This window comes from Thamnophis elegans, unplaced genomic scaffold (assembly GCF_009769535.1).
Source record: "Thamnophis elegans isolate rThaEle1 unplaced genomic scaffold, rThaEle1.pri scaffold_177_arrow_ctg1, whole genome shotgun sequence".
Lineage (NCBI taxonomy): Eukaryota > Metazoa > Chordata > Lepidosauria > Squamata > Colubridae > Thamnophis > Thamnophis elegans.
The window spans coordinates 1-59,231 of NW_022473647.1; the positions used below are offsets into that span (position 1 = coordinate 1).

The window sequence follows — 59,231 nt, forward strand, 5'->3', positions numbered from 1 at the left end:
CTGGTCCCCCAGCAAGTAGGGTCCCCGCAGCATTAAATAGAGATTTCAATGCCCATTTAAAAAAAAACCAGGCAGAATTTCAGTTGTACCAGCGTGGCTGAGATCTGGAGTTAATATTTCATTATCCAATTACGCAACACCATCAGTGAAAGAAGGGAGTGAGGTTTCCAAGGGGGAGGAGAAGGAAGAAGAGGGGGGAGGGGAAGGAGGAGACAGAGGAGGAGGAGGAGGAGGAGGAGAAGAAGAAGAAGAGGAGGAAGAGATTAAACCACCAATGTTGAGTGGATAAAACATGAGCAAGCAGCTTTTTGTATATGGAGATATGGTGATAGAGGAGAACAAGGAGAATAAAGAGGAAGTGGGGGGAGGAGAAGAAGAGGAGGAAGAAGGGAAAAGAAGAAGAGGAAGAGGAAGAGGAAGAGGAAGAGGAAGAAGAAGAAGAAGAAGAAGAAGAAGAAGAAGAAGAAGAAGAAGAAGAAGAAGAAGAAGAAGAAGAAGAAGAGATTAAACCACCAATGTTGAGTGGATAAAACATGAGCAAGCAGCTTTTTGTATATGGGGATATGGTGATAGAGGAGAACAAGGAGAATAAAGAGGAAGTGGGGGGAGGAGAAGAAGAGGAGGAAGAAGGGAAAAGAAGAAGAAGAAGAAGAAGAAGAAGAAGAAGAAGAAGAAGAAGAAGAAGAAGAAGAAGAAGAAGAGATTAAACCACCAATGTTGAGTGGATAAAACATGAGCAAGCAGCTTTTTGTATATGGAGATATGGTGATAGAGGAGAACAAGGAGAATAAAGAGGAAGTGGGGGGAGGAGAAGAAGAGGAGGAAGAAGGGAAAAGAAGAAGAAGAAGAAGAAGAAGAAGAAGAAGAAAAGAAGAAGAAGAAGAAGAAGAAGAAGAAGAAGAAGAAGAAGAAGAAGAAGAAGAAGAAGAAGAAGAGATTAAACCACCAATGTTGAGTGGATAAAACATGAGCAAGCAGCTTTTTGTATATGGAGATATGGTGATAGAGGAGAACAAGGAGAATAAAGAGGAAGTGGGGGGAGGAGAAGAAGAGGAGGAAGAAGGGAAAAGAAGAAGAAGAAAGAAGAAGAAGGAAGAAGAAGAGAAGAGAAAAGAGAAGAAGAAGAAGAAGAAGAAGAAGAAGAAGAAGAAGAAGAAGAAGAAGAAGAAGAAGAGATTAAACCACCAATGTTGAGTGGATAAAACATGAGCAAGCAGCTTTTTGTATATGGAGATATGGTGATAGAGGAGAACAAGGAGAAATAAAGAGGAAGTGGTGGGGAGGAGAAGAAGAGGAGGAAGAAGGGAAAAGAAGAAGAAGCAGAAGAAGAAAGAAGAAGAAGAAGAAGAAAAAGAAGAAAGAGAAGAAGAAGAATAAGAAGAAGAAGAAGAAGAAGAAGAAAGAAGAGATTAAACCACCAATGTTGAGTGGCTAAAACATGAGCAAGCAGCTTTTTGTATATGGAGATATGGTGATAGAGGAGAACAAGGAGAATAAAGAGGAAGTGGGGGGAGGAGAAGAAGAGGAGAATAAGGGAAAAGAAGAAGAAGAAGAAGAAAGAAGAAGAAGAAGAAGAAGAAAAGAAGAAGAAGAAGAAGAAGAAGAAGAAGAAGAAGAAGAAGAAGAAGAAGAAGAAGAAGAAGAAGAAGAAGAGATTAAAACCACCAATGTTGAGTGGATAAAACATGAGCAAGCAGCTTTTTGTTATATTGGAGATATGGTGATAGAGGAGAACAAGGAGAATAAAGAGGAAGTGGGGGGGAGGAGAAGAAGAGGAGGAAGAAGGGAAAAGAAGAAGAATGAAGAAGAAGAATAAGAAGAAAAGAAGAAGAAGAAAGAAGAGAAGAAGAAGAAGAAGAAGAAGAAGAAGAAGAAGAAGAGATTAACCACCAATGTTGAGTGGATAAAACATGAGCAAGCAGCTTTTTGTATATGGAGATATGGTGATAGAGGAGAACAAGGAGAATAAAGAGGAAGTGGGGGGAGGAGAAGAAGAGGAGGAAGAAGGGAAAAGAAGAAGAGGAAGAGGAAGAAGAAGAAGAAGAAGAAGAAGAAGAAGAAGAAGAAGAAGAAGAAGAAGAAGAGGAGGAGAAGAAGAAGAAGAAGAGGAGGAAGAGATTAAACCACCAATGTTGAGTGGATAAAACATGAGCAAGCAGCTTTTTGTATATGGAGATATGGTGATAGAGGAGAACAAGGAGAATAAAGAGGAAGTGGGGGGAGGAGAAGAAGAGGAGGAAGAAGGGAAAAGAAGAAGGATGGAGAAGGAGAAGAAGAAAGAAGAGAAGAGGAAAAAGGAAGAAAGAAAGAAAGAAAGAAAGAAAGAAAGAAAAACAATTGTTGACAATATTTGACAAGAACTGCTGTCTTCCAAACCACGATGCTCAGCACAAGACTCCGGGATATTCTCCCTTCCTCCCAATAAGCCACAAATATCTTTATTTTACATTTGTTTCCTTGCCAGGGTTAAAAAAAAAAATGCAACCGATTAGGAGCAGGTCCACCTTATTGGCTTTTTAAAAAGCACCTTCCAAATTTGCAAGCAGAATATCCGTCCTTCCTGCTGCTTCCTACCGTTGGCCTGGTGATGGTTTCTTTACACACACACACACACACACACACACACACAACCACCTTGCGGCAGATCTATTCAGTTGGGCAACAGGCCCTGTTGTGGTGCAACACGCAGAAGCCACATCTGCTGCTTTCTGAAGGGCTGGCAAAAGGCGAGGCAGGAAATGAATGTACGAGATTGATAAGGCCGGCTGCCTTTCCTGCTCCAAGGGAGGGAGGGACGGAGAGAGGGAGGGTGAGGAGCAGCCCATGGAGGAGAAAAGCTACGAAATTTGGCCGAAAGAGTGGAAGCCCTTGGAACGAAGCAGCCACAGGTTGTCCTGGGTTTACGGCTGCCACCGGGAGCGTCATTAAGCAAAGTGGTGGTGAAGGAAAAAAGGGTCTGATTTTAGTGACTTTTCGTTGCCAGGGCGGTCAAGGGAATCGAACGGCGGTCGCTAAACAAATCCTCTGGGAAGGTTGCTAATGGGGATCATCTCTCTCTCTCTTTCTCTCTCTCTCTCCCTCTTCCTCCCACTCTCTCACTGTCTCCCTCCTTCCCTCTCTCTCTCTCTCTCTCTCACTCACACACACACACACACACACACACAAGATGCTTCAACCATCCTAATTACACACTGGTTTCCAAGCACACAAACTTTGACTATAGGGATGCTGCAATATGTTGTAGGTGCGAGGACTGTTCATAGGTCAGGTTTTTTTTCAGTGTAACTTCCAACGGTTGACAGGGCAAACTGCTAGTATATAAATAGAGAGCCAAGCTCACTCCCTTCTAGCACTGATGATGTTGCCTAGCTGGGTCACGAAACGTCTGCAAGGAAACAACTAGAGAGCACCAAGGGCCTCACAGTCCTCATCTTCCTCTTCCTCCTCCTCCTCCCTTTCTCCTTCTAATAAACCCCCATCCCTTGTAGCACTGATGTTGTTCTCTAGTTGGGTCGTGAAACATTTGGAAAAAAACAACCAGAAAGCATCCAAGAGCAGATGCTCAGGAGCACCAAGGACCCCACACTCCTCCTCCTCCTCCTCCCTGCAAACCCCCCTCTCTTCTAGCACTGATGAAGTTCTCTAGTTGGGTCATGAAACATCTGCAAGAAAACAACCAAGCTCAGAAACCAATAGCAATAGCAATAGCAGTTAGACTTATATACCGCTTCATAGGGCTTTCAGCCCCCTCTAAGCGGTTTACAGAGTCAGCATATTGCCCCCAACAACAATCCGGGTCCTCATTTCACCCACCTCGGAAGGATGGAAGGCTGAGTCAACCTTGAGCCGGTGGGGTTAGAACCGCTGAACTGCAGATAACAGTCAGCTGAAGTGGCCTGCAGTACTGCACCCTAACCACTGCGCCACCAAAGACCCCACAGTCGGCGTCCTCCTCCTTTCCACAAATTCCCTTCTGGCACTGATGATGTCAACCAGTTGGATAATGAAACATCTGCCAGAAAATGACCAACCTCAGGGAACCCCGAGAACCACACAGATCAACAAAGATGCTTGTTTGCAACGCTAAAGTCCCCTTCAAAGAGAGAGAGGGGGGGGGAGGGAGAGAGATTATATGTTTTTATGTGAGAGGAGGGCAAATTAATTTATTGTGTTTCTGGATAGATAGATATTGATAATGATAGACAAATAGATAATACAGATGGATGGATGGATGGATGGATGGATGGATGGATGGATGGATGGATGGATGGATGGATGGATGGATGGATGGATAGATAGATAGATGATAGATAGATAGATAGATAGATAGACAGACAGACAGACAGACAGACAGACATACATACATACATACATATTCATACATAGATATACATACATAGATACATATATAGATACACACATAGTTCATTGATTTTTTTATATGTTTATATCTAAGAGGAAGACAAAATTTCTTGTCTTTCTGGATAGATAGATATTGATAATGATAGACAAATAGATGGATGGATGGATGGATGGATGGAGATATAGATACATAGATACATACATACATACATACATACATATTCATACATAGATATACATACAAAGATACATATATAGATATATAGATGGATGGATGGATGGATGGATGGATGGATGGATGGATGGATGGATGGATGGATGGATGGATGGATAGATAGAGATATACATACATACATACATACATACATACATACATACATATTCATACATAGATATATATACATAGATACATATATAGATACACACATAGTTCATTGATTTTTTTATATGTTTATATCTAAGAGGAAGACAAAATTTCTTGTCTTTCTGGATAGATAGATATTGATAATGATAGACAAATAGATGGATGGATGGATGGAGATATAGATACATAGATACATAGATACATAGATACATAGATACATACATACATACATACATACATATTCATACATAGATATACATACAAAGATACATATATAGATATATAGATGGATGGATGGATGGATGGATGAATGGATAGATAGAGATATACATACATACATACATACATACATATTCATACATAGATATACATACAAAGATACATATATAGATACACACATAGTTCATTGATTTTTTATATATGTTTATATCTAAGAGGAAGACAAATTAATTTCTTGTCTTTCTGGATAGATATTGATAATGATAGACAAATATATAATACAGATGGATGGTTGGATGGATGGATGGGTAGATAGAGAGAGAATTAGTGAAGAATGCAATCAGTCCCTGCCACCAGAAAATGCCAGGAAAACTGCCAACGTAGCAAGGAAATGGTGCAGCAAAACAATCTGTCTCGTGCCAATCTATTTTTTTTTAAACCCTCTTTTTGTTCTTCTGAGGATGTGGGGAGGTAGAGGTTGGGGAAAAAACAATCTCTTATAAACAAATCCCATGCCCGATTCTAATTCTAACTCGGCTCCCTGCCCTAACCGTTAGTTGCCATCTGCCTCATAAGGGACGGAAACCTAATTTATCCTCGCCCTGATTGAGTTAAGCTCTGTTAGGCCATCTCCTGCTCCTCCTGCTCCTCGCGCTGGTGATAAAAAGCAGGAGGCGGTGAGAGAGAGAGAGAGAGAGAGAGAGAGAGAGAGAGAGAGAGAGAGAGAGAGAGCATCCGCCGTTGTCATGGCGATGATGCCGACACCGTGGGTGCTCATGTCACCGTCAAGACAGAAGCCAGGGCCAACAACACGGTGCATAACTCAGATGGTTTCCTCCTTGCCCTTCTCCCCAAGCGAAGTCACAAATGCGTGCATAGTTTTGCGCAGGCCCCGATGTGCACCTGCATCACTTCTCCTGCGTGGGAGATGCATGGGCTGCCGATTTGCTCCTGGGTGCAATTCAAGGTGATGCTTGTCACCTTGAAAGCCCTCCGTGGCTTGGGTGATCTGAGGGATTGTCTCTTGCCGGTCATGTTCTGAGCGAGGCTTCCCGAGAGCCTGAAGCAAACTCCTGGTCCTGACAAAAAACCCTTTTATGAATTGGCTGTGAATTCTGCTCCTTCGCATCCAGCAAAGTCTTTCGTGGGAGGATTTACGGTCACAGAGCTTATCTGGCTTGGAGAGCTGCCAGGCTGATCTCTGCAGAACTTGGCAAGGAGCCTCGGAGAGTCACGAACCAATGAAGCGAACTAATTCTCTCCTGCAAACTCCACTCCCCTTTTGCTCCTTTTTTATTTCCTCTGGGAGGGGCCATTCATCGTCCACCTGTGGCCTTACTCCCAAGTTGACCCCTGTTCTTTAGCTGTTCCCTTCGTCTGGCAAATCTGCACATGCACACACTGGGAACAGGCTCCAGCTGTTCTTCTGCCTCACTGATCTCCGACTCTGAAGGCAGCTGATAACTGGCATACAACCCTGGCCCTCTCTCTGCCTCCGACACAGAGCCCTCATCAGAGCCTTCCCCAGACTCCAGGACTGGCCCATCTTCCTCCCCAACCTTCTCACTGTCCGGATCTGCTGCCAGCTCCACTGGCCGGCCACAACATGTCACATCTACCTGACCCACCAGAGCGGGGAGGCAGGGAATGCTGCGGGTCCCTTCCCTGAAGGAGATAAACCTGGCGAGACCCAGAAGAAGGGCCCTCTCCGTGGTAGCCCCCTCCCTCTGGAATATCATCCCCCCCCCTTCCCCGAGATTAGAATGGCCCCTACTCTGACACTCTTCCGGAAGGCACCGAAGATCTGGTTCAACACCCACTGAATGAATGTTTCACTTAGCAACATCCATTATGGGCTCCATTGTGGCCATACCTCGAGGACTCCCTGAATTAGATCTAGAGGAGAGAGGCATCTCCACTTAATGGAGGACCTCATTGGCCGATCTTAGGTCAGTTGTCCTCTCTTGGCCCAACCAACCTCGCCGCGATATCGCAGACGCCATGAGAATAACATTCTTGTTGCATTCAGAGAGGAAGCAGGGACATGAAGGAGACCCATAAATTAAAATATTATTCATCATTAGATGGCGACATCAAGTGTGCCTCTGTATTTGTGGCCTGGGTCACGGCTGATGGGAGGAGAAATTCACCTTCTCATTTCAGAGGAAAAAATATCCACCAAAGCCAAATCTTTATTCGCCAGCTTCATCTTCGTTTTCTTTTTAAGTTGCTAACCTCATGGTTTGTTTTGCTTTTAAATGAATTGCTTTGGCTGAAGGAATCCCATTCCATTAACTTTGGGGTGGGGGATGCGGTCGGAGGCTTGTAAATAGGGAGAGCAGGGCGTGGGGGTCACCAGGATATGATCTGATATGGAATAGATTTTATGAGTGGTTAGAGATAGGAGGTAGAAATTAGAGGAAGGAAGACTAGGAATGTATGTATTAAAAATAAAGATAGTTTACGACAGTGGTTGCTAACAGAGCCTCCCACCGCCACCACTACTGGTTCTGCCGATACGGCATCTAGTTTTGCTCGCCACGATGTGAAAAAGACGTGGAGATTCTGGAAAGAGTGCGGAGAAGAGCAACAAAGATGATTAGGGGACTGGAGGCTAAAACATACGAAGAACGGTTGCAGGAACTGGGTATGTCTAGTTTAATAGAAAGAAGGACGAGGGGAGACGTGATAGCAGTCTTCCAATCTCTCAGGGGTTGCCACAAATAGCAATAGCGTTTAAGACTTATATACCGCTTCATAGGGCTTTCAGCCCTCTCTAAGCGGTTTACAGAGTCAGCATATTGCCCCCAACAACAATCTGGGTCCTCATTTTACCCACCTCGGAAGGATGAGTCAACCCTGAGCCGGTGAGATTTGAACAGCCGAACTGCAGAACTGCAGTCAGCTGAAGTAGCCTGCAGTGCTGCATTTAACCACTGCACCACCTCGGCTCAAAGAAGAGGGAGTCTCCAAACTATTTTCCAAAGCAGCCGAAGGCAGGACAAGAAGCAATGGATGGAAACTAATCAAGGAGAGAAGCAACCTAGAACTAAGGAGAAATTTCCTGACGGTGAGAACAATGGAACAGCTTGCTTCCAGAAGTTGTGAATGCCCCAACACTGGGAGTCTTTAAGAAGATGTTGGATAACCATTTGTCTGAAGTGGTGTAGTGTTTCCTGCCTAAGCAGGGGGTTGGACTAGAAGACCTCCAAGGTCTCTTCCAACTTCTATTCCAGTGGTAGTCAACCTGGTCCCTACCGCCCATTAGTGGGCGTTCCAGCTTTCATGGTGGGCGGTAGGAGTTTGCTGTAACTCCTTGTAAGAGCCAAGGTGGCGCAGTGGTTAAATGCAGCACTGCAGGCTACTTCAACTGACTGCAGTTCAGTAGTTTGGCTGTTCAAATCCCACCAGGCTCAAGGTTGACTCAGCCTTCCATCCTTCCGAGGTGGGTAAAATGAGGGTCCGGATTGTTGTTGGGGGCGATATGCTGACTCTGTAAACCGCGTAGAGAGGGCTGAAAGCCCTATGAAGCGGTATATAAGTCTAACTATTGCTAACTATTGCTAACTCTGCTTTATAAATTTTATAAAGTGAAGTTGCTTCTCTACTTTAAAAATCACCATTACTGTGGAACCGGTGGGCGGTTAGAAAATTTTACTACTAACAGAGATACAAAAGTGGGCGGTAGGTATAAAAAGGTTGACTACCCCTGTTCTATTCCATTCCATTCCTTTCTCCTATTCTACTGTATTCTATTCTATTTTCTATTCTAATTCTATTCCCTTCCCTATTCTACTCTACTCTACTCACTATTCTATTCCCAATTCTCTTCTCTTCTGTATTGTGTTCCGTTCTGTTCTATCTGCAGGTGATTAAGCCAGCCCGATAACTCTTGGCAAAAAGAGACCAAAATTTTCTGCGTAGTAAAATGGCTTTTTAAAATATGGGGAAACATACGGTGGGCATGGCTGGATCTAGTTGGATGAGGGTCGGGCAGGATCAGGTGGTGGCTGGGGGGGGGGGCATCTGCCAAGGCAGGTTGCATCCCGCCACCCCTGGTGTGGTTTATCTGATGGATGCCACAATATACAACTCCAAATGTTTTGTTTCTGAGCCGCTGTGATCTGCGGCCGCTGTAGCATTTCCATTCTGGCAAGACAATTCTTTTGTCTTCTCAACAGCTTGTCAAGAGGTTGGCACACTTGCTGCCATGGATATATATATCCGCTTGGGTTCAAGCCTGCCCAGCTGTTTGATTTAGCTTTATTGCTCTTTGACAGCACAAACACACACACAGAGACAGAAAACAGACCTTGTTATTGTTATGTGGTGGTTTATTTCGTGTGGCTTCCTCCCACTGTCTCTTTCGTTTCCACCCACGGCTCGAAGTAAGAAGGGGTGTGTGTCTGGGATCACAACTGTGACTGTAAGCTGTTTGGGGTCTGTATATTTATTTTGTCATGTTTAAAGGTAAAGGTTCCCCTCGCATGTATGTGCTAGTCGTTCCCCACTCTAGGGGGCGGTGCTCATCTCCGTTTCAAAGCCGAAGAGCCAGCGCTGTCCGAAGACGTCTCCGTGGTCATGTGGCTGGCATGACTCAATGCCGAAGATGCACGGAACGCTGTTCCCTTCCTACCAAAGGTGGTCCCTATTTTTCTACTTGCATTTTTTATGAGCTTTCAAACTGCTCAAACTGCAGAAGCTGGGACAAGTCACGGGAGCTCACTCCGTTACGCGGTGCTAGGGATTCGAATCGTTGACCTTTCCGATTTATTTCAATGTGTGCCAATTAATGTACATTTAAAGTGACAATGAAGTTATTCTAAGTAAGTTGATCGATTTTGAGATGGGTGTCATAGAGCCATTTCTATAACAACAAAGCTATCTAATGGATAAAAACCCCAAATCCGGAAGTGGTTTCACTAATTTAAACTATTATGGAAACATTAAAAAAAAAAAAAGTTGAGATTTGATGTTAAGGCCTTATTCTGCTGCACCAAAGGGAGTTGGAAGTCAATACCTTTTCTTTCTATTCCCTTTTCTCTTCCCTTTTTCCTTCCCAATTTTTAGCAATAGCAGTAGACTTATATACCGCTTCATAGGCCTTTCAGGCCTCTCTAAGCGGTTTACAGAGAGTCAGCATATTGCCCCCAACAATCTGGGTCCTCATTTTACCCACCTCGGAAGGATGGAAGGCTGAGTCAACCCTGAGCCGGTGAGATTTGAACCGCTGACCTGCTGATCTAGCAGTAGCCTGCAGTGCTGCATTTAACCACTGCGCCACCTTGGCTCATAATTTTCCTTATCGTTTGCTTTAATGTTCTTTGTATGCTACCTTGTGGGTGGTTTCAGGACCTCAGACAGCTCCAAACATAAAAAGTGCTCTCTTGGGGTACAGGTAAGTCCTCGGCAGTTCATTTAGTGATGGTTCAAAGTTACAACGGCACCAAACAATGTGACACATGACAGTTTTTTTCATTGTTACAAACTTTTGCAACCTCCCCATGAGTTGCTGGAGAAGACTCCTGCATTGAGTCCCTTGGACTGCAAGGCCATCCAACCGGTCAGTCCTAGAGGAGATCAACCCTGGCTGCTCTTGAGAAGGCCAGATCCTGAAGAGGGAACTCAAAGACTTTGGCCACCTAATGAGAAGGAAGGACTCCATGGAGAAGAGCCTCATGCTGGGAACGATGGAGGGCAAAAGAAGGAGGACTGCAAGGCCATCCAACTGGTCAGTCCTAGAGGAGATCAACCCTGATCGCCTTTTAGAAGGCCAGATCCTGAAGAGGGAACTCAAAGGCTTTGGCCACCTAATGAGAAGAAGGACTCCCTGGAGAAGAGCCTCATGCTGGGAAGGATGGAGGGCAAAAGAAGAAGGGGACAGCAGAGGAGGTGGCTGGATGGAGTCACCGAAGCAGTGAGCAGAGCTTAACTCCAAAGGATGGTAGAGGACAGGAAGGCCTGGAGGAACGTTGTCCATGGGGTCGCAATGGGGTGGACATGACTTCACAAGCCATAGTTTTGTGTGCGTGTGTGTGTGTGAGGGACAGCACAATGACATGGACCAATCATGGTAGCGACAGATTTGTCCTTTGCTCCTGCATCCACCTGTCTACGTATTTCTCTCTCCGTCCATCTTCTTCTATTACATCTTTCTCTTTCATTCCATCCATCCTTCTCCCATCTCTCATTTCCATCTTCTTCTTCTTTTCACCTCTATCTCCATCTATCCAACCACCCATCATCTCTCTCATCTCTCTTCATCCATCCATTTTTGTTTTTTTTAAAATCTCTCATCTTTATGTCTAGAGAGATTCTTAAGTCATCGAGCTCACGGTTGTCTCCAAAGTGCTTTTTCCAAAGGAGGCAACTGGACTTCCTTGAGTTTTATTTATTTATTTGAAGATGTTTCGCTTCTCATCCAAGAAGCTTCTTTGGCTCTGGCTTGGATGGTGGGGAAACCAGCCATTCACCACCCAGCCAGAGCTGAAGAAGCTTCTTGGATGAGAAGCAAAACATCTTTAAAGGAAAAAAAACCTCAAGGAAGTCCAGTTGCCTCCTTAAAAAAGCACCTATGCCATCTTTATGTGTTGTGGCCCAGCAAGAGCCGTTGGAGCTGCCACCAGACTCCGACAGCGAAGGGCCCTATGAGTCGGCTCTGGAGGACCCTGGACAGGGTTCCAACTCCGAGCAGGACGCAGAGAGGCTGGTTGGCCATCAGGAGGCGCCTGAGCCTTGGAGCAATGGGGAGGAGACAAGGGAGTGTGATCCTGACGTCATGCATTGGAGCAGTGGGGAGGAGACAAGGGTGTTGGTCCTGGATGCCCGGCAACAGAGAGCTAATAGGTGTAAAGAACAGTTGCGCAGTTACAGGAGATAATTGCACTCAGCTGGTGGTAATTAGGCTCCTCTCAAGACTATAAAAGGAATGATTGTCCACACGCTCGTTGCAGGAGTCAACGTATTTACTAGAGCTGGAGAACTCTCGTGGCTAGCTTGGCAGGCTGGATTGCTGCCAAGGTTAGTCTATGCTGGATTGCTGCCAAGGCCTGGTCTGTGCTGGATTGCTGCCAAGGGCTAGTCTGTGTGTTAATAAATCCTTGAAGTATCTTTGTCTTGGTGTCCTTTGGTGTGTGAAGAGGGGGGGAGGGGTTCAGAACATTTATGTATTCATCTTTCTTTCGACATCCATCTACCTGTGTTTATCTTTCCTCTCTCTTATCTCCATCCATCAATCACATCTACAGGAAGTCCTGACCTTATGACATGTTAATTTTCTCCAAGGGTGACTTTTTCCACACGTGAGTTGTTATAAGATCAGTTGGGTCCAGGTGTCATTTAAAAAAAAAAAAGGAAATTACTTACCTTTGAAAAAGCTACTAAACCTCACTTTTAAGTTTTGTTTGGTCAATCAAATGTCAGCTCACCTCTTTGCTCTTTCTCATGTCATACCTCCTGAAGACTTTTCCCCTCCTCCTCAATGGTTTCCACCCAGAACATCACAGAATCTTAAAGTAAAGGTTCCCCTCGCATGTATGTGCTAGTTGTTCCCCACTCTAGGGGGCGGTGCTCATCTCCGTTTCAAAGCCGAAGAGCCAGCGCTGTCCGAAGACGTCTCCATGGTCATGTGGCCGGCATGACTCAACACCGAAGGCTCACCGAACGCTGTTCCCTTCCCACCAAAGGTGGTTCCTATTTTTCTACTTGCATTTTTTACCTGCTTTCGAACTGCTAGGTTGGCAGAAGCTGGGACAAGTCACGGGAGCTCACTCCGTTATGCTGCGCTAGGGATTCGAACCGCTGACCTTTCTGATTTATTTCAATGTATGCCAATTAATGTACATTTAAATTGACAATAAAGTTATTGTAAGTAAGTAGATCGATTTTGAGATGGGTGTCAGAGAGCCATTTCTGTAACAACAAAGCTATCTAATTGATAAAACCCCCAAATCCAGAAGTGGAGCTCCCTCCGTTACGCGGCGCTAGGGATTCGAACCGCCGAACTGCCGACCTTTTCTGATCGACAAGCTCAGCGTCTTAGCCACCGAGCCACCACGTCCCTCCAGAGAATCTGACTTTACAATAAAGCAAAATTCCTCTCGGATAGGTGTATTTAAAGCCAGGTGTGCAGATTTTGTTCTGTATTAATGCCCGCAACACCCAGACGAACAAAAACCCAGAAGATGCCTAACATCTAGTGGCCACAAAGTGAATTAACAGAATTTTCAATTCCGGGAAAGCTATGCCTATTTGCGATCCTTTCCCGAAATCGGAATTTCGGCCCCGTCGCGTTGCCTGGGAAATTCCTGGTGCACTTTTAAAGATCTCATTTCCACCCAACTCAACAGAAACAAAAGAAGCAATATATATACATACATACATACATACATACATATGTGTGTGTGTGTATTTTATTTGTGCTGATAAATAAATAAAGGGAAATAGATCTATACTAGTCTCCCTTTATTTATTTATCAGCACAAATAAAATAAACACAAATATAACAAAGGCAACAGTAAAAATATTGGGTTTCTGTCCAATGTTCCCTCTAATTTTTTTTCAGTGTGAGCGGAAAAGTATAGTGTTTGAGCGGCACATTTTCATGCCTGAGCACCTGAATTTTTTTCACAGATGTCACCTAAGACAACAACGAAATCAGTATTATTTGAAACTCAAAGTTATGTTTATTCAAGGTACCCGCTTAATTAAAAGTGTTTTATAATATCAGTATCACTTAACAACGGTCCTGCTTAGCAACCAAAATGTTGGCTCAGAAACTCTGGCATTGAAGCGTGCAAGTCTTAAAGCTGTCAAGTTACAAGACCCTCGCACCCCTAACCCTTTAGGAAAAAAACCCCAGGGGTCTTCAAACCTGACAGCTTTAAGACTTGTGGACTTCAACTCCCAGAATTCCTCCTCCAGTCATGTTGGCTCAGAAACTCTGGCATTGAAGCAAGTGTTAAAGCTGTCAAGTTACAAGATCCTTGCACCCCTAACCCTTTAGAAAAAAAACCTCAGGGATCTTCAAGCCTGACAGCTTTAAGACTTGTGGACTTCAACTCCCAGAATTCCTCCTCCAGTCATGTTGGCTCAGAAACTCTGGCACTGAAGCATGCAAGTCTTAAAGCTGTCAAGTTACAAGATCCACCAGGTTCGGGTCGTGAAGAAGAGAGAAAAGAGCGCTGTTCCCTTGTTGTCTTCCGGGGGCCCTGGAGTGAGGGAGGGAGGGAGGGAGGGAGGGAGGGAGAGAGGGCTCCTAGGGAGAAGTTGCCCACAACCTGACAACGGTAGTGCTCAAACGTCCTGGTTACCCCGGTTGTGTGAATGCAGCCACCGCGATGCCTTCCTCGCTAATTTTGCTTGCGAGGCTACTGATCGTTTCCATCTTCGCCCCATAGAGCTTTGGGGGAAGATCTGAAGGGGATCGCCGTGTGTTTGGGCAGCGACAGGCTCGGACCCCGCTCCCTTTCCACCAAGGGCCCCAGCAAGACTCACGAGGGACTCGCGCCCTTTTCCCCTCGTGCTTCTCACCCCCGCAGTCCCAAAGGACAAAGGACACGAAGGCGGTGCTCCTGGAGCAAAAGCAGCGCCGGGCAAAACGAGCATTTGCACCTGCAACGGATGGTACCTTCGCTCCGCCAATGATAGCGCCCAGTCTTCACCCTCGCCCCGCCCCTTCGACCCCTATCCCGCCCCCTCTGAGCTAAGCGGAAATTCTCCTCCAGCCCACAGATTGCGGTTTGTAAAACTGTAATAGGTTTTTTTCGCACGGTAATAAAAGGCGCAAGGAAGGGTGGAAACTGGGAAGCCGCAGCTGTTTGTTTATCTTCAGAGCTGGAGGCAGGGAGAAAGACCCAAACATGGACCCTGGCTATCTCTCCTCCCACCTCCCCGCCCCGCAAGAGAGACATCAGCGTCGCCCCGAGGAACAGGAGGGGTTGCGGGCCGGCACAAACTACCGTCAGTCGCTCCATGCTCTGCTCATCAAAACAAGTCTGGGGAGGTCCTTTGCGGGCGGCCAGTTCTAGCCGCCTGCAAAGGACTTCCCCACGTTTGCTTTGGTAAAAATCTCTGCGCGGGGATTTCTTGCGACGTGCGCGGCCGCGCAGGCGCGCACCTTAGAGGGAACAGTGTTTCTGTCGTGATGGACTCTTGTGACAAGCCGATTGACAGATGATGGAAGCAGTTAGCTTCCTCCCATAATTGGGGCTTACCAGGGGTTGTAAAAATCTAATATATATATATATATATATATATATATATATATATATATATATATATATATATATATATACTTAAAGTCACAACCCCTGGTATGCCCAAGTATTATGCTGATTTATTTATCAGCATAAATATAACAAATATATATATATATATATATATATATATATATATATATATATATACACATATATATATATATATATATATATATATATATATATATATATATATCCCACCCCTGAATCGAGATAATAGCAGAAGGAGCAAGGGGGGGGGAGTTTGTTTTTCCTTCTTTTCTCTACTCCCCCCCCCCACTGGTCTTTTCCCCCTGTAATTTCTTTCCAGCAAATGTTTCCATTTATTTTGGTTCCCAGAAGAGAAAGCCACAATAGTGGAAGACCTAGTGATAATTTAATCAAAAAGGAAGGAAAGGGGAAGACACCCCAAGATGGCTAACATTCTATGAAAAAAAAACCCAAACTTTCACACCCCCAAAAAAGGTTGTTTCCCCACCCACCCACCCCCCAAACATCGTTTTGCTTCTTGGCGCACGGAAACAAATCTCAAAAGGTTCAAAACAGAAACGAAAATTGGAAGAAGGCACATTACAGCTCGATAAAGAAAAGGCAGGGTTTTTTTTTCCTCCGATTTTGGTCACACTTTCATCCCAGTCCTGGCAGTTGCGAACAACAAGCTTTTGTCGTGTTTTTTTCCCCCCCCCCGTGACACGACAACTTTTGCACAAGCTGTTGGAAAGTGAGAAATGACACAACAGGTTAGGCCATGTAACACCTTCGAGAGGAGGAGGAGGAAAATCTGCAACCGAGGAGACAAATAATAATCATAATCATAATAATACAGGGACATGATTCCCTTTCAACCTTGAATCACAACTTAAAAGAACGACACGTGGGCCTTAACCGACATGCTACAAACGAGTCCTTTCTTCGAAGACACCGTTCAGAAGACACCCCAAAGTTCGGGCTTCATCCTTTTGACCCCCCCCTAAAGCTAACAGTGTGCAGTTGTGACGGAGGGGGAAAACACACGGCACGGCAATTTGCCAAAAGAGAGAGAGAGAGATGAACCTCCTGAGAAGGAAGCTGGAAGTAAGAGATTTTAAGGTCGACGTCCACAGGAACTCTGAAAAAAGGAGAAAAATAAATAAATAAGGGTTTGTCCAGCAGCAGAAAACAAACCCAGGATTGATCTACTGGAGTTTGAACAGCTTCTCACAAAGAGTTTTACGAAAGCTACAGACAGGGGAAAGAAGGGTTTGGAAGCGAGACGAGTAGCTTTATACAGCTCGGATCAAACTAACGTTAAGAAGGGACATACTTTCTGGTTAAGAGCTTAACACTTGGTTAAAAACAACACGCTAGCCGGGTTATGACAATCGTAGGAAGCCCAAGGGGGTGAGGGGCGTAACAAACCATGATGCTGGGAATAAGCACAGCCCATTTCTTTCACTCTTCAAGCAAGCCAATAAAGCAGGACAGATTTGTATGTCAAAGCTCAAGCTAAAGAACGGAGATCGGGGATCCCAGGAACAGGGCAGGGAAGAAATCTAGATTTTTTTTTTAAAAAAAATGGAAAAAGAGATCAAGGGAGACTCACACCCCAGCAATTCTGGAGTTCACACACAGATCCCAAATTTAAGGGATTGCCAATGTGTGCACCCTCAGATGTCCCAATTCGGGGAAAAGGGCGGCGTATAAATGTAATAAATCCAATCCAAATCCAATCTCATGCCCTCAAAACTCAAGATTTCTCCGCTGCCTGGTTTGGTTTGCTATCACATATGCAACCTATTGTGGTCTGCTGAGCCAGGATTCCTGGCTTCACACAGCTCCGAAAGACAGATAAAGCTTTCTCTTCCCTTCTCTCTCTCTCTCTCTCCTTGGCGAAACCTTGTCTTTACGGTGGGAGATGCTTGGGAAACAAAAGGCCACGTTGGAAGAGACAAATCCCACCAACCCCACAAATGAGGGACACATACCACAACCCCACAAATGAGAATCAGGAAGAGTTTTAATTACCAAAATGGTCTTTTTGGGGGGGGGGGGGCAGGGAGAAAGCAAAAAAGAACCAGAGAAAAGAAGCGTAGAGAATGGCTCACGAAAGGGGAGGAAAGATTCGGAGGGGGGGGAAACGCTTGACCTTTAGTAAAAGTAGTGTCTCAAAATTCTCCAGGCATGCCCCTCAAGCCATGCGCAGAAAAAGCCACTTGGATTTTCTTTTTTTTTGTAAAAAATAAAAATGTTATTATTTTCTCATCCAGGCAGAAGAAGAAGCAGCAGCTAAAGCATCTTGAGCTCATCCTTGCGGCTCTTCCTTCCCCTCGCCAATGGCCCAGGGTGAAGTTCGAAAAACTTACACGTTTCCTTTAGAAATAAAAAAAAAAAAAAACCCACGGTTATAAAATGAATCGGCTCGCCTATTTTCACTTGGCACAAGGAGGCATGCAAAGCTCAAAGGTGCTGAATTAAAGAGCAGGGGTGTTGGTTTCTTTCTTTCTTTTCGTTGGTTTGGCAACAACGGGGAAAAAAAATATAGAGGGGTTATTTTCCTGATGGCTGGCTAAGGAAAGAAAATAAACAACGAACAAAGCGGGTGGATTTCACCGAAGTGAAATCTAGGTGTGCGCTTCCGCCTGGGGTGGTATGGAACCGTCACTACAAGCTAGGATGGGGGTGTGTGTTTGTGTGTGTGTGTGTGTGTGTAGGTTTTGCTTTGAGGGGGGTCTGCCTTCCTTCGAGGATCTCACACACACACACGTGGCTCAGGCCGAAGTCCGTAGCAGCGTCGACAGGCGTCCCCCGGAAGCGCCCGGCCGACGTTCACAACTTGGGGGAGTTCGATTGACCAGTTCAATCAGTCCGAAGGATCATGGGGGGGTGCTCGCTGTCCTCGTCTAGGCGCAGGGCGTTGATGTCGTCCTCCAGGCAAACGCCACCGACGGCCCCAAGGTCTTCGTTGTAGACTGAAGGGAGACGACAAAGAAGACACCGTTTCAGAAGACAACAGGCGTCCACCTCTTGTTTGTTTGTTTGTTTATTATATTTATATGCCGCCCTTTTCCCCCGAAGGGGACTCAGGGCGGCTCACAACTCAAACCAGGGAAGGGGGATACAGACAAAAAATTAAAAACAAAGCATAAAAATGCACAATTTAAAACACACAACAGTCATACTGTTGTCCGCGGAGGTTCTCCGTTATCCGAAGGAGGCCCCGAAAAAGGGAGCCTTTCCCAAAAGTCAACTGGACGTTCTCGATTTTTTCTTTTCCCACTTGAAAATGTTTGGCTTCTCAACCAAGAAGCCTCTTTGCAACTGGGAGGAGAAGAACTGAAGTTTTGGGGATGAAGGAGAACCGGAGAAGCTTCTTAGATGACAAGGGGAACGTTTTCAAGGGGGGGGGGGGAGAAAGAAAAAAGAACGAGGGAGACCAGTTGCCTTTTGGAAGAGCGGTTTTGGGGATCCTCCTTGTTCCAACTCTACAAGGATTCCTGACCCAAGATCCCTTGAGCTCCTAGGCAAGCGTTCTGCAGACCCTCCTTCAATCCTTGTTGGAAGTCCTGCCCCCTCCTTGGCTGTGACTCTCTGGAGAAGGGCAGCAGATCAAGAGAGGACAAGAAGGGTCAACCCTGAGCCCCTTTTGGGGCTTCAGGATTGCCACACTGGAGTTGAGAGGTGGGGGGGGGGGAATAGAGATAGCTGGGATTTCGGAGCCAGTTCTGACCGAGGCTTCCCAAGAGCATGAAGCAAACTCCTGGTCCCGACAAAAACCTCTTTTTATTAATTTGCTGTGAATTCTGCTCATTCTCATCCAGCAAAGTCTTTCGAGGGAGGATTTACAGTCACAGACCTTCTCTGGTTTGGAGAGCTGCCAGGCCGAGATCTGCAAAACTTGGCAAGGAGTCTCGGAGAGTCACGAACAAAATAAGCAAATTAATTGTCTCCCGCAAACTCCACTCCCCTTTCGCTCCTCTTTTATCTCCTCTGGGAGGGGCCATTCACCATCCACCTGTGGCTTTACTCCCCAGTCGACCCCTGTTCTTTAGCTGCTCCCTTCGTCTGGCTACTCTGCGTATGCGCACACTGGGAACAGGCTCCAGCTGTTCCTCTGCCTCACTGATGTCTGACTCCGAAGGCAGCTGATAACTGTCAGACGGCCCTGGCCCTCTCTCTGCCTCCGACACAGAGCCCTCCTCAGAGCCTTCCCCAGACTCCAGGACTGGCCCAGGTTCCTCCCCAACCCTCCTCACTGTCTGAATCTGCTGCCAGCTTCACTCCACTCCACTCCACTCCAAATACTTTCTCCTGGGAACCAAGGACATTTCCACAGGTGGCCAGAGAGAGAGAGGGGGAGTGACGTTACCAGGCAACGGTATGACACCTTGATTGGATCACGCAACTTGATTTTTAGGGGGGAAACTTTACTTTTAATTAGGTGAAAACCGCAGGAAACCTCAAGAGTCGGTTTTCACCAGCCTGTGCCAATGTGATACATCCAATAAAACTGTTCTTTGAGGAATTGACCTGAGCTTTGTTTGCTAGGGGTGTATTACTCGTGGCACGCCAAAACCGCGGTAGACTACAGTGCGCCCGACGAAAGCGCGTATGTGACGTCATCAGCAGTGCGACAAATAAAATTAAAAATAAATTAAATTAAAATTAAAATAAAATTAAAGCAAGCCGATTCACATAAAGGTAAGGGTTAGGTTTAGGGTTAGGTTAAGGGTTAGCGTTAGGTTTAGCGTTAGGTTAAGGGTTAGGTTTAGGTTTAGGGTTAGGCTTAGGGTTAGGTTTAGGTTTAGGGGGGTTAGTGTTAGATTTCCGCATTAATTTTAAGTTTACCGCTCACAGCGTGCTGTTTTCGTCGCGCTGTGATGACGTCACGTACGCGCTTTCGTCGAGAGCCCTTTAGTCTACCGCGGTTTTGTGGTGGAACCGTATTACTTGCAATCCTGACAAGAAGCTCTTCCACCAGAGAGGAGAGAGGCCATCTCTTGAGTCACCAAACGATGACCATCAACCTAGAAACGGACAAGGGGTAGAAAGACGACCCACCAAGTCCGGTTGTTGATTGCGTTGCCAAGGCGATGCCATCAATGCTTCCCTGTTAGTGTTGACTGACAAGGGGACAACCCAATGAGCCAAGGGGGCCCATGAAGTCATATACCTCCCACAGACCCATTAGATCTCACAGGGTTGGCCTCCTCCGGGTTCCATCTACCAGCCAATGCCACCTGGCTACTACCCGGGGGAGGGCCTTCTCTGTGGCAGCTCCGGCCCTCTGGAACGAACTCCCCGCAGGGATTCGGACCCTCATCTCTCTCCAGGCCTTCCGAAAAGCCGTCAAAACCTGGCTTTGCCGGCAGGCCTGGGGTTGATTGAGATTGAGATGCTTTATTTGTATGCCGCCCTTTTCCCTGGGGGGACTCAGGACGGCTCACAACTCAAGGGGAGGGAGGACAAACGAGTCACAGACATAAAAACGATACATCATTAAAAACACAACAGTCATACAATTCGAGTGGGGTTGAAATCTTTAGCCCCAGGCCTGTTGGGACAGCCAGGACTTAAGGGCTACGCGGAAGGTCTGGAGGGTGGTGAGGGTACGAATCTCCACGGGGAGTTCGTTCCAGAGGGTCGGAGCAGCCACCGAGAAGGCTCTCCTCCGGGTAGTTGCCAGTCGACATTGGCCGGCTGATGGAATTCGGAGGAGGCCTAATCTATGGGATCGTATCGGCTTAGTGGAGGTAATTGGCAGTAGGCGGTCTCTCAAGTACCCAGGTCCAATACCATGCAGGGCTTTGTAGGTGACAAGTAGCACCTTGAAGCGCACTGATGAGTTCCCTCTCCTCTCGACTTGTGTGGTTGCGTGACTCTTGCTTATTTTAATTATCTGTAGTTTGTTCTATGTTTCTCCTTTTCCCCTTTTGAATTGTTCGCTGCCCTGAGTCCTTCCCGGAGAAGGGCGGCATACAAATAATAAAATTCAATTCAATTCAATTCAATATGGATGCCGTTCTCCCTGCAAACTTCTCGGTCAACAAGGGGAAGGTTCCTGGGAAGTCCTTACCGTGTCTCGTGGGCGAAGAAGGCATGTAAGCAGCGCCTCTGGTCACTGCGGCACTGTAGGTCTGTGCTACCAATGGTCTGTCGTGAGAGGCAGATTCTAGAATTTCATTGGCTGGCTCCATGCTGCCATCCAACCTGGGGAAAACAGACAAAGGATACCTCACCCGGAGTGCCCCAGTGGGCTCCGCAGCCACAGCCGGGCCTTTGGTAGGAAAACTTGGCGATCTTGGCAGGAAGCCAAGCTTTATGAGTCAAAAGGTGGCGCAGTGGTCAGAGCGCAGTACTGCAGGCTACTTCTGCTGACTGCCGGCTGCCTGTAATTTGGCAGTTTGAATCCCACCAGGCTCAAGGTTGACTCAGCCTTCCGTCCTTCCAAGGTGGGTAAAATGAAGACTCAGATTTTTGGGGACAAGAGGCTGACTTTGTAAACCGCTTAGAGAAGGCTGTAAAGCACTATGAAGTTGTATATAAGTCTAACTGCTAAGTGGGAAGGAAAGAAGGAAAGAAGGAAGGAAGGAAGGAAGGAAGGAAGGAAGGGCCATGGTGGCGCAGTGGTCAGAGCGCAGTACTGCAGGCTGCTTCTGCTGACTGCCGGCTGCCTGTAATTTGGCAGTTTGAGTCTCACCAGGCTCAAGGTTGACTCAGCCTTCCATCCTTCCGAGGTGGTAAAATGAGGATTGTTGGGGGCAAGAGGCTGACTCTGTAAACTGCTTAGAGAGGACTGTAAAAGCACTGTAAAGCGGTATATAAGTCCGCTATTGCTATCAGGTCCATAAGATTCCCCCAACTGTCTAGCTTTAATCATTTTTGGCATATCGGTGGTCCTCGACTTACGACCTGAACTAAGCCAAGAATTGCAAGCATTAAATTGTGTCGGTCATTAAAAGGTCATCATGTAACTGATCTGATTTTATGAGGCTTTCTCCCCGCCTCCCCAGCAGTTAAGTGAATGCCCCAGCTGCTAAGCAATCCACAATGGCCGTTTTTTGGTCGTAACTTGAGCACTACGAAGTTTTCATACATGACTGGATACTTCAGGAAAACATGCGCTCAAATCTTATTCTTCGCTATTGGCGAAGACCAATTCAACAGCTCTGTGTTAATGTGCTCCGTGCCCATATTATGGGTTTAGACAAGGTAAAGGTAAACATTCCCCTCCCACATATGTACTAGTCGTTCCTGACTCTAGGGGGCGGTGCTCATCTCCATTTCAATACCGAAGAGCCAGCGCTGTCCGAAGACGTCTCCATGGTCATGTGGCCGGCATGACTCAATGCCAACACTGTTCCCTTCCCACCAAAGGTGGTTCCTATTCTTCTACTTGCATTTTTTAACCTGCTTTCGAACTGCTTGGTTGGCAGAAGCTGGGAGAAGTCACGGGAGCTCACTCCATTACCCAGCACTAGGGATTCGAACTGCTGAACTGCCAAGCTTTCTGATCGACAAGTTCAGCATCTTAGCCACTGTGTCCCCTAATGGGTTTAGGACCAACCCTCAAAAGAAGAATGTGTGCAAAAGGGGGAAGAGATAGCGAGGGAGGGGACTCACTTGTGCTGTTTCATCAGTGTGCATTCACCCCCTTCCTGGGGGTCCAAATTGTACATGTAGAGATACCCATCGGCGGCTGCTACCAAGAGCCGGGGAATTTTCTGAATTCTAGAAGGAAACAAAGGATTCGTCAGCTGGCACTGATGACGTTACCTAGGCTGGTCATGAAACGCCTTGCAAGAAAACTACCCAAGATCAGGTCCCCACAATTCATCAGCTTTTAAGGAAAGGTCTGCCTATTCGCAAGTCTTGAAGCAGGGGGTGGTGGTGTTAGAAACATCCCTTCGCCCCAAATTGTTCGTTCCATCGGGTCAACTCTGCTACCTGCAATTGAAGGAAGTACAGGCGCGTCGTTCAGCGCAGCACCGAGCTCAATGCTGAATCGGAGTGATCCCTTTTAGAGGCACCCCGTACTTTTGCATCTGTGTGTGGAAGGGATTTGTGGGGCAGGTGGAAGAAGAGGAGGAGGAGGAACTGTGGGGTCCTTGGTGCTCTCTGAGCTTGCTTGTTTTCCTGAAGACATTTCCTGAACCAACTAGGTAACATCATCAGTGCTAGAAGGGAGTGGGTTTTGAGGCTTATGGAGAGGAAGAGGAGGGGTCTCAAGGCTGTAGGACTATTGACCAAGGCTGCCCAGTTGTAAACCAGGGATCCCCGAGGCGCTCCATCGGCCTCCATCGCTACTTAAGGAAGAGCTTTCGTGCCGTGCCGCTACTCACGTGGCCAAGGTGCAGATGTTTCTGTGCCCACAGAAGGGGAGCCGGACCGTGGCAAAGGCTCGGCCTTGGTTGAACATTTCGGTCACCTGGGCGGGCAGGTAGTTTGGGAACGTCCGAATGGTCTCCACAAAGTACCCCGTCCAGGTGGTGGGTTCCTCCTGAGGTCTGGGAGGGAGGAGGGGAGAGAGAGGGTCTTCAAAACCGTCCCCTTAAAAACGTGACTGTCCATCCAAGAAGTTGGGGATGGCTCTTTTTTTTCAAAGAAGATTTTTTTTTTTTAAGGTTCAAAAGTTTTATTTCTTTTAAATCAAACATTTCATCATTCCTCAATCAGTAAGACATCGGAGTACAATTTTTTGTGTGTCAAAATAGTTCTAGTTTACCACCAAATTCTTGTCTAGCCTAATATATACCCCTTCCTTCCCCCCCAACCCCCCTCTTCCTCCCCCCCCCCGACTTCCCAGAACCCGTACACGGTATGGATTTTTAACAAACACAGTCTAAAATCTATTGAGAGAAAAGAAATAAAGAAATTAATGACATTTCTACATTGACCTTAGCTTCTTCTTGCTGAATTAACTTTAAACAATTTTAATCATTTCTGATCTTAAGCATAGGCTAACTGGAGTAATCTTCCAAGATTTCTTTTTTTTTAAAGACAACAGGACGTAACTATCTTTTGTGTCGCTGCAGAAAACCACAATCTGATTCAAAAAACTGCAGGCAGAGGTATACGGGACACAACCTTCTATCCCAGGGGTTCTCAACCCTCCCAATGCCGCGACCCTTTAATACAGTTCCTCATGTTGTGGTGACCCCCAACCATAAAATCGGTGTCTCGGTTCCTAAGACCATCGAAAATATGTGTTTTCCCAAGAATGGACATTAAAAGTAACAAACTTAGCAGAGATGGCTAAAATATCAGCATATCTTAAGGACCACTCAGATGAGAAATATAAACTGGAGTGGAGAAGATGGATTGACTATACTCAAAATAAATACGGGACTAAGAAATTCCAGATAGCTTATGATTGAAAAGGCAAGGAATGATGTAATTTGTTTATAGTTGGCTTAACAAAAGAGGAGTTAAAGCACAAATGGAAGATGTAGCCAAGTTACTTTTAGTTTATTTTAGAATATGATTGTTAAAGATTTATACCCTGTATTTGCTCTGGGAAGTCAAGGGGGGGGGGGAGGTTGGGGGGGGGGGAGATGGGCTCGGGTGGGGGAGGGAGGTAAATATTTGTAAAACCTTTTTTAAATTTTTCAATAAAAAAAAAAGAAAATATGTGTTTTCCCAAGAATGGACATTAAAAGTAACAAACTTAGCAGAGATGGCTAAAATATCAGCATATCTTAAGGATCACTCAGATGAGAAATATAAACTGGAGTGGAGAAGATGGATTGATTATATTCAAAATAAATACGGGACTAAGAAATTCCAGATAGCTTATGATTGAAAAAGCAAGGAATGCTTTAATTTGTTTATAGTTGGCTTACCAAAAGAGGAGTTAAAGCACAAATGGAAGATGTAGCCAAGTTACTTTTAGTTTATTTTAGAATATGATTGTTAAAGATTTATACCCTGTATTTGCTCTGGGAAGTCAAGGGGGGGGGGAGGTTGGGGGGGGGGAGATGGGCTCGGGTGGGGGAGGGAGGTAAATATTTGTAAAACCTTTTTTAAATTTTTCAATAAAAAAAAAAGAAAATATGTGTTTTCCGATGGTCTTAGGCGACCCCTGTGAAAGGGTCCTTCGACCCGCAAAGGGATCCCGACCCACAGGTGGAGAACCGCTCCTCTATCCCCTCCCCAATTTTTCTTTCTGATGTCCCTTTCAGCCGCCCCGGGTTTGAGCCAATCCAGGGATTGCGCTGCCCTCCCCAAAACTTACTTCTCTTTCACAGTCTCCAGTTTGAAAATGTGCACTGTCTCTGTGTTACTGGAAGCCGACAGGAACATGCCATCCATGCTGAAGGCCAACGAAGAGATGCTGACGCACCTGGAGGGAGGAAGCGAAGAGATGGTGGGTCAACCATGGCGAAGAGGGAGGGAAGGAGGAAGAGAGGGAGGAGAGAATAGGAGGGGGAAAGAAGGAAGGGGAAAGGAAGAAGGAAGGAAGGGAGCGAATGGGGGAGGTGAAAGGAGGGAGGGAAGTGGAAAGGAAGGAAGGAAGGAGGGAGGAAAGGAAGGAGAAAAAAGGAGGGAGGTGAAAGGAAGGGGATAGTGATGGAAGGAAAGGGGAAGGAAGGAAGGAGAGAATAGGAGGGGGGGAAGGAGGGAGAGAAGGGAAGGAAGAAAAGGAGGGGGAGGTGAAAGGAAGGGGAGAGTGATGGAAGGAAGGAAGGGGAAAGGAAGAAGGAAGAGAAAGGAAGGAAGAGAAAGGAAGAAAGGGGAAAGGAAGGAAGGAGAATATAGGAGGTGGGGAGGTGAAAGGATCGAGGGAAGGGGAAAGGAAGAAGGAAGAATGGAGGAAGGGAAGGGAAGGAAGAAGAGAAAAGGAGGGGGAGGTGAAAGGAAGGGGAGAGCGATGGAAGGAAGGAAGGGGAAAGGAAGAAGGAAAGAAAGAAGAGAAAGGAAGGAAGAGAAAGGAAGGAAGGAGAGAATAGGAGGGAGGAGGGGCAAGGGAGAAGGAAGAACGGAAGGAGGGAAGGGAAGGAGGAAGAGAAAAGGAGAGGGAGGTGAAAGGAAGGGGAGAGTGATGGAAGGAACGAAGAGGAAAGGAAGAATGAAAGAAAGAAGAGAAAGGAAGGAAGAGAAAGGAAGGAAGGAGAGAATAGGAGGGAGGAGGGGCAAGGGAGAAGGAAGAATGGAGGGAGGGAAGGGACGGAGGAAGAGAAAAGGAGAGGGAGGTGAAAGGAAGGGGAGAGTGATGGAAGGAAGGGGAAAGGAAGAAGGAAGAGAAAGGAAGGAAGAGAAAGGAAGAAAGGGGAAAGGAAGGAAGGAGAATATAGGAGGTGGGGAGGTGAAAGGATGGAGGGAAGGGGGAAGGAAGAAGAAAGAACGGCGGGAGGGAGGGGAAGGAGGAAGAGAAAAGGAGGGGAGGTGAAAGGAAGGGGAGAGTGATGGAAGGAAGGAAGGGGAAAGGAAGAAGGAAAGAAAGAAGGAGAGAATAGGAGGGAGGAGGGGCAAGGGAGAAGGAAGGAAGAACGGAGGGAGGGAAGGGAAGGAGGAAGAGAAAAGGAGATGGAGGTGAAAGGAAGGGGAGAGTGATGGAAGGAAGGAAGGGGAAAGGAAGAAGGAAGAGAAAGAAAGGAAAAGGAAGGAAGGGGAGTATAGGAGGGGGGAGGTGAAAGGATGGAGGGAAGGAAGGGGAAAGGAAGGAAGAATAGGAGGGGGAGGGGAAAGGAGGAACCCCCCCAATCTTTCAATTGCCATCACCTCTTCATGCCCCGTCGGAATTCGAAGAGCTTCTGCCCCTCTGGAATGGAAAATACCCGGATCACCGTGCCCTGCAGGAGAAAAGGAGCCCACCTCTTGAAGCCATCTCCTCAACGGGACTTCCGGCTTTCTCTGCCCGCCTGGTCCCCTTCGAGAACTCCTCTGGATCCACCCAAGTTCCTCTCCCCCCTCGCCCGCCCTTTTGTTTTTTCCTTCCCAGGGAAAGGATTGGAAACGACGCACCTTCTCGGAGGCGGTGGCGAGCTTTGTACCACTTGCGTCGAAAGCCAGGGCAGCCAGCGGACTATCGTGAGCGGGGATCATGTTGGTAGCCCTCTGCGGGGAAGCCCGGGAACGGAACACAAGACCTTAGTGCAGAAGGGAGGCTCCTGCCCTCCCGCACCCCACAACCCCAAACCACCCCAACCGTCAGGAGTCCAGAGCCTGCAGGATCTTACCAGGTTGATGGTGTCAAAAACTTGGACTTCGCCAATGCTCGCGCTCCCCGGATAGGCGAGGTAACAGTTATCATTGTTTATGGAGAGGGAACACAATCCTGGAGGGGAAACAGGGATCGACACGATTGGGCACTTTCCTTTACAATACAATAGCAGAGTTGGAAGGGACCTTGGAGGTCTTCTAGTCCAACCCCCTGCCTTGGCAGGAAACCCTACACCACTTCAGACAAATGGCTAGCCAACATCTTCTTAAAGACTTCCAGTGTTGGGGCATTCGCAACTTCTGGAGGCAATTTCTGTTCCACTGATTAATTGTTCTAACTGTTAGGAACTTTCTCCTTAGTTCTAAGTTGCTTCTCTCCTTGATTAGTTTCCACCCATTGCTTCTTGTTCTGCCCTCAGGTGCTTTGGAGAATAGCTTGACTCCCTCTTCTTTGGGGTAGCCCCTGAGATATTGGAACACTTTCCCAAAACCGTCACGAAAGAATCAAGATTACTGTATTTTTCGGAGTATAAGATGCACTCCCCTCCCAAAAAAAATGGGTGATGTCTGTGCGTCTTATATAGTGAATGCTGTCGAAGCCCCACTCACCCGCCGGCCCCCACACTTCGGGCTCTGCCTCCCAACAATTTGCCTCCTGGCAGCAAAACAGCCTGTTTCAGTTTCAGCACAGCCTGATTTAGCACAAGCAGCTGATTGGCGACTGGATCAGCCTCCCGGAATACCGCCTATCAGCTGTTCCAGGCTGCGGGGATTCCCGCCGCCTGGAATGGACTGAAAATGGGACGCACAGAGGCCCAAAAGGTGGCACCTGGCGGCGGAGATAGATGGCAGCGGCTATGGGCAGCAATGGGCAGCGGTGATCCCCGCAGCCTGGAACAGCCTGATAAGGCGGTATTCTGGGAGGCAGATCCAACCGCCAATCAGCCGCTCGTGCTAAATCACGCTGTGATGAAGTTGACCAGGCTGTTTGCTGCGAGGAGGCAAATTGTTGGGGGGGCGGAGGAAGAATTTTTTCCCCTTGTGCTAATTAAGCAAGAGCGAGCTTGGGCGATGTCAAAACATCAGATGAGCTCAACTAACGTAGGACTTATCGAATCTGGAGGTGGGCGTCAAAAGAGGAATCAGTCTAGAATCTCTACGTAGCCACAAAAGACTAAGACTTCCTTGAATGCCATTAACCTTTACCTAGTTGGGTAGGGATTTCCCTGCATGGGAATCAGGAGAAGTTAATCGGTTTAATTGCAACTTCTTATGTGGTTCTGGTCTTTCGCGCCTGACACTAGATGAACAATAGCAATAGCAGTTAGACTTATATACCGCTTCATAGGGCTTTCAGCCCTCTCTAAGCGGTTTACAGAGTCAGCATATCGCCCCCACAGTCTGGGTCCTCATTTCACCCACCTCGGAAGGATGGAAGGCTGAGTCAACCTTGAGCCGGTGAGATTAGAACCACTGAACTGCAGATAACAGTCAGCTGAAGTGGCCTGCAGTACTGCACCCTAACCACTGTGCCACCTCGGCTCTTTTGGACGGAACCAGCTAAAAGGGGGAGCCGAAAGGTATCAGCGTCAGAGTAGGATCGAAGGAGAGTAAGGAGCATCTTTACCCGCAGGATTAGGAGGCGTCTCCCTGATGGTGTGCAGAACTTTCATATCCCGTATGTTATGTATGTACAGAGATTCTTCCAGGCAGACGATCAATCTCTGGGGGAGCGAAATAAAAGAAGAAGGAGAGAGAGAAGCAGATCGCAATAGCACTTAGACTTATAGAGGTAGTCCTCAAATTACGAATACGATTGAACCCAAGATTTATGTTGCTGGAATTTCCGCGCAATTCATGTTGGGGAACTCTGTTCTAAAACACTCTCTCAAACAATGGAATGTAGAACATGAAATAATTGGTTCACCGACAAATGCCCGCTCGACAAAAGCGCACCGACGAAACCGTGGTGAGAAAACCGCGAGGTCGAAATCGCGCCGAATGAGCGCAGAAGCGCGCCAACAACAGCGCGCCGACAAAAGCACGCCTTCAACAAAGAACTAATAACAACCTAATAACCCTAACCCTAAACCTAACCCTGAACCTAAGCCTAAACCTAAACCTTAACTTAAATCGTGCTTTTGTGGGCGCGATTTTGTCGGCGCGTTGTGGGTGCGTTTATGACGTCATGGTTTTTGTGCCGCTGTTTTGTCGGCGCGCTTTTGTCGTGCGCGCATTTGTCGGGTCACGAAATAATTGGGATGGAAGGGACCTTGGAGATCTTCTAGTCCAGCCCTCTGCTCAGGGAGCAGATTGTGCACCATTCCAAACAAAAGGAATGAGCTCTTTTTCAAAAACCTCCAGTTTAATGGAGTGTGCACAGCTTCATGAGCCAAGGGGTTCCACTGGTTAATTGTTCTTACTCCCAGTGCTTATAGAAAGGGCTCTGAGCAGGCTCAACCTTCTGAGCTCAATTGCAAAAGCCATCAGTTTCTTCCGTAATTTTAGGCGAGAGAAATTGGCGAAGTGAGTTTTTGTCCCAGTTTATGATTTCCCTTGCCACGGTTGTTAAACAAACCACGGCAGACGTTAAATTAAGTAACGTCGTTGTTCAGTGACTCTTGCTTCCCCCCACATGGACTTGGTTTTTGTCAGGAGGTCGGAAAAGGGGATCAGAAAGACGGCAATCGTCGTAAATGTGAAAACCAGTTGACAAGCATCCTAATGTAAATCACCTGACCACGGGGATGTTGCAACACTCCCAAGGGTGAAAAACCATCGTAAGTCGCTTTTTTCAGTGCTGTCGTAACTTTGAACGGGGATTAAATGAATTTAGGTAAGTCAAGGATTATCTGTATACTGCTTCCTAGAGTAATATTCAATCAATCAGAATAGAGCTTGGAAAGGATCTTGGAGGTCTTCTAGTCCAACCCCCTGCTCAACGTGAGTTAATTCAGAAGATAACATAAAGATGTACTATTATTGGATGGATTTAGGAGGACATAATGAATTGTTATAATCTAAATTAGTTAAACGATTATAATATCTCGTACAAAAATGAAGGAATAATAGTTATAGTCAAATAAAAGACTAATGATGATAATAATGTATACATATATATTAGATTGATAATATGAGAATTTATATAAATTTCAAGTGAATATGGAGTGGATGCACAAAAGGTTTTGTAACCAACCAACATGGTGGATGTAACTGGAAGATGTTTTTATGTTTTGTATGTATAAGTTTGTTTTTTTAAAATTAAACATTCTTTCAATAAAAACAAAACATGAGTTAATTCTACATTAACGGGACGTTTCAAGCCTGAAAAGTACAAATCTCTCTTTGTATTCTCTTTTCAGCAAATAGCAATAGCGGTTAGAACTTATACACCGCTTTACATCCCCTTCTAAGCAGTTTATGGAGCCAGCCTATTGGCCCCCAACAATCTGGGTCCTCATTTTACCCACCTCGGAAGGACGGAAGGCTGAGTCAACCTTGAGCCGGTCAGGATCAAACTCCTGGCAGTGGGCAGAGTCAGCCTGCAATACATTCTAACCACTGTGCCACCATAGGAAAGGAAGGAGGGAGGGAGGGAAGGAATTAGGAAAGAAGGGAAGGAGGAATTTAGAAGGGAGGGAGGAATTTGGAAGAGAGGAAGGAAAGGAAAGAGAAAAAGGAAGAGGAAAGGAAAGAGGAAAGAGGGAAGGGAAAGCTTATACAGGTAGTCCTTGAATTACAACAACGACTGAGCCCAACTGAGCCCAAATTTGATGTGGCTAAGTGAGAAATGTTTTAAGGATCGAACTGCTGGCAGTCAGCAGAGTTAGCTTGCAATACTGCATTTTCACTGCTGCGCCACCAGCAGAGCTCACCCCCACTCACCTGCCTGTTCAGCTTCACAGCCAGGATCGTGTTGGAGTAGCTGTAGTTGCAGATCTCCGTCCCTTTCTTGAAGTGGCAGACTTTCAGCTTGCGAGGTGCCCGGAGGCTAACGATGGCGACGAGGCTGCTGGAGAAGAGCCGTTCCACGATGCACACGTCTTCGGTGTCATCTGCGGGGCGAGGGTGGAAAGGGAACGGGGTGGCACGAAACAGAGACAGAACAACCAACTGGGTTAGCTGCTTTTTAAAAGTAATGGGAATAACTTTCAACTTCCTGCCGTCTTCCCCAATGACTTTCCTTGTAAGAAACTGACTGGGCGTGTTGGAAATTACAATCACGGGACTCCACCGGCACTGAAGCACTACAACTCGGCTAAATTTCTTTTTCTTTTTAAAAGGTTTTTTTTTTCCTCTTTCCTACAAACATATCGTTGTGTGAACAGTGTGGAAGCCGAGGGCAGCTTAACATCCAAGAAGTGTGCTGGAGCAGAGTTTAGAACTGGGTGAGAAGAATCTTTTTTAATTCAAAATGTAACCCCAAAAGGAATATTCAGGAGAGACTCATAATTACTTTTAAAGTGGCGACGACCGAGCTATTTTTGGAGTAAAATCTTAGAACTTTGAAACGGAAGGGGAAAAAAAGAACTAAAGGAAGAAAATTAAAAAAAAAACACTTGCTAAAATACAGATGATTGGATTTTTAAACTGGACAGGAGCTGCGTGTTGAAAAGGCATTTTTAAAATGCTGGAACTCTTTATATAAAAGCTAATACCACATTTAAATTGTGGAATAGCATAGTAAATTTGTATAAAGAAGAAAGCTGATTTGAAAGCTGATTTAAGAGTGCCGACTGTTGATAAAGGAAGGTACAACATACCTCCCAAATCCTGGAAAGATTTGGTGGTGGAAATTTAAGCGTGAGATTAAAAAAACTTAATTACTAAAAAAAAAAAAAAAAACTTGGCTAAATTTCTATCCCACAGTCATGGGTCCCGGATTAGGGATCCGTTCTCAGCCCATTTGAAGGTCGTTGATTCAAATCACTGTTTCCCACAATCCACAATGTTTCACCCAATTGAAAGTTAGAAACAGACACGAGAGTTTGAGCAGTACGCAGATGATTTAAGGGCAGAGTTACACGGATGTAAGAGATATACCGTTTCCAATTGAAACAGAACATGGAGGCATTAAATGACTGCCAGCGAGAGACCCCCCCTCTCTCTGTCTCTCTCTCCCCCCTTTTCTCTGTTTCTTTCTGTCTGTCTCTTTTTCTCTCTCTCTTTCTGTTTCTCTGTCTCTCTTTTTCTGTTTCTCTTTCTTCCTGTCTCTCTCTTTTTCTGTTTCTCTCTCTGTCTCTCTTTTTGTTTCTCTCTCTCCTTCTGTCTCTCTCTGTGTCTCTCTTTCTTTCTGTCTCTGTGTCTCTTTTTTCTGTTTCTCTCTTTCTGTCTCTCTCTTTTTTCTCTGTTTCTCTCTCTGTCTCTCTCTTTCTGTTTCTCTCTCTCTCTCTCTCTCTCTTGTGGATCAATAGGTTGCCATTTCCAAGCACAGCTGCCTATAAATAGCCTGCCATATTTCAGCGCGAAGCTGTTAAGTGGGTGAAGGCGAAAAGAACAAGAGGGGTAAAAGACCTCCACTTGCTGGAGCTTTGAGAGCTGTAAATAAAGAGCAAAGTAAAAATTGGTGCCGCTAAACACATTTCGGGCCCGCGAGTGAGTCTTCCTGGATAGCGCTATTAATATAAATCTTAACATATCAAATGGCATTGCGGCTGGTGTTGGCCAACTGGGAAATAGACCAGGAAGTTAATATCGTTAGAGCTTTTGATTCATGAGTTCTTCCGACCAAGAGACATCCTTCTGCTCTCGGAGATAGTCAGAGGAATCCAGGAAGTCCGAGATAAAGTGGGTGCTTCAGGTGAGTAAGTATGTGTAGGATCCAATCTGGGTTGGCTGCCGGGACGAGCGGTTTAGTCTTTCGAACTCATACTGGAGTCCATACCCTCAGGGAACTTCTCTCTAGCAGAGTGTGAGCTTTGGGCTATTCTATGTTTGGTATTGATATGGTGCCCATTGTGCAGGGGTCTCAAACTCAAGGCCCGGGAGCTGGATACTGCCACATACCTCCCAGCGGCCAGTAAGATCCCACAGATTGGGCCTCCTTCAGATGCCATCAGCCAGACAGTGTCGGCTGGCGGATCCCCGGAGGAGAGCCTTCTCTGTGGCTGCTCCGACCCTTTGGAATCAGCTACCCCCAGAGATCCAGACCCTACCCACTCTCATGGCCTTCAGGAAAGCTGTAAAAACCTGGCTCTTCCGGCAGGCCTGGGGCTGTTGACCTCATTGTTGAGGTCCAGCCCCGATTAGAATGAATGTATGTGGTGTTGTGATTTTAAACTTGCTTTTTTTTCTCTTTTTTTCTCTCTCTCTTTTTTGTAAGCCGCCCGGAGTCCTTCGGGATTGGGCGGCATATAAATTTTATAAATAAACAAACAAACAAACAAATAAATAATACGGCTCACGGGGTGCTTAGATCCGGCCCATGGGGCCGCCCTGGAAACAGCAAAGAACTTGCCCGCGGTGCCCCTGCCAGCAAAAATTGAGGCCCTCGCGAGCTCCTTTTGCACTGGCAGAGGGTTGCAGGAGGCCATCGTAGCCAAAAACAGAACTCGGGAGCCTGTTTTTGCTGGCAGAGCGCTTGGCCCACCACAGGCGCCCCCGACATGAGTGACGTCGAGGGGGCCCACCATGGCCCCCTGATGCCAAACACAGCCCTGATGCGGCACTCAATGAAATCAAATTTGACACCGCTGCTGCTGCGTGCGGCTTTTTAGCTGTTGATTGGAGCGTTGAAGGCTGGCTAGTTAAGTGGTTGGCTGCTGACATATATTCAAATTTTGCAGCTACTAAGAGTGTTGGAGGAGCAGGGACAAAAACAGCCGGGGAAGCACAAGCAAAGGACAGCCAACAACAGGTTGGGCTGTGGATGGCTAGCCAATTTAAGTGGTTGGCTGGTGTTTCCTTGTGCTGCCAAGCCCTCGCCTCCTAAGTATTTGATAAGCTGGTGGTAAATCAGCACTCCCATCGACTGACGAGGGGCCCGTTTCCCAGGCTTCAATCATTCCCTGGCTGTTTTTGTGCCAGCCCGTCCAACAATCTTAATAGCTGCAAAATTGAATGTTATGTCAACAGCCATTGACTTAACAGCCAGCCATCAACACGCCAATCAAACACTAAAAAGCCACACACAACAGGCACCCTAAAGTATTGCACACAGAATAGCACAATGCACACATTCTGGAGAGAGAGCGAGATTTCCTGAGGATGGGCTCCAGCACAATCCAAAAGACTAAACCCAGTGAGTGACCCAGATTGGATCCTGCAACATTATTATTCTGGGACACAGATTCGCCTTCGCTCATGAGTAGTACAGGAACTCAAGGCCTCGAAAAGCTGCTACGGTTTCACACAAGATTCCCTCATGTCGGAAATGGGAATGCCCCCATTATAAGAGGAAGCCCTTGTCTTGCAACCATGCATTTCAAAGTTACAGCAGCACTGGAAAAAGAGGCTTTCAACTAGGAACTGAAGTCCGTACATCCTCACAATCCTGCCTTGGTCTGAGGCTGTAATTTAGGAAAAGGGAGACCGAGATGGAGAAAAGAACACAACACACACACACACACACAAAAAACCACCACTTACTGCACTCGTAGATCTGCTCCAGTTTATCCACAGAAGAGAGAGAGAAGAATTTGTAGCCCAACACGCTTCCAACAGCCAAGGACCTGAAAAAATAAACGAGAGATCAAACAAGGATCCTGATTTTATGTGATCATGATGACCCAAGAACCCAGATTCATAGCAGCTCTTTGGAGTTCAAATGCCGGACACCTGTGAAATCTAATTATCAGCCTTATGTTTCTTGCATACACCACCAATATTGGCCACAGATCAATAAACTGAGCCTGTTGTAAGCAGGGACAACTCAAAACAGAACCATGGGACTTATGACTCGCTCCTTAGCGACCGTTTGAAGTTCTGACGGATCTACCTTGGAGCTACATTCAGTTTTGGTCACCACGATGTAGAAAAGATGCAGAGACTCTGGAAAGAGTGCAGAGAAGAGCAACAAAGAGGATTAGGGGACTTGAGGCTAAAACATATGAAGAACGGTTGCAGGAACTGGGTATGTCTAGTTTAATGAAAAGAAAGACCAGGGCTGGAATGATAGCAGTCTTCCACTATCTCAGGGCCTGCCCCAAAGAAGACGGCATCAAGCTATTCTCCAAAGCAGCTGAGGGCAGGACAAGAAGCAATGGATGGAAACTAATCAAGGAGAGAAACAACTTAGAACTATAGAGACATTTCCCGACAGTAAGAACAATTAATCAGTGGAATAACTTGCCTCCAGACGTTGTGAATGCTCCACCATTGGAAGTTTTTAAGATGTTGGATATCCATTTGTCTGAAGTGGTGTAGGGTTTCCTGCCTAAGCAGGGGGTTGGACTAGAAGACCTCCAAGGTCCCCTCCAACTCTGTAGTTCTGTTCTCTCCTCTCCTCTATTCTACTTATGACCTGGATTTGAAATTACGATGGTCAGTCACCCTTGGAGTCACGGGACCAAACTCCAGGACACAGGACATATTTATAGCCATTTACAGTGTCCTGTGGTCGCGAGACATGTTTTCCCGAAAACTAGGCCTTACTGGGTTTTTCGGCAAATTTGCAACCTTCATGTATAATCAGTTCACTTAATGACTGAGATTTACTTAATGGCCACTGCAAAAACAAGGTCAGGAAAATAGGACCATGAGCAACTCATTTTACGACGTCGCTGTTTCCAAGTGTGAAGAGCAGGCTCCATTATGGTTATAAGTCAAAGTCTCTAGCTATACTGCACTGTGTTGATCACGATGCAATTTATTTGCACCAAGTTCGATAATATTTTGTCTACAGTCCTGTCTCCAAGCCAAATCCTTCTGTTTGAGAAGGCCAGGAGAATATTCTCTCTCGGTTTATTGCTAAGGCTGGTGATATCCCCCGAGAGAGAAATAGCTATCGATTATAAAAACCCATTTGTATTTCAGCACGGGCACGAATCGCAGGACAATTCATTTTCTTTTCGCAAGTACAACTTGGGCAGAAAACGAAAAACGGTTCTCTACAACGCGCCCCGAAGGGAAAGCCAGTATTTCTTTAATCTAATGGTTTCGAGGTTATTTATAGAGTTGATAGCACCCATTATTTATAAGTCACTATCAATTTTAAGGGACTCTTAAAGCAAAGCAGAACTCACAGTGTGTTCTCGCTTGCTAATGATTTAGGGGTGTGGGGGGGGGGGAAGAAAGGAGTGGGGTGGAAAGACTCAGTTGATGGGAGAACAAAATGGATTAAAGATAATCCTGTCATCTGGCAATAAGGAATATTCAGCAGAATGGTATATTGTTTTATTTGCCCCTCCAAGAAGGGGAAAAAATGCAATTCAAACAGAAGCAAGGCTGCCTTTTGGGGTACATTGGAGGTCACGAAACATAGTCCAGAGTTTTAGTCGGAGTCTTATTATTATTTTTTAAATAAGACGATCAAACAGATCTCATAATATCAGCAGTTGGAAGAGTGAGTGGGAAATTAATCAACAGATGTTGCAACCAGCGTTTGGAGATGAACAGATTAACAGAGTTGGAAGGCACCTTGGAGGTCATCCAGTCCAACCCCCACCCCCCATCCCCATCCAAGCAGGAGACCCTACACCATTTCTGACAGATGGCAGCCCAATCTGTTACCATGAAATGCGATGCTGGCCATCAGCCTTCGCTGGCTTCAAACAAGGGTTGAGTGAATTGATCCCATGGTTATTAGCCTTGATGCTGATGGGTCTGTCTCTGAAGATCATCTACTGGTAGACTCACTGGTTTTGACAGAAGAGAATATCTGTCGCTCTGGGTTGAACTGGGGAGTCCTTAGTGCCCTCTGAGCTTGGAAGTTTTCTTGAGGATGTTTCACGGCCCAACTAGCTAATATCCTCCCTCCTTCCCCTTGCTGCTCTCTGAGCTTGAAGACGTTTCATAACCCAACTAGCTAATATCATTAATCATCCTTCCTTCCTCTTCCTCCTTCCTTCCTTCCTTCCTCTCTCTCTCCCTTTGCTGCTCTTTGAGCTTGCAGATGTTTCACAACGCATCTAGTTAATATCATTAATGATCCTTCCTTCCTTCCCTTCATCTTCCCCTTGCTGCTCTCTGAGCTTGCAGACATTTCATAACCCAATTAGCTAATATCATTAGTCTTCCTTCCTTCTTTTCCTTGTTTTATTTTCTCTTTTCCTTCCTTCCTTCCTTCCTTCCTACGCTCCCTCCCTCCCCTTGGAGCTCTCTGAGCTTGCAGAGGTTTCATAACCCTAGCTAATATTGTTTTCCTTCCTTCCTTCCTTCCTTCCTTCCTTCCTTCCTTCCTTCCTTCCTTCCCATCCTCCCTCCCGTTGGAACTCTCTGAGCTTGCAGAGGTTTCATAACCCTAGCTAATATTGTTTTTCTTCCTTCCTTCCTTCTTTCTTTCCTTCCTTCCCACCCTCCCTCCCCTTGGAGCTCTCTGAGCTTGATGGTTTTCTTGCAGACGTTTTTGTTACCCAACTAGGTAACACCATCAGAGCTAGAAGGACAGTGCTGATGTCCCTTTCCTCTTACGATAGGGTTCTTTTACAAGGAGTAGGAATTGTGCGGTTTGTGTCCATTTTCCTGACACACACCTCTTATTAGAAGTTGAGACATCCTGACTACCACACAGCCCATCCGCCTGGCCTGGACTCCATCCTCGAAAAAGGGCTCAGGGCCACCAAAGAAAATAAATAGGGGGCCATTCTCCCCCCCCCCCTGCTCCCCTTTGCTTCTATTGTGTATTCCTTCAATGAGAGACACCTACCCACACACAAAGTCACGTACAGGCCACACTCTCTGAAACGGCACCAGAGATCAATTAGCAATTGCTGGGAGAGATGAACATAAATAATTAAGCCTACGCTTGTCAGCAGGACAGAACATAATGTGGTTGTGAAATGCTGGCGTGGACCGTCCTTTCTGGTCAAGGGGCTCGCTCGCCCTACCAGGGTGGCCCCTTCTCTGTCCCTATTAAAAACCTTTGGCTGAAACGGCTCTCAAAGTTTTCCACACCGGCTCTGCGTGCCCTTTTTTTTTAAATGCCCAAAATACAGCTCTCAGAATAGAATAGAATGGAATAACAGAGTTGGAAGGGACCTTGGAGGTCTTCTAGTCCAACCCCCTGCCTAGGCAGGAAACCCTACACCACTTCAGACAAATGATTATCCAACATCTTCTTAAAGACTACCAGTGTTGGAGCATTCACAACTTCTGGAGGCAAGTTCTTCCACTGATTCACTGTTCTCACTGTCAGGAAATTTCTCCTTAGTTCTAAGTTGCTTCTCCCCTTGATTAGTTTCCACCCATTATAGCACATACAGGTTGTCCTTGACTTTCAACAGTTCACTTAGTGACGGTTCAAAGTTACAACTTTTCAAAGTGGAAAAAAAGTGACTTAGACCCTTCCAGCATCCTGATAAGTCATGTGATCAAAATTCAGAGGCTTGGCAACTGGCAGGTACTTACGCCGGTTGCAGTGTCCCGGGGTCACATGATCCTCTTTTGCGACCTTCTGACTGGCAAAGTCAACGGGAAAGCCACGTTCACTTAACAACCATGTCACTAACTCAACAAGTGCAGTGATTCTATTCTATTCTACTCTCTATATTTTCTATCCTATCTATTCTCTATTCTATTTACTCTACTCTACAGTCTATTCTATTTTCTATTCTATTCTATTTTCTATTCTACTCTACTCTATTATATTTTCTATCCTATCTATTCTCTATTCTATTTACTCTACTCTACATTCTATTCTATTCTATTTTCTATTCTACTCTCTATTATATTTTCTATCTATCTATTCTCTATTCTATTTACTCTACTATTCTATTCTATTTTCCATTCCATTCTATTCTATTCTCTATTCTATTTTCTATCCTATCTATTCTATTTACTCTACTATTCTATTTTCTATTCTATTCAATTTTCTATTCTATTCTCTATTCTATTTTCTATCCTATCTATTCTCTATTCTATTCTACTCTACTCTTTATTCTATTCTATTTTATTCCTTATTCTATTCTATTCTCTATTCCATTTGATTCTATTCAAAATCTATTAACTTTCTCCTCTTTGATACCTTAGCAATCTAACTCATGCTTCCCTTTCTTTGCAAGAATTAAGCCCACTTTGCATTCAAGAGACGTGGCCTCTGCAGCATTTCAGTTTTGTCTCCTCCTGCCAACTCACAAATGCACACATACACACATGGAAGAACCACCTTGAGGGCTAACAGAACAAGCCACACAAAAGGGGGAGGTGGGAAGAGCCGAAGGAGCTATGGGGTTTTCCTCCCAAGTGAACCCCACAGAAAACATCGAAGCTGGCTTTCCAACGCAGCCCTGGGGTGTTTAGAGTAAGCGCAGGAAAATGTGCTCACATTGAAGCAAAACAGACAGAAAGTTGAATTACTTTCTCAACATGTTGTGAGAGAATTGTGCGAAATCAGACTGTGTCAAGAGGGGTGGGGGGAATTGGCTCCCCTCCTCTTCCCCGCCGCTCCATTTCAATATTACTAACTTTGAGTTGTTGATTTTTTAATTATATTTGTTTTATAAGAGGAGGGACGCGGTGGCTCAGTGGCTAAGATGCTGAGCTTGTCAATCAGAAAGGTCGGCAGTTGGGCGTTTCGAATCCCTAGGGCCACGCAAGGGAGGGAGCTCCCGTTAACTTGTCCCAGCTTCCGGCAACCTAGCAGTTCGAAAGCATGCAAAAAATGCAAATAGAAAAAATAGGAACCTGTTGTAATATAGTTCCTTGTGCAGGTGTGTGTCCTCCATGGCCTAGTTCATACTAGGGCCTGCAGAGTCACGCTGAATCACACAGGAGAAAACAAACTCCTAAAAAGCCATAACATCCTGATAATGCATAACATAACATTCTGAGATGTGCCCTACCATTGACGTCCAGGATTTGACCATATATAGAAAGAACTTTCCTGAAGCAGTAGATTAGAAATTGTACTTTTACAGGCTGTTTTTAAGCACATGCTATTGCTCCTCCTGCCTTTGTCCTATCTCAATAAAAGGGTCTCTCAGACCCCCAATCGGGGTCGCTCCATCTCGAGAAAGTTCGTGTCCTGTCTTTTCTCCACATTGGCCTCATGGTCGACCCACGGGAACATCACATTTGGTAGCAGAGGATGGTTACGTCACAGGAACCACCTTTGATGGGAAGGGAACAGTGTTCCGTGCGCCTTCGGCATTGAGTCATGAGGGCCCCATGACCACGGAGATGTCTACGGACCTGAGCCAGTCTATTCTACATAACAAAGATATCCCCCCATCACCTCTAGGATTATGGGGTTAAGGCATGATGGTAGTAGCCCTTTGCCCATCTCACCACAGGGCACCTGGGAAGAAGCAAGGCTCAACCAAGCTTGGACTCAAAGCACAGCCTAGAGAGTTGCCCCTGCATGGCCCCATGGGAGTCTGACAACCAATCCGAATACAAGATCAAAGGCCAGAGAGGGCATAAAACCAGGGACTTTCAGCATCTCTGCCTCTTTTTTCTTCTTTCCCCAACATCTGGAAGCATGGGACACCCCCCCCCCTTCCTGTTCAGGAGCTCAAGCCGTGTGATCCCGTGTAAGAGCCGAGGTGGTGCAGTGGTTAAATGCAGCACTGCAGGCTACTTCAGCTGACTGCTATCTGCAGTTCGGCTGTTCAAATCTCACCGGCTCAGGGTTGACTCAGCCTTCCATCCTTCCGAGGTGGGTGAAATGAGGATCCGGATTGTTGTTGGGGGCGATATGCTGACTCCGTAAACCGCTTAGAGAGGGCTGAAAGCCCTATGAAGCGGTATATAAGCCTAACTGCTATTGCTATTGCTACTGATCCTGTCCACCATTAAACCAGCTTTCCAAACAGCCTCCATGTTTCCAGGGTCTTCCCCCCCACCCCCCGCAAACTTGGAGCTGAACCCAGAAGGACGCTTCTCCCAACAGAGGGGGAGGGGGCAACCCATGATCCTCTGGGCCATGGCGTTGACCCTCTGGAGCGCTGCCCTCTCTGCCTACTGTGCAATTGGCAAACCATCACACAGGGGCAGAGGCCTCCCAAGGAAAAAGGCTGGGCTGCCTTCCCCTTCCCAGGATGGCTCAATGGGGCTCCCCAGCCCAGGGCGAAGGGCGGGGCTAGATGGCCTCTGGGTGCCCCCTTCTTCACCCCCCCACCCTTTTCTGGGGGAGGTGGGGTGGAAATCCCAACGGGGGGCATGGCTTAGGGTAGTCTTTTCACTTCTCCCCACCCCAAGGCCCATAATCCACAACCAGCTGGGAGAGGGATGGAAGGATGGGAGTCAGGTGGGGGGGGAAAAGGGGGAATCCCTGGCCACGCCCCCTCCCCCTCCCCTCTTTCGAATCTTGGCTCCTCTCTCCCAGCCCCCCCTTTTGCCGCGGCGGCCACGCGCGTGCGCGCTCCCTCTGGCCACGCCCCCCTCCCCTTACGTGTTGTCCTGGTTGAAGTTGGCGAAGAGCAGTTGGCCGGGGCCGGCCTCGCCACTCTGGCTGGCTAAGTTCATGGCGGCCTCGTGGCTCGTCCTTCGCCGGGCGGGCGGGCGGGCGGGCGGGGGAGAGCGCAAGAAGGGCGGCGAGGCTCAGCCTCGGAGGCGCCCGGCCCGGCTCATCGTCTCCATCTCCGTCCGTCTCCTCATCTCCCTCATCAGCGGCGCCTTGTTTACGCTCGGGCTAGCGGCCGAGGCCCTTGGGCGCGTGCGCCATCCCGCCCCTCCTTTCCCGGCGGCCTCTTCGCCCTCGCGCAGGCGCGCTGGAGGAAGATGGGAGGACCGCGCGGGGGCGCCTGCGCAGTGGCTCTTGTATATGAGAGAGAGAGAGAGAGAGACGCCGAACTGGAAGGAGGGGGGGGGACTTTTGTGCGCGCAGGCGCAGTTCTCCTTTCTATCTTTTTGCAGATGGGAAAAGATACCAACAGGCGATAAAATGATCATTCGACCACGGATGCTTGTTAAGGAATGCTTAGTTTAAAAAATGGCTAAATGGTTTAAAAGCTTATAAAATAAAATATTAAAAAGGCAAAGATCTGATTTATTGGCTAGCTTAACGAAAACGAGTACAATGAAACGCCAGATCAAGCCAATGAATTAAGTGAACCATTAATATTTTGTGGCAAAGGGGGAAAAAAATACAGAAATGGGGAAAAAAGAGGTGCCAATCCAACCTGTATAATAATACTCATTTTACTCTTATTGCAATTTCATCGGAAGAAGCGGATTCGAAGAGGTTCATTTCACCCAATTGCAGTGGAACATTTTATTTTATGCGATAAAAGATGATGCTTCTTGCCTGCAAATTCCCCCCCCCCCTCCTTTCAGACAAAATCAAGAGTGTTAGGAAACCATGTTGTCCCCTAAGGCCATTTCTAAGCTCATTTTCTCATTAGTTTAGATTAGCCAAAGGGCCAGACCAGAGGCTGAGTGAGGGAGGCCTTCCTTTGGCTCCAATTAGTGCTGTCTCCCATTAGCTGATAAAGCCAGAGAGATTTGCTTACCCTGAGCCTCATCGGAGGGATGCCAAGATCAGTTTGCATGAAGGACAACAGATGGTGGTGGAAGAGAATGGAAATGAAACAGCCAGAAAATCGAATCAAGAGAGATTTGCTGTGTGTGTGTGTGTGTGTGTGTGTTTTGTATGCGTACAGAAACTCCAAGGGCTTATTAATTTCCAGTCTCCGGTTCTGCTTCGTCGGTCAGCTTGATTCCCTGGACGCAGAGAAAGACTTTGTAAAACTTCATTACCAAACACATTTTATCTGGATGGCATCCATTTTTGGTGCTGAAAAATCACCTGTATCCCACGGGCGGGCAGAAGGACCCATACCTAACATCTCAAGATTGTTAGTTGGAAAGGAAGAGGGGCAGTGTGGATGTTAAGTGGATGGATTATGTACCATTCAAGTCACCTTTGACTATATACCGCTTCATAGGGCTTTCAGCCCTCTCTAAGCGGTTTACAGAGTCAGCATATTGCCCCCAACAACAATCCGGGTCCTCATTTTACCCACCTCCGAAGGATGGAAGGCTGAGTCAACCCTGAGCCGGTGAGATTTGAACAGCCCAACTGCAGAACTGCAGTCAGCTGAAGTAGCCTGCAGTGCTGCATTTAACCACTGCGGCTCTTATCTTTTTGATCAGAAAGGTTTGCAGTTTGGTTGTTCGAATCCCTAGTACCGCGTAACGGAGGGAGCTCCCATAATTGTCAGCATATCGCCCCCACAGTCTGGGTCCTCATTTCACCCACCTCGGAAGGATGGAAGGCTGAGTCAACCTTGAGCCGGTGAGATTAGAACCGCTGAACTGCAGATAACAGTCAGCTGAAGTGGCCTGCAGTACTGCACCCTAACCATTGCGCCACCTCGGCTCTTTCTAAGCAGTTCGGAGAACCGGTTGTTGGGAGAAATCTTTTGTTTTTTCCCACTTTATAGGGCTAATCCTGTAAGGAAGGCAGGAAGGAAACATTCTGGTGTTGTTTCTAGCCTCATCTTTAATGCCCTGCTTACAGAAACTGCCTCTCCAGTTAACCGTTATTACCATTGTAACAACTAAGGCAAAGTGCCCATCGACCTGAGTGACATTGACTTGGCCACGCCCACATGACCCCCGAGCCCCGCCTACCCAGCTGGACATTAGGGCAGAGAACCGGTTGGTAAATTATTTGAATCCCACCACTGATCCCAGCCTTCTCCAGAGACCTGGGGCTTCACATAATGTATCCAAAGGACGATCATTTGAGCCTTTGCCACATGTATCTTGAGTGAGAATTTTGAATGCAGTTCTCTCGACTGTCCATGGTCATCTCGAGGACCTTCTCCAGCCCTGAAGGTCAAAGGCGCCAATGCTTCTCCTATCCTGCTTCTTCGAAGTCCATCTTTTGCTTCTCTCGACTATCACGGAGCCTTCCACAGCTTGCACAGTTCAGATCTTCGAAGCTATAGACCAGGGGTGTCAAACTCAAGACGTGTGGGCCGGATCCGTCCTCTGCGGGGCTTAGATCTGGCCCATGGAATAGCCCTGTAAACACAAAGGACCAGAGCACAGTGCCTCTGCCAGCGAAAATTGAGCTCGGGAGGACCGTGCATGGCCCCACCCAAGCTCCATTTTCGGCTGCAACAGCTTCCTGTTGCCCTCTGCCAGTGAAAATGGAGCTTGGGTGGGCCACACACGGACCTCCTGAGCTCAGTTTTCACTGGCAGAGGGCTCAGGCCACCACAGGTGCCCCTGACACGAGTGATGTTGAGCTGGCCATGCCCACCCTGGCTACGCCCAGCCAGACAGCCCAAAGTTAAACACAACCCTGCCCTCCGTGAAATCAAGTTTGTTACCACTGCAATAGACCCATCACAGCATTTGGATATCTTTCCTAAGGGCTTCATGGTGACTCTACCAATGAGTTGACCAACCTCAGATACGTTCCTACTTCAGAGCCAAGGTGGTATTCAGCAGGATCTGACCAGTTCTGGAGAACCGGTAGCGGAAATTTTGAGTAGTTCGGAGAACGGGTAAATACCACCCCGTCTATTCTCTGCCTCCGGAGCCCCAGCTGATCAGAAGGGAATGGAGATTTTGCAGCATCCTTCCCCTGGAGAAGGAAGGGAATGGAGATTTTGCAGCATCCTTCCCCTGGAGAAGGGAGGGAATGGAGATTTTGCAGTATCCTTCCCCTGGAGTGGAATGGGAATGGAGATTTTGCAGCATCCTTCCCCTGGAGAAGGGAGGGAATGGAGATTTTGCAGCATCCTTCCCCTGGAGAAGGGAGGGAATGGAGATTTTGCAGCATCCTTTCCCTGGAGAAGGGAGGGAATGGAGATTTTGCAGCATCCTTCCCCTGGAGAAGGGAGGGAATGGAGATTTTGCAGCATCCTTCCCCTGGAGTGGGATGGGAATGGAGATTTTGCAGCATCCTTCCCCTGGAGAAGGAAGGGAATGGAGATTTTACAGTATCCTTCCCCTGCCACGCTCACCAAGCCACGCCCACAGAACTGGTAGTAAAAAAAAAAATTGAATCCCACCACCTCCTCAGAGGTCCTTTGAGATGCACCTTACAAATTGCAGTTCGAGCAATGGGCGCCAGAGGGCAGAGGCAATAATCAAATAAAGTTGTGTAGAACTAGAGATGTGAAGTCCAGCAAGGGTTTTTGATAAGAGAAAGTCCTTCTCCAGCAGAGGAAAACAAACAGCATCCACCAACTGCTTCTTCACTCAGGTAGATGCAGCTGAACTTTTGAAACTTGCAACAGTTCAGGATCCAAAATCCTAGGTTGCATCATGGCTTGAAGCTGGAGGCCAGGTTTTGTCTTGGGGAAATTTTACATTTGCATCTCTTTAACTTAAACCTCATCATCCGTTTTGTCCTCACCGAGGCAGAGGAAAACTTTTAATAGTTTTCAAAAAGTTGTGTTCCCACCTAACGCTAAATTCGGTCCTTTAAACAACCGATGTCTGAATTTGCCAGGCCCTTTATTCTATAGCTTTACTACGTTTTTTTTAATGGTTGCCTTTTTGCCAGATGTTCACAGGATTGTGTCAAATGGTGGCGTTGCAGAAACATATGTGTGAAACACACTGTAAATCTCATCAATAAATAAATAAGGGAAGAAGAAAGGGAAGGAGAGGAGGAAGGAAGAAAGTAGAGAAGGGAGAGAGGGTGAAAAGAAAGAGGTAAGGAGAGGAGGGTGGAAAGGAGAGAAAGGGGAGCAGAGAGGGTAGGAAGGGGATGAGGAAGAGCAGGAGTAGGAGAAAGGTACAGGAAGAAGGAAGGGAAAGGAGAGGAGAAAGGAAGAAAGAAAAGAAGGGAGGGAGGGAGAAAAGAAAGGGAAAATAAGGTGGTGTTATAACAGGAAGGGATGGTAAACAAAGCAACCCAAACTGTATATTATAACCTATTAAATGAAATAATAAATGTATAAGAATGATACATGTTAAAACACTTGTAAACAAACGACATGCTGTATGTGATGATGGGGGGTTTTTTTGGTGTGTTTTTTTTTCTGTTTTTTTTTATTGTTGTGGGTATGTGTTGTCTATGTAACAAAAATAAAAAATATTAAAATAAATAAATAAATAGGAGAGCAGGTGGGTTCCAGCATTTTTTTTTTTTTTTACAGTTTATGGAGCTACACCAGGAATATAAGCTTCCGGGATTTTTACAACGTGCATTGCGTATTTCTTGAAGAATTTGGCTTTAACATTGTTCTCTCCACGGGAAGATTTCTTAAGAATACCGAAGAAACTTGGTTTGTGATTTTTGTTTCCCCCCCAAACAGCAATCAAACCCTGGTAATAAGGAACAACAAGGGTGTTAAGTTTTTCAACATTTGCAGTTCCAGGTGGTCGTAAAACCCCATCTGGCGTAATTTGTCTGCTTTTCCTAAGTTAATTGCAATTATTTTGTTCTCTGATCAAGATGGAGCTGTAAAAAAAATAACAGTAATAACCCTCGCAGGGAAAGATCCGCGTTCTCCAGCATTCTGCTGACGATCAATAGTTGATTCGTGGATTTTATTGTATATATATATGACTTCCCTTTGCCAGGTGATGTAGCATTAGAGCCGAGGTGGCGCAGTGGTTAAATGCAGCACTGCAGGCTACTTCAGGGGACTGCAGTTCTGCAGTTCGGCTGTTCAAATCTCACCGGCTCAGGGTTGACTCAGCCTTCCATCCTTCCGAGGTGGGTGAAATGAGGACCCGGATTGTTGTTGTGGGCGATATGCTGACTCTGTAAACCGCTTAGAGAGGGCTGAAAGCCTTATGAAGCGGTATATAAGTCGAACTGCTATTGCTATTGCTATTAGACTCGCTGAGATGGGTGGCTTATAAATTTAATAAGATAAATAGCTTTACTCCTTCATTGCACGTGGGTAATAATAACCCCTTGGTAGAAAGCTTGGTAGAAAGGGGCGCGGTGGCTCAGCGGCTAAGGTGCTGAGCTTTTTAGCAATAGCAGTTAGACTTATATACCGCTTCATAGGGCTTTCAGCCCTCTATAAGCGGTTTACAGAGTCAGCATATATCGCCCCCAACAACAATCCGGGTCCTCATTTTACCCACCTCGGAAGGATGGAAGGCTGAGTCAACCCTGAGCCGGTGAGATTTGAACAGCCGAACTGCAGAAGTGCAGTCAGCTGAAGTAGCCTTCAGTGCTGCATTTAACCACTGCGCCACCTCGGCTCTTATCTTTTTGATCAGAAAGGTTTGCAGTTTGGTTTTTCGAATCCCTAGCGCCACGTAACGGAGTGAGCTCCCATAATTGTCCCAGCTTCTGCCAACCTAGTTTATTGAATCTTGGGAGGCAAGATTATTTCTTCCCAAGGGGCAGCCAGGAGATTATGCTTGTCCCCCTGGAAATGACCTCTGACAACCCCCCACCACCACCATTCCCCCTGCTGCCATCTTTGCAAGTTCTGCCATCGTCCTACCGTCTGCTTCAGGAGATGCCGGTTGCCCCGGCAACCGTGTCCCGGTTTTAAAAATAGTAATGTGTTTTTCATTCAGCTCTTTCTCCTGCCCTTAAAGCCAAGGCTATTTATTCCAGGTCTTCCTTAACACCCCCCCCCCCATGGACCTGGTGCCCTTATCCAGAATGGAAGAGCTTTTGGTGTTCCCCAGGTTTTTTTTGCAAAATCTGTGGATATTTTCACCCAATTCACTGGCACTCGACTGGAGATTGTCTCCCAAAGCCAACTCTGATTTCTGAATACAAAACCTAAAGTTTCTCCTAAATTTTCTCACAAGGTTCTGCCCAACTTCTGCCTATCTCTATCTCTATCATATATATATGTATGTGTGTGTATGTATGCGCATGTATGTATGTATGTATATATGTATATATACACACACATACATATACATATATACATACATATACACACATACACACATATATACATACACACACTATATACTGTATGTATGTATGCATTTGTGTGTGTATATATATACACACATACATATTACATACATACATATATATATATATATATACACACACACACACACACACATACACACTATCATCTATCTATCTATCGTATCTGTATCTTCTATCTAATCTATCTACAATATCTATCTATCTATTCTATCTATCTCTATCTATCATGTATCTGTGTCTTCTATCTATGTAATCTATCTACAATATCTACTATCTATATCTATCTATCTATCTATCTCTATCATCGTGTGTGTCTTCTATCTCTAATCTATCTACAATATCTACTATTTATTTATTTATCAGCACAAATATAACAAATATCTACTATCTATCTATCTATCTATCTATCTATCTATCTATCTATCTATCTCTATCTATCTATCTATCTCTATCATGTATCTGTGTCTTCTATCTAATCTATCTACAATATCTACTATCTATCTATCTATCTATCTATCTATCTATCTATCTATCATCTATCTATCTATCTTATCTATCATCTATCTCTATCATCATGTATCTGTGTCTTCTATCTAATCTATCTACAATATCTACTATCTATCTATCTATCTATCTATCTATCTATCTATCTATCTATCTAATCTATCATCTATCTCTATCATCATGTATCTGTGTCTTCTATCTATCTACAATATCTACTTACTGTCTGTCTGTCTGTCTGTCTGTCTGTCTATCTATCTATCTATCTATCTATCTATCTATCTATCTATCTATCATCTATCATCTATCTATCTTCCTGCCTGCCTGCCTGCTTGCCTATCTGTCTATCTATTTATCTGTCTTTCTATCTGTATCTATTTATCTATCTAGGGAAGTGGTGGCTCAGTGGCTAAGACGCTGATATTGGGAAATATCACCCTGTACCATTGTTTTGCTAATAAAACAAGGTGGTTACGATAGCCCAAAGATATTCTCCGGCCATTTGAAACCCAAAGCCATTTGTTTTCATTTCTTCCCCCCACCCCACCACCACCTCCCTATAATCTTTGCAGAGAGAGGCTATGTAATCAGAGAACAAAATAAGATTGTCCCAAGCCAACCCTTGGTAAGATTTAAAGGCACGGCTCCTTCAGATAAACACAACTCTCTAATCCTACAATGTCATTTTTTCTTCAGCTGCCTGCAAAGGTTTCATGACCCAACAAGGAAACATGATGAGGATTGATGATATTATCTCATCGGATAATGAAACATATTGGAGCAAACAACCCAGACCAGGGAGTGATCCTGAGCTATAAATATTCTCTTCTATTGGAATGTCATTTCGTTGGATTCCCCCCCCCCCCCAAATTTGTACTCCCCACTCAATAATTTCCCATTCTCTCAAGCCATTACAAAGGGATTTCCAGTTCAATCTTTCTCTTTGAGTTCCAATTTTAAAAAAGGATGCTATAATGAATCCCATTAAACGGGCTTTGATAAGGAATTGTTCCCTTCCTTGTCGCTTGCGCTCAATCCCGAGTGGCTATTGATGCTCCCTCCCAAAGATGGTCCAGTTATTCCATCTCTCAGCCTGGGGGGGGTGAAATTATACGCCCCTCAGACAGGGTTCGCAAATTTGGGGGTCCTCCTGGATCCGCAGCTGACTCTAGAACATCATTTGTCGGCTGTGACCAGTGGGGGGCTTTGCCCAGATTCGCCTGGTGCACCAATTGCGACCCTACCTGGACCGGGAGGCCCTTCGGATGGTCACTCACGCCCTCGTCACCTCAAGACTGGACTACTGTAACACGCTCTACATGGGGCAGCCCTTGAAGAGCATTCGGAGACTTCAGCTTGTCCAGAACGCAGCCATGCGAGCGATTCTGGGTGCCACCTCGGTACACCCACGTTACACCTATCCTCCGCGAGCTGCACTGGCTGCCTATTGGTCTCCGGACACGCTTCAAGGTGCTAGTCGTTACTTTTAAAGCCCTACATGGTATTGGACCTGGGTACTTGAGAGACCGCCTGCTGCCAATTACCTCCACCAGACCGATTAGATCCCACAGACTAGGCCTCCTCCGAATTCCATCTGCCGGCCAATGTCGGCTGGCGACTCCTCGGGGGAGGGCCTTCTCTGTAGCTGCTCCGGCCCTCTGGAACAAGCTCCCCGTTGAGATCCGGACCCTTACTACCCTTCCGGCCTTCCGCAAAGCAACTAAGACCTGACTGTTCCGGCAGGCCTGGGGTTGTTGAATTATCCAGCCCCATCCTATGTTATGACTGTTGCTGAATTTTTAATTGTTGTTTATTTTATTTTAATTTTTTTTGTATCCCTTCCCCCTTTTTATTGTGAGCCGCCCTGAGTCTCTCAGGAATAGGGCGGCATACAAGCCCAATAAAATCCAAAAATCCAAAATTCCTCTTTTGAAGGAGTGAGTGAGTGAGAGTGAGGGAGGGAGGGAGGAAGGAAGGACAGAAGGAAAGGGAGGGAGGAATAAGAGAGAAAGAAAGGGAGGGAGGGAGGACAGAAGGATAGAGGGGAGAGAGGAATAAGAGAGAGGGGGGAGGGAGAGAGGGAGGGAGGAAAGTAGGTAGGTAGGTAGGTTAGTCAACACTGGAGCTTTTAAAGAAGACAACAGACAGTCATTTGTCGAAAATGGCCCAGGCTCTTCTGCTTGAGCAGGGGGCTGGACTGGAGGACCTTGAAGGTCCCTTCCAACACCGTTAATCAGAAGGGAGGGATGTGGAGGGGATGGAGGAAGGGAGGAAGAAAGGAAAGAAGATAGGGGGGAGGGAGGAGAGAGGAAGGTAGATGGGATGGAGGAAGGGAGGAAGAATGATATGGAGGGAGGGAGGAAGAAAAGGAGAAAGTGGATGGGATAGAAGGAGGAAGAAAAGGAGAAAAAGGGAGGGAAGGAAGGATAATTAAGCTCTCCATAACATCAACCCATCTGCTATATATGATAACTATGCGTTGCCTCTTCCTGACTTAGGAAAACATCCTCTGATCTCGCTTGCCAAGTGAACGCTGACCTGCTTTTGTTGAATGGATGGGAACAGTCGCTTGATTCCAATCCCCTCCCCCAAAGTCCCTCCAACCCTCCCCCTCCCCCACTCAGCTTTGAACCCATTTCCTTTGGCAACTTGAAAAGCCACCGCTGGAAGCCAAGCGAGGCCGCCAATAAGGGCCATCCACCCCCCTGGCACCCTCCCAGCCGCGAGAGAGGGGGGGGGAGGAGGCGTCTCGTTTTCCAAATATGGTACCGCCCAAAAGGGGTGGGTGGGTGTTGAATCTTCAGCAGCTGAGGACGGAACGCAGCCATGCCAACCCTCCTGACGTCCGGCGATCCGATTATCCCATCCTATGGATTTGAGAATCTGAGCCAGATGGACGCCTGAAAGAAAGAGGACAATCGTTGGTTCCCCTTTAATTATGACATTGATATTCCCGTCTGTCCACCCCATTGGCTGCAGGTGGAGAATTGGCAGACGGTCGGGTGGGGGACATGGCCCTCTGCCCTTCCCACTGCCTCACCCCCATTGGACCTGCGGAGCTCAACTTGGGTTTTACAAAACATTGTTCAAGTTTCAAGCCCCTCTGGAAAAGCTTGAAAAATGACCCTAAAACCTGGGTCGGCAACCTTAAATATTCAAAAGAGCCATTTGGGCCACAGGAAAGAAGACTCCAGGAGCCACAAAACCTGACTATTTCCTGAGTGGCCACAGAACTAGTATATGTAGTTGAATTAAACGTTCTGTTTTCTCCTGTAACTTTTCTTTTCTGGGATTTATCCATGATTGGCCTACGGGGGGGGGGGGGGGTGGTAGAACAGCTCAATAATGTGCGGGGGTCACACATTGGCAGTTGTGATGCATACTTTGAGCCACAGGGAGCCACAGCAGAGGGATGAAAGAGCCACATGCGGCTCCAGAGCCTTTAAGGCAACTTTTAAACACCTGTGGACTTCAACTCCCAGAATTCCCCAGCCAGCCGTGCGTGAGGTCCACGTGGAAGCCATTTGCAGCCTTCCTCAGGGGCTTCCCGAAAGCAAAGTCAATAGAGGAAGCTGGATTTGCTTAACCATTGTGTGATTTACTTAATGGCTGCCCTGATTCGCTTAACAACCATGGCTCAAAAGGTCATAACAAATGCGGCACGGGTCACTGAACCTGTGCTATTCTGTGACAGTTTCCCAGCCAGTCTAGCAATCCCTCAGTCCCTCCTCCACACAGCGGAAGGAAGGAAGGAAGGAAGGAAGGAAAAAAAGAGGGAGGGAGGAGGTTGGAAGGGACAACACAGGGGTGGTGGCCTCAAACTCTAGCACTGATGGTAGGAAGGAAAGAAGGAAGGGAGGGAGGGAAGGGAGGAAGAGGAAGAGACAACCAAGCTGATGGCCTCAAATTCCACGGCTGATGGCACCCAACCAAAAATAGCTTATAAGCCCCCCCCCAAAGACCCTGCAACCCCGCCCCCATGCTCTGCCCCATAGCACAGCCCCTCCAGGCTAACAATGTGGGTCAGACTGCCCTTCCCATTAAGAAGCCCACCCCTCAAAATATGGCACCACAAAACCCACTTCAGAGTTGCATTCCCAGAAAAGGAATCAAGTTCTCACAATCCAAAGAACGGAGGAAGCAAGTCATTTCCCCCTCCCTCCTTCCTTCCCCCCTCCCTCCCTCCCTCCCCCCACCCCCAAATCTCCCCTTTTATCTCCCCGCGTGGACTGAAATCTGCTATTTGATCCGCGGGCGCGAGCGAGCGATATTTATAGCGTTGGCTCGAGCTGGCTTACTCAACAGGCTTTCGGGCGAGACCTCCGACTTTAAGGGCTGGGGGATAATTTTTTTTGTTCTCTCCCTTCCCCTCCCCGCACATGCCCTCCCCCTCCCTACGACCCCCCCCCCATTGGTCTTCCTCTTCTCTCTCCTTTCCACCCAGCCCCCTCTTTAGCTATGGTGCCCCGCAAATCCTCCCCATCCAAACCCCGTCGCCCCTTCTTCCTCTTCCTCGCCTGCCTTGCTGCTCTCTTTTGCAGACCCTGCCTCTGACACGGCCCCCACCCCTGTCCCGTTTCCCCCTCCCCACCCAGCCGCTTCCCAGCCGCCTTTCCTCCTCCTCCTCCTCCTCTGTCCATGCAACAGGGTCTGGGGGTTGGTGGGTGTTTGTTTGTCCTCTTTAGCCCCCCACTCCTATTCCTTCTCTGGGGTGGGCAGGGGGGGAGAATGCCCCTCCCTGCCCACCGGGCCAATTAACACCCCTTCCCCTCCCTTCCCCCGGGCGTCTCTAATCCACCAAGTCCGTCCATTCATTCCGCGGCTGGGAGGCGGCGATGGGCGATGGGCGGCTTTAGGAGAGACCCCGCTGGCTGCGGAGAGGCACTTTCCTTCCGGATGCCGGGGGTCTCTGTGAGGGACCCCCCGCTCCCGTCCTTTGGCCCCCCGCCTTCGGCTCCTGATGGAAAACTCACCATGTTTGTCTCCAGATTCCTGGATTTTCAGAAGACGCGCTATGCCAGGTGAGAAAAGTTCCTGGGGAGGGGGCGCAGGAGGAGGAGGAGGAGGGGCAGAGGGGGAGACCCCTCCCCTTCTTTCCTCCGAAGTTGCCTTAGGTGCGAGTTTAGGGGCGCCGGGTTTCTTGGCTTAAAAGCAGGGCGTTTTCATTTCGTTTCGTTTTGACAGCAAGGGTGAGCTTCATTTGGGAGGCACAATCTCGGATTCTCCCTCCCCCCCTTCCAGGAAATGGGCCCATGAAGGACTTTCAGGGACCCCAACAAAAGAAGGGAAACAATCTTGTAGGATGAAGAGGAGGGTGGGGGGGAGAGAGAAGCAGTCCGCTTGTGTAAGGGCTCTGTAACGATGCACTTTTAGGAAAGGGAAACTTAATTGTGGAAGGGATTCGGTTGCTAAGGAATTCATTCCGTTTTCTTGGCAACCGCAAGGAACAGGTTTTCTATGGGGGGGGGGGTGTTTCCTTCTGAGATTTTATTTGTTTTATTCTCCTTTTACTCCCTAGTCGAAGCTAGACCCCCCACATTCCTTGGTGGTCTCCCAGCCCAAGCTAACCAGGTGTGATCCTATCCTATCTGCATTCTACATTCTACATTCTATGCTATGCTATCCTATGCTATGCTATCTTGTCCTATCCTTGTTCTATTCTATTTGATTCTACTCTACTCTATTTTCTATTCTATTCTATTCCATTCCTTTCTTCTATTTCTCCATTCTATTCCAACCTATTTTCTATTCCAACCTATTTTCTATTCTATTCTATTCTACTCTATTTTCTATTCTATTCTATTCCATTCCTTTCTTCTATTTCTCCATTCTATTCCAACCTATTTTCTATTCCAACCTATTTTCTATTCTATTCTATTCTACTCTATTTTCTATTCTATTCTATTCCTTTCTTCTATTTCTCCATTCTATTCCAACCTATTTTCTATTCTCTTCTATTCTATTCTACTCTACTCTATTTTCTATTCTATTCCATTCCTTTCTTCTATTTCTCCATTCTATTCCAACCTATTTTCTATTCTATTCTGTTCTATTCTATTCTACTCTATTTTCTATTCTATTCCATCCCTTTCTTCTATTTCTCCATTCTATTCCAACCTATTTTCTATTCTATTCTGTTCTATTCTATTCTATTCTACTCTATTTTCTATTCTATTCCATCCCTTTCTTCTATTTCTCAATTCTAGTCCAACCTATTTTCTATTCCAAACTATTTTCTATTCTATTCTATTCTATTCTTCATGCTATCCCATCCCATCCCATCCTAGAGTGAAACTATGGAGGAACTCAATGTTGGAAGGGCTGTAGCCTTACCTGTTGGATGGCAGCCGAGAGGATGGCTCTGATGCTTGTTTAGGCTAAACTGGAGCACCTGGGAGGGGCTTGCGGCCCACCAGTGCCCGCCCACCCCACCACGCAGGACCCAACGAAGGAAAGGCATCTGGAGAAGGCCAGATCCAATCACTTCTGGTGCTCCTATTAGCAGTCTGCTATTTCCGTCTCCCCTTCACCCCCACCCCCAGAAAGAGAATTCCAAGAACAATCCGATCACCAGCCACGTTTCAGGAATCGTAAAACTTAAGATGCCACAAATCTAAAGTCAACTTTGCAGAATTTGGAGGGGGGGGCATGTATTTGTGTGCGTGTGTGCTTGTCTGCCAAATATCAGATTTTTTCATCTCATCCCTCCTTTTCTTCCTGCCAGGGAAAACCAGTTGCAACTTTGACCCCCCCCCCTTTTTTTTTTGCATTGATAGAAAATTGATGCCAAAGATTTCCTACTCGTTTGTGAACCAATAGGTTTAAAAAAAAAATGCAAACTTTTTCGAGGAGTTTGATGCAGGCTGCAGATGCCAAAAATGGACACTGGGATAGAAACAGATAGAAGAGACATTTGGGGTGGGTGGAGGGAAAGAGAGTGAAAGAGAGAGGAGAGAAAGAGAGAAAAGAGGGGGAGGAGAGAGAGAGAGGAGAGAGAAAGAGAGAGGAGAGAGAGTGAAAGAGAGAGAGAATGCTGGAAACAAAATAATACCCTCTCAGACGAATTAGTGATAAAAAAAAAACACTTTTGGATTATGCAGAGATGGACAAATTAACACTGAAATAAAAAGATAAAGAAGAGTCGGAATATTATGAAATTTGGAACAATTGGTACAAATGGCTGCAAAACAAGAATAAAATTAATTAAGCCGAAAAACAATATATATATATATATATATATATATATATATATATATATATATATATATATATATATATATATATATATATATATATATATAAATATAGAGAGAACTGTGTATAAAGGTGTGTAAATATAGAAGCGAAATATTATATACATGGACAGGTATGATGACATAACAATGTTGATGTAATGACTGTAAGGTGTTGTAGAAGGGAAAAAATAATTTAAAAAATCTGCTAAAAAAAGAAAGAGAGAGAGAGAGTGTGTGTGAAGGAGAGAGAGGAGGGAGAGAGAAAAGAGAGAGAGGAGATGGGGAGGGGAGAGAGAGAGGGAGAGGGAGGGAGGGAGGGAGGGAGAGAGAGAGAGAGAGAGAGAGAGAGAGAGAGAGAGAGAGAGAGAGAGAGAGAGAGAGAGAGAGAGATATCGATCCTAAACTTGGGGAGCCGATGCAGCAAAATTTTACAATTTGGGGACTTCACATCACTTCACATTTCTCCTTGGGGGGTGGGGGGAGAAAATTTGGAGGATCTGACCAATATTGCTAATAGATTGTGGAGTCTTCCTAATGTACTTGGAAATGTGAAATATGTATGATCAAGGATGCTTGGCATGGAAGTCAGGATCGAATGGCTAAATCCTCTCAGATTATTTGGCTGTTAAAACATAAACCAGACCCAAACATTTCAGAAATCAGCACCTTCCTAAGGATCAATTCCCAACTTGCCTCCAGAAGTTGTGAAAGCTCCAACACTGGAGGTTTTTAAGAAGGTGTTGGATATCCACTTGTCTGAAGTGGTGTAGGGTTTTCTGCCTAGGCAGGGGGTTGGACTAGAAGACCTCCAAGGTCCCTTCCAACTCTGTTATTCTATTCTAAACTCTTATTCTATTCTACTTGCAACTTCTAGTGGCAAGCTGTTCCACTGTTTGATTGTCCTCCCTGTTAGGAAGCTTCTCCTTAAGCTTCTCCTTCATTGCAGGTTGCTTCTCTCCTTGATTAGTTTCCACCCATTGCTTCTTGTCCTGCCCTTCTGGTGCTTTGGAGAATAGCTTGACCCCCCTCCCTCTTCTTTGGGGCAGCCCTTCAAATACTGGAATACTGCGATCATGTCACCCCCTAGTCCTTCTTTTCCTTACGCATCAGAAATATTCTTTTCTGATCATTTCTTGAGATGGGTTGATTGGTTATCAGCTTCTCTTAGTGTCCTAAGAACATTTTGGGGTTCAAAAAGTATGAGAATGCCAGGCCAAACCATCTTCAAGGGGTTGGATTCCCAGCCTGGGGTCTCTTTAGATTCCCAATCTGTCCCAGCTGAGAACCTGCCCTAGAAGAAGACACATGACACCCTCCATGGAAATGTCTTCATCCTTCACCACCATCCAATGAACGGCTTCTACACATAGGGTGAGCAAACCTTCTCCCTTACTTCTCCGGCATCCGAGGGATAATTCGGGCTACCCCTGAAAAGCGTTCGGAGACTGCCGTTAGTCCAGAATGCAGCCGCGTGAGCGATATTGGGTGTACCGAGATACACCTATATTACACCTGTCCTCCGCGAGCTGCACTGGCTGCCAATTGGTCTCCGAACGCAATTCAAGGTGTTGGTCATTACCTTTAAAGCCCTACATGGCTCAGGACCAGCATATCTGCGAGACCGCATACTGCCGCATACCTCCCAACGGCCGATAAGATCCCACAGGGTGGGCCTCCTTAGGACGCCATCGGCCGTACAGTGTCGGCTGGCGGAGTCTCGGAGGAGAGCCTTCTCTGTGGCTGCTCCGACCCTGTGGAATCAGCTACCCCCAGAGGTCCGGACCTCACCCACCTTCATGGCCTTCAGGAAAGCTGTTAAAACCTGGCTGTTCCGGCAGGCCTGGGGCTGTTGACCTTATTATGTAGGGTCCAGCCCCGATCAGAACGTTATGCGTGTTGGGGAATTTTTAAATTATTTTTTATTTTATTTTGATTTCTTTTCTTGTTCTTTGTAAGCCATCCGGAGTCCTTCGGGATTGGGCGGCCTATAAATCTAATAAATTGAATTGAATTGAATTCCTGCAGGCTGGTTGAGCAAACCTATTTTTCCCCACCCCCCCAAAAAAACCCTGAATCTGCATTAAAAAAAATATCCAAGAACTCAGAGATCCATATGGGCACCAGGAAGCTAAGACTCACGACTTTTGAAAGCAAGACATCTGATTGTTCCAAAACAAGGTACAGCACATGGCACCGTGGGCGTTATTGGCAAAGTCCTACCAGGCTGGTAGAGCTGAGATTGTTCCGGGATCAATTTTGGTGGAAAGTCATCCTCCTACCTACACCGATCAAAGATCCATACCTCGCCGAGATCTTCAGGAAGGGTCAACGTAGCAATGGCAACAGCACTCAGACTTATATACCGCTTCACAGGGGCTTTCACAGCCCTCTCTAAGCGGTTTACAGAGTTGGCCTCTTGCCCCCAACAATCTGGGTCCTCGTTTTACCCACCTCGGAAGGATGGAAGGCTGTTATTGTTATTGTATGTCAGTGTTTAACGCCATTTGTCCTTTTTGGTCTTTTCTATTTATAAATATAGAATAGAATAGAATAGAATAGGACTAGAATAGAATAGAATAGGACTAGAATAGAATAGAATAGACTATAATAGACTAGACTAGACTAGACTAGAATAGAATAGAATAGAATAGAATAACTAGAATAGAATAGAACAAAGAGTAGAGTAGTCATTTTTGGTCTTTTCTATTTATAAATATAGAATAGAATAGAATAGAATAGAATAAGAAAGAAATAAGAATAGAATAGAGAATAGAATAGAATAGAAATAAGACTAGACTAGAATAGAGTAGAATAGACTAGAATAGACTAGAATAGACTAGAATAGAATAGACTGGGACTAGAATAGAATAGAATAGACTAGAATAGACTAAACTAGACTAGACTAGAATAGAACAGAATAACTAGAATAGAATAGAACAAAGAGTAGAGTAGTCATTTTTGGTCTTTTCTATTTATAAATATAGAATAGAATAGAATAAGAAAGAAAAGAATAGAATAGAAATAGAAATAAGACTAGAATAGAATAGAGTAGAATAGGCTAGACTAGAATAGGCTAGACTAGAATAGGCTAGACTAGAATAGAATAACTAGAATAGAATAGAACAGACTAGAATAGAATAGAATACACTAGGATAGAGTAGAATAGAATAGAACGTAGAGTAGAGTAGAGTAGAGTAGAGTAGAGTAGAGTAGAGTAGAGTAGAGTAGAG

The 59,231-nt window shown here is 46.2% G+C and overlaps 1 protein-coding gene across 1 annotated transcript; it reads right to left on the reverse strand.

The window, feature by feature from the left end:
• Positions 1-15,785: 15,785 nt before the first annotated feature.
• On the reverse strand, positions 15,786-42,135 carry WIPI2 (WD repeat domain, phosphoinositide interacting 2). Its single transcript, XM_032238445.1, has 12 exons — positions 41,831-42,135; positions 34,930-35,012; positions 31,228-31,397; positions 28,970-29,066; positions 27,360-27,457; positions 27,145-27,237; positions 26,902-26,972; positions 25,415-25,522; positions 23,523-23,687; positions 22,804-22,911; positions 21,257-21,390; positions 15,786-18,152 (listed from the first exon to the last, which is right to left on the reverse strand). Exons 1-12 carry the CDS (start codon positions 41,902-41,904, stop codon positions 18,040-18,042), a joined length of 1,314 nt encoding a protein of 437 aa, XP_032094336.1. The 5' UTR covers positions 41,905-42,135; the 3' UTR covers positions 15,786-18,039.
• Between the last annotated feature and the right edge of the window lie 17,096 nt (positions 42,136-59,231).

Bases quoted from the DNA above. Each gene is read 5' to 3' on its own strand.
- WIPI2 (XM_032238445.1), bottom strand. From the start codon at position 41,904: ATGAACTTAGCCAGCCAGAGTGGCGAGGCCGGCCCCGGCCAACTGCTC. The intron at 29,067-31,227 runs GTGAGTGGGGGT...TCGCTCCCCCAG, and splicing joins CTGTGAAGCTGAACAGGCAG to AGATTGATCGTCTGCCTGGA. The intron at 18,153-21,256 runs GTAAGGACTTCC...GTCTCCCTTCAG, and splicing joins TTCTTCGCCCACGAGACACG to TCTACAACGAAGACCTTGGG.